Raw genomic sequence first — 72,089 nt, forward strand, 5'->3', positions numbered from 1 at the left:
GCCTATTCAATATCTACTCTTGCTTCCAAAGCTTGATTTACCTAATTAAAAATGTTTAATCTCTTAGTTTCCCTTGCTGCTAGCATAGGACATAATTCCGGCCAATGAGATGGAAGTGAATTTTACCCCAAAAGTTTTTTGGGAAAAACTCCTTAAAATTGATTAACTTAACTGTCTTGTTTCATCAGCTCTTGATCCACAACCTTTCCCTTCATGCCTAGAATGTAGATGCAATGTCTGAATTGCAGCAGCCCTTTTGTGAGTACAAGCAGAAAAGCTCCATGCAAAAAACAGTGAAGCCAGAAGGGAGAAGTCATGGTTGCTGGTAGTAGCACGATGCTACTATGTCAAGATTTTCTGTGTCCATATTTCTTACTATCTGAAAAAACAAACACACAAACAAAATAAAACACCTCGTTTCATTAAGTCAGTAAGCCACTGTTACTGGGTTTCTATTACATGAAGCCAATGAAGTTGTACCTCTGTCACATTTCTCATATCCTCCATTTTATTTCTAATATTGGCATTTAAAAAAAGAAATCTTCATGGGCCACGATTGCCCTTATGATAGTTCCAAACTCCTCAGCAGCATGTATAACATCCTTCAGGATCTAGTTCTTAACTCTAGGTTAAGCCTCATTTATCCCATCAAGTTCGAACCTCTATGCTCAATCAATTATACTTTCAGTTCCTCAAACACATCATTCTCTCAACTAAGACTTAAATGTGCTATTCTGTCTCAATGGAATATTCTTTTATTCCTCTCCCACTTTACTTGGATAACTGACAAGTTTTCTTTTCTTTTTTTTTTTTTTTGAGACGGAGTCTTGCTCTGCCGCCCAGGCTGGAATGCAGTGGCCGGCTCTCAGCTTAGTGCAAGCTCCGCCTCCCGGGTTCACGCCATTCTCCTGTCAGCCTCCTGAGTAGCTGGGACTACAGGCGACCGCCTCGTCGCCCGGCTAGTTTTTTGTATTTTTTAGTAGAGACGGGGTTTCACTGTGTTAGCCAGGATGGTCTCGATCTCCTGACCTCGTGATCCGCCCGTCTCGGCCTCCCAAAGTGCTGGGATTACAGGCTTGAGCCACCGCGCCCGGCCAACTGACAAATTTTCTTAAATCCTGCTGTTATGGTTTGGCTCTGTGTTCCCACCCAAATCTCATCTCAAATTGTAATCCCCACGTGTCAAGGGAGGGAGGTGACTGGATCATGAGGGCGGTTTCCTCCATGCTGTTCTCATGATAGTGAGTGAGTTCTCATAAGATCTGATGGTTTTGTAAGTGTTTGACAGTTCTTCCTTCACTTGCTCTTCTTTCTCATGCCTCCTTGTGAAGAAGGTACTTGTTTCTCTGTCACCTTTCGCCATGATTGTAAGTTTCCTGAGGCCTCCCATGCCATGTGGAACTGTAAGTCAATTACAACTCTTTCCTTTATAAATTACCCAGTCTTGGGTATTTATTTATAGCAGTGTGAAAACAGACTAATATACCTTACTAGGAAACACATCCTGAAAGAAACCTTTCCTGATCCAACAAGCCTAGATCAGGTGCCTCTACTCTGGGTCCCTATAACAATTACATGCCAGTATTTATCTCCATCAGAATATTTTCCACACTAATGACAACTACTATTGTACTTCTCTGTCCCCTCAACTAGATGAAGATAAATTTCTTAAGGAAAAATTGTGTCTTATTCACTGTTGTAATTCCCTGGTTTATCACAATAGCTGATAAATAGTACTATATAGTTGTTGAATGAATAGATGAATAAATGCATTTTCATTACACATATCTATCATTCAAGATCAAACTCCCATCATTATGTGCTCGTACAATTCATTCTAATTCATCCAATATTATTCAAGACATTGTGGTATATAATTAATCACAGAACAACAATAATGAAAATTGTTGCCTCCAGCTCCATTAGGACCAGAAAAGGGTATTGATTTCTTAACAAGTAAAAAAGGTGTAGGGTACTTGAGTTCTTTAATGCAATTAATTTTTGTAATTAACTTTATAATTAGATATATTTAAATGAAAAATTTAGTTGTATCTATATTAATGTTTTTCTTTTATCTGGTTGTTTTCTATCAATTACTTTGATTGCAAAAGCCTCAACTGAAGACATTAAATCAGGGCATATAGAACCAGAAACAATCTTAAGATTACTGACTTCCTGAATCTACACAGACTTTTCTTCAAAATAGAGTCAAAATACAATTTGTCTACTTGACTATTTCCAGTCTTAAAAAAACACTGCTCGAGAATTATAACTATTCCAAGACTTTTGGAATACAGTTTTCATGATAGGTTTGAGGTTTTTTTTTTTACACTTTTATGGAGGTATAAATCATATGTCATAAAATTAACTAATTGTAAGTGAAGAGTTGGATTTTTTAGTATACTTATATAGTTGTGCAATCATCACTTTACTGTAGATTTATAACACAGCCATCACTTCCAAGAGTCCCATTGTGTCCATTTTCAAACAATCCCTGCTCCCACTCTCAGCCCCAGGCAACCACACATCTGCTTTCTATGTGTAGAGGGTTGCCTTTTCTAGAAATTTCATATAAAAGGAGTCATATATGATGTATCCATTTGTGTCTGATTTTTCTTTTTTGTTTAGCGTAATTTGGAGATGCAGTGCCATCTGTGTTGCATGTATCAGTAGTTTGTTACTTTTATCGTTGAATAGCATTTCATTGTATAGATACACAATGTTCTGTTTACTGACTACTTGTGGATGTTTGTATTTTTTCCAGTTTCTCGCTATGATGAATGACACTGTTATGAACATTTATGAAGAAGTGTTTGTGTGGACACATGTCTTGATTTCTCCCAAGTAGATATCTAGGAGTTTAATTGCTGGATTATGCTTTAAGTTTATATTTAACTTTTTAAGAAGCTGTAAACTGTTTTCAAAAGTGACTGTACATTTTACATCCATACCAAAAATGAATGAGGGCTTCAATTTACCACATTTCAGCAAACACTCAGTATTGTCACATTTATTATTATTATTATGGCTAGTCTTACCTGTATATAGTGATATCTCATTGAAATTTAATGAATAAAAATTGTAAGCACCTTTTTATGTGTGCATTAGCTATTTACCTTCTTTGTTGAATGTCCATTTAAATATTTTGCCCATTTTTAATTTGATTGTATTATTTAGCCAAGCACAAATTCTTTATTGGATATATGATTTGTAAATGTTTTTTCCAGTCTGTGACTTTTCTGTTTACTTTCATAATGGTGTTTTTTGAAGCACAAATGCTTTAAATTTTGATGTAGTATAATTCATCAATCTTTTATGAATTGTTCTTTTGGTGTACTATCTAAGAAACTTCTACATAACCCAAGGTTGCAGAGGTCTTCTCCTATGTTTTTTAAAGAAGTTTTATAGTTTTGTCTTTTATATGTAAACCTTTGATACATTTCAGTAGATTTTTGTGTATACTGTAAGATAGGTTCCAATTTCATTTCTTTGCTTGTTGTAGCTACCTAATTTTTACAGCGTCATTTGTTGGAAAGACTATTATTTCCCCCACTTAGTTGCCTTGGTACCTTTGTTAGCAATCAATGAACCATGAATGTGAGAATGTATTTCTGGGCTTACTAATTGGTTACATTAATCAGTACTTTGCATATCTCCCTCCATACTGAGCCTATCTCTGTGGAAGAAAAGTTGCTGGATTTTCTGGCTGTCCCTGTGCTGATAAAACTGCAATTCTCACCAACTGCAATGAGGAGAGAGGTGGAGTTTTCTCCATACATGAAGGCCTCATACTTTTATTGTTCTTGCACAAAGCTGGGGTATCTTTTCAAGAACAAATGCTTAGTTAGTGGGTACAAGGTAAGTTATTTGGGTGATGGATACCCTAAAAGTCCTGACTTGACCACTACCCAATCCATTCATATAACAAAATTGCAAATGTATCCCATAATTTTGAACAAATCAAAAGAAAAAAGGGCGCTGAAATGATTATTTTGATAACTTCATCTAATTTCATAGATGTTTGTGGAAAGGGTGTTCTGACTTATTCACTTAGCCGTGGCTGAAACTTCCTTTTCATGACTAATTTTTAAGGGGAAGAATATGCTGTTGAGCCTCATCTCAGCACACCTACCCACAGAAGTTGCTTGAAATTATATTTAAAGTAATTTTTGGAACACCTGGGTCCATATGGCAGATTAAATCTACATGTTTATTCTCTGCTCCCTCCACAATGTCACCAAAATAGCAGTAATAAAACTTTAAACAACCCAAAATGACCATAAGGAAACAAGAGAAGCAACCAAAAAGTGTTTTGGAAGCTAACAAAAGTATTAGACAATGGTCACTGTCTTAACAGAACAGAGAAATGTGAAAACTATCACTGGAAACAACAGAAAGATGTAAGTTGATAACATACCAGAAATTCAGAGGTCTCAGGAACTGAAGATACTGTATACTATGTGTTTTGAATGGTGGCAAAATGAGGCTGAAAAGGAATATTGGGAAAGTCTTCAAAATGAACAATTATGGCTATTGATTTCCAAACCTATTATGTGCTGCTAGAGAACTACACCTGGTATATCTGAGTACAAGACTGAGATTTTAACCCATGGACACCTAGGGAGATCAGCCATAGCTGAGGTGATAGTGAGCTACAGAAGATTAAGACAAAGTAAGAACACTGAGATACTTAAATCCCTTTCTTAATCAGAATGCTACTAGTAATATACACATCCCCTTAAACAAGGGATTGGAGTATGCTAAATAAATCTTACAGTTCAAAAATCAGAGATGCAGGTAATGAGAATGAAAGGCTCCCACAAATTAGGCAAGTCATTACCTCTTTGCCCTATAATACAGTACATATTGTCATTAGTCAACTAACTCCACTTGCATATACAGAGCTTCCAAGTATCAGTTTAGTGGCTCCTAACTATGAATGGATTAGTGTAGGATATCCAGACATTTTATTAAAGTGAGTAACAAGAAATATATAAATTAAACAAGTACAAGGAATTTAGACTAAATAGTGACAATCCAAGAAACAAAAGAGATTCTTAAAAAAACTGTGATGGGTAGATCTAGAGAGCTAATAAAATAAAAATAAGACAAAAGCTATAAAGGAAGAAAAATTAGACTGAGATATAATAGGTGCTCAATAAATATTCGTTGAATGAATTGAATTTTTATAACTATAAAGGATGTGCGTATTTATAAATAATTTATAATGGTTCAGTGTAAAACACAGTCAACAAAAGAATCGAAAGACATGAGTGGATAAATACACCAGAAATTAGAATATTAATCCAAAAGATCCAACATAACATTGAGAAATGGTCTTGAGAGACAGGGATGGGGACAGAGAGGTGGAGGTAACGAAATTATAAGGAGCCAACACAAGAAAATTTATAATACTGATGGACAATTATTTCCAGACTTAAAGGATCTACAGTTAGCCAATACAGTAAATGCAAAAAGGTCCACATTAAGGCCATATCATTGAAATTTCAGAATAGCTGGTATTTTAAAAACTCAGAAAACTTCTAAAGAGAGAAAAAACATATTCTGTAGAAACTGTAGAAAATATGAACAACATCAAATTTCTCAGCAGCAACACTAAAAGCTAAAATAAAATAGAATAATATCTTTACACCTCAGGGTAAAAATTATTTTCATACTGGGATCCTATATCCGGCCAAAATATCATATAATTTGAAGGTACAATTACTATATTTTTAGACTTTCAATGTCTCAAAAATTTATCTGAAGTCCACTCCCTTTCAGGAAACTACTAGAAGACATACTATATTCAAATGAAGGATGAAACCAAGAAAAAAAAAGATGCAGATGTCAGAAAAGGAGTTGTATAATAATAATATCAATTCCTAGACAATAGTAAAGGTGAGTCTCAGGATAACAGTTTGCCAACAAGCCTTCCAATCTTAATGGAGCAATTAAGTTTGAGGGTTCCCAAAGAAATTTCTACGAAAAGTAATGGAAACTAATAGAAGACTTGACGTTTCTACGAAACTGACAAATCTCAAATAATTGGTAGTTACGATGGGTTTGGTACATAGAAAGCTATGCAAAAAAAAAAAAAAAAAAAAAGCAATTATTAAACCTAGGGAGAAACAAAATTAGTACATGAAACACAATGTAATCAATGTGCTAGGTGCCTCTGCTGTGAATAATTGTTACAGGCCCATTATAGTATAAACATTATTGGATTAAAATTGTAATATTAGATTACTAGGATTAAAAGAAGGAAAATGTGTGTGGAAGATGTAGACCTAGGAATGAGGAAAACATCTCCATCTTCCATATTGAGAAGTCAATGAGAAAAAAATAAAAAGCAGAGTATCAGTTTAAGTCTGTTACTTAAAAATACAAAGGAGACAAATTAAGAAGCACTAAAATAATTATTTTACTAATAATTTAATACTCCTATAGGTATTCTTATAGGAGTAAGACTCAAGAGTGGAGAGCAAGCAGTGGGAGGCTTCTGATTTTGTCTCATAAGCCTGTTAAAACCATTTGATTTTTTTTTTTTAAATCAGCTTTCCCAGGTTGAATATTTGCTTTTTTTTAAATTTTTATTATTTTTTTTAAGATGGAGTCTCACTCTGTTGCTCAGGCTGGAGTGCAGTGGCGTGATCTCGGCTCACTGCAACCTCCATCTCCCGGGTTCAAGTGATTCTCCTACCTCAACCTCCCAAGTAGCTGGTACTACAGGCATGCGTCACCACGCCTGGTTAATTTTTATATTTTTAGTAGAGATGGGGTTTCACTATGTTGGCCAGGCTGGTCTTGAACTCTTAACCTCAAGCACTCTACCCACTTCAGCCTCCCAAAGTACTGGGATTACAGACATGAGCTACCATGCCTAGCCTTGATTTTTTTTAATGTGGTTTTATAATATGAAATTTGAAATGCAAGAAAGAAATTATTATGTGTTTGCATGTTACTTTCTAAATGCTTTATTTTAAAAGTCACTCTACTAAGTTTCATCTTTTACAAACTGTATAAAGTTAAATTAACTCGCAAGAGAGAACTTTAATCCACTAAGTACTTACGTGAATGGACAAAGCTGAAACCAAGTCCAAAGTTGAATTATATCAGTTTGTCAAGAAACCCCTTCTGGAGATGAGGTTGTCCTTGTGTTGCTATCCTGTTTTAACTAGTAAAATACTTCTGCCTTAGGATATGCTTTTTTCATATCCTGGAATTTATTTTCCTTCCAGGAAAATATCATGAAGCTGGATGCATGATCATTCAAATGCACAAGAACAGATGTTGCTGGGTCTCTGTCAAGCACTGAGCAAACGTTTTGATGTGCCATTTCTTCCAGTTACTGTGGATGAATAGCACAAGAATGGTGTGTTAGTTTGGGGCTTGCCGTAACAAGTTACCCCAAACTTGGTGCCCTAATACAGCAGACCTTTATTATCTCATACTTCTCAAGGCCACAAGTACAAAATCAAGGTGTAGGGAGTAGAGAACTCTACTCTGCAGGCTGGAGGGGAGAAGCACTCCTTGCCTCTGACAGTTTATGGTGGCTGCAAGCCCATTCTTTAGTTTGTTGTTGTGTAACTCTCATTTCTGCCTTGGTCTGCACATGGCCTTCTCCTTTTGTCTCTGTCTCCCTCCTTTGGGTGTCTCTTCTAAGGACCCTAGTCACTGGATTTAGGATCCACCCAGATAATCTGGGATGATCTCATCTTGAGACTCTTAGCTTAATTATGTTTGCAAAGACCCTTTTGTCACATAAGGTCACATTCACAGGTTCCTGGGTTAGATGTGGATATATATATATTTTTAAGGCCACAATTCAATTCTCTCTCTCTCTCTCCTCTCTCTCTCTCTCACACACACACACACACACACACACACACACACACACACGCACGCAAAGAGTAGAGGAATAACGGGCAAATATCACTTGTTGTTTACTTGAATGACAGGTCATATTTGGACAAACACAAAGCTAAGCCTGGAATTCCAATATCTTGGGAACTGAAAGATGAAAGCAGTCAGAAAAAGTAGAACTATGAAGACAGTTTTATAAACCAGCCACTCATTCTTTTCTTTTTAGATTTACCATTAACCTCTTCCACTTTTATGCCATCTGTAAACTTGACTGGCTTGTTGTCTATTTTAAAACCACATTTTAAGGCAAAAACAGTGTTGGCTTGTTCTCAGCGACTTCATTTTCTGAATAAACAAGACTGAACCCTTTTAAATGTCAGTAGAAATCTTTCTGAGAAGCACTATTTTTTTGCACACTAAAGACGATATACTTAACATCATTCAACCACTTTCTTTTGTGTGTTCAATCATCTTTCCCATTTTAAAATTAAGTAATGTTTTATATAAAATATGTGAATTCTCTGTAGCAATTTAAATTTTGATGTAGTATTTTCTACATTATATAGGAATATATTTTTATGCTTTACTGAGTAAAAAAAAAGGGGGGGAGGGGGACAGAATATGCCAAGAAAATTTTTTAAGGACTATTATTTGTTTGAAATGGTGACCAGTTAATTTCTATATATAAATGCAATGATTCTGTTCTCATTGTATGCCAGGAAATGTTTGAAAATAAACAAATAGTGAAATAGACTTAGGGTAGTCTAAACAATTTAAAGAGTACCAATTTTCTTAGAATCATAGAATTTAGAAAGAATGTTAAATATGAAGTCCAAACTCACTTTATATGCCTCGTGGCAATTGACATTACATGATTTGCTCTATGTCACATATTTGGCTATGACAGATGTAAAATTTTAGGTTCCTAACATCATTCTATTCTCACGATTTTTCTCACTGTTAACCTGACAAATGCATCCACTTTGGACGTTTTAAGTATTTGTGGAAAATTAATGCATCCTCAATGCTTGAGAATGTTCATCTTTGTGAAACCAAATAGTATTTTAAAAGCAGGATTTTGGGAAATAAATTTGTATTTGATTTTTTTTTTTTTTTTGGTCACGTTTTCAACAGATGACCTCACTCAAACTGCTTAATTTTTTTGAGCCTCAGCTGCTTGTTTGCAAAATGAAAGGACTATTTTGAGACTAAATCTAATCCACAGGACTATTTTGAGACTAAATAAACTCAAGTTGAGACTAGCTCTCAGCCTGCATAAAATGACTATTCAATCAGTGCCAGTTTCCTTCCCTGTACTGCTTATGAAAAAGTCAGTCAGTTACACTGTAAACCTGTTGTGATGTATTCAGTTGTCTCCCTCCCACCTCAAAATTCATGTGTTGAAGTTCTGATCCCCAATACCTCAGAGCAAATTTCTGCTGTTTAAGTCAGGGGTCCCCAGTCCCCAGGCCACAGACTGGTATCAGTTTGGGGCCTGTTAGGAACAGGGCTATACAGCAAGAGGTGAGTGGCGGATGAGCCTGCCAAGTTTCATCTCTATTTCCAGCTGCCCCTCATCAGTCACATTACTGCCTGAGTTCCACCTCCTCTCAGATCAGCAGTGGCATTAGATGCTCATAGGAGCACAAACCCTATTGTGAATTGTGCAAGTGGGGATTTAGGTTGCCTGATATTTAGGAGAATCTAATGCCTGATGATCTGCCATGGGCTCCTATCATCCCCAGATGGGAGCATCTAGTTGCAGTAAAACACGTTCAGGGCTCCCACTGATTCTACAATATAGTGAGTTGTGTAATTATTTCATTATATAATACAATGTAAATAATAAAAATAAAGTATACAATAAATGTAATGTGCTTGAGGCCACGCACAGTGGCTCACACCTGTAATCCCAGCACTTACGGAGGCCAAGGCGGGCAGATCACTTGAGGTCAAGAGTTGGAGACCAGCCTGGCCAACATGGTGAAACCCCGACTGTGCTAAAAATACAAAAAATTAGCCAGGTACAGTGGTGCATACCTGTAATCTCAGCTACTCGGGAGGCTGAAGCATGAGAATCACTTGAACCCCGGAGGCAGAGGTTACAGTGAGCCGAGCTCATGCAACTGTACTCCAGCCTAGGCAACAGCGGGACTCCGTCTCAAAAAAAAAAAAAAGCTCAGTGAAATCAAAGAGGACACAAACAAATGGAAGAACATACCATGCTCATGGATAGGAAGAATCAATATCGTGAAAATGGCCATACTGCCCAAGGTGATTTATAGATTCAATGCCATCCCCATCAAGCTACAATGACTTTCTTCACAGAATTGGAAAAAACAGCTTTAAAGTTCATATGGAACCAAAAAAGAGCCCGCATTGCCAAGACAATCCTAAGTCAAAAGGACAAAGCTGGAGGCGTCACGCTACCTGACTTCAAACTATACTACAAGGCTACAGTAACCAAAACAGCATGGTACTGGTACCACAACAGAGATATAGACCAATGGAACAGAACAGAGTCCTCAGAAATAATACCACACATCTACAGCCATCTGATCTTTGACAAACCTGAGAGAAACAAGAAATGGGGAAAGGATTCCCTATTAATAAATGGTGCTGGGAAATTGGCTAGCCATAAGTAGAAAGCTGAAACTGGATCCTTTCCTTACCCCTTATACGAAATTAATTCAAGATGGATTAGAGACTTAAATGTTAGACCTAATACCATAAAACCCTAGAAGAAAATCTAGGTAGTACCATTCAGGACATAGGCATGGGCAAGGACTTCATGTCTAAAACACCAAAAGCAACGGCAGCAAAAGCAAAAATTGACACATGGGATCTAATTAAACTAAAGAGCTTTTGCACAGCCAAAGAAACTACCATCAGAGTGAACAGGCAACCTACAGAATGGGAAAAATTTTTGCAACCTACTCATCTGACAAAGGGCTAATATCCAGAATCTACCAGAACTCAAACAAATATACAAGAAAAAAGCAAACAACTCCATCAAAAAGTGGGGAAAGATATGAACAGACATTTCTCAAAAGAAGACATCCATACAGCCAACAGACACATGAAAAAATGCTCATCATCACTGGCCATCAGAGAAATGCAAATCAAAACCACAATGAGATACCATCTCACACACAGTTAGAATGGCAATCATTAAGAAGTCAGGAAACAACAGGTGTTGGAGAGGATGTGGAGAATAGGAACACTTTTACACTGTTGGTGGGATTGTAAACTAGTTCAACCATTATGGAAAACAGTATGGCGATTCCTCAAGGATCTAGAACTAGATGTACCATATGACCCAGCCATCCCACTACTGGTATATACCCAAAGGATTATAAATTACTCTACTACAAAGACACATGCACACGTTTGTTTATTGCGGCACTATTCACAATAGCAAAGACTTGGAATCACCCAAATGTCCATCTGTGACAGACTGGATTAAGAAAATGTGGCACATATACACCATGGAATACTATGCAGCCATCAAAAAGGATGAGTTTGCGTCCTTTGTAGGGACATGGATGCAGCTGGAAACCATCATTCTTAGCAAACTATCACAAGAAGAGAAAACCAAACACCGCATGTTCTCACTCATAGGTGGGAACTGAACAATGAGATCACTCGGACTCGGGAAGGGGAACATCACACACTGGGGCCTATCATGGGGAGGGGGAGGAGGGAGGGATTGCATTGGGGAGTTATACATGATATAAACGTCATGCACATGTACCCGAGAACTTAAAGTATAATAAAAAAAAAAAAAAGAAAGAAAAAAAAAAAAAAGATAGATAAAAGAATTATAATCCATGCTAAAAAAAAAAAAAAAAAAAAAAAAAAAAGTACCTGAATCATCCTGAAACTATTTCCCCATCTTCCCCATAGAAAAATTGTCTTCCCATTCATACAGCCAACAGACACATGAAAAAATGCTCATCATCACTCGCCATCAGAGAAATGCAAATCAAAACCACAATGAGATACCATCTCACACCAGTTAGAATGGCAATCATTAAAAAATCAGGAAACAACAGGTGCTGGAGAGGATGTGGAGAAATAGGAACACTTTTACACTGTTGGTGGGATTGTAAACTAGTTCAACCATTATGGAAAACAGTATGGCGATTCCTCAAGGATCTAGAACTAGAAGTACCATATGACCCAGCCATCCCACTACTGGGTATATACCCAAAGGATTATAAATTATTCTACTACAAAGACACATGCACACGTATGTTTATTGCGGCACTATTCACAATAGCAAAGACTTGGAATCAACCCAAATGTCCATCTGTGACAGACTGGATGAAGAAAATGTGGCACATATACACCATGGAATACTATGCAGCCATCAAAAAGGATGAGTTTGCGTCCTTTGTAGGGACATGGATGCAGCTGGAAACCATCATTCTTAGCAAACTATCACAAGAAGAGAAAACCAAACACCGCATGTTCTCACTCATAGGTGGGAACTGAACAATGAGATCACTTGGACTCGGGAAGGGGAACATCACACACTGGGGCCTATCATGGGGGGGGGAGGGGGGAGGGATTGCATTGGGGAGTTATACATGATATAAATGATGACTTGATGGGTGCTGACGAGTTGATGGGTGCAGCACACCAACATGGCATAAGTATACATATGTAACAAACCTGCACATTATGCACATGTACCCTAGAACTTGAAGTATAATAAAAATAAAGAAAGAAAGAAAGAAAAGAAAAGAAAAGAAAGAAAAAAAGAAAAATTGTCTTCCACCAAACTGGTCCCTGGTGTCAAAAGGGTTGGCACTGGTTTTAGCCAACTGACCACTGGTGTAAGTCACTCAGTTTGTGGTGCTTTGTTATGGCAGCCCTAGCAAACTAATGCACCTGTGTTTCTTGGATTGATGGTTACTTATAATGACATTTCTTAGGGATAGTTTTGCAGCAGTCAGTCTGTATCAGGATCTGTAAGGTCCTTCTTTTCCAATTTCAAGGAAAGCAGGTCCAAAATCTCTTTCACCTAACTCTTAGTTGAGATGCCTGTTCAAGAATGGAGAAGGTAAGGGCCCTCTCCAATATATGTGATTCTGGTTCCAATCTTCCAATATCTTGCTATGCCTATACTATTTGTACAGGTTATAGGTTTGTGGAATAGAGATCCCGATCTCTGTATCTCTATCTATATCTGATCTACATACTCTACATCTAAATCTATTGAGCTTTCTGTGAAACATACCACAAGTTTTTCCCCCTTATTTTATAAAAAACTTGCTGAAAACACCGCTTTAATCAAATCATCATGTCATACCCTCTCATACATTTTTATTTACCATAATTTGCCCTCTGTTAACACGTTGTTAGACAATTGAAGGCCTTTCCCCTTTCTGCCACGTCCCTTCAAATGAAGCTTTGCCCACATTTCAGAGTATTTCCTTGAGATAGCGCACAGAAAGGCTAAAAGCTATAAACCAGGCCAAAGGTTATAAACATTTTAACATTCCTAATACTTATCACCAAGTTGCTTCACAGAAAAGCTGGTTGTTCTTTCCTTTTGAACTTAATCACAAGAGAATAATCTTGGTAGCAAGAGAAAGAAGGCCATGGAGGGCATTGGAAGCATTAGCGTTCAACAGGCACAAGCAGGTAATAAATATCACTTTATGAAAAGCTCAAAGCCATGCATGGTGTTTGCATAACATGTTGCTAACTGAAGACCTCTCTGGTTCACAACCTTTCTGAAACTCAGCATTTAAATGCAATATAGCCTATTAAATTGTCAGCTCAAGTACTCAGCAGAAGGCATCTCTATCTTCTTTGCTCTTAGGGATGTTTCTACTGACATGCACACTGGAGTTCAGAGATAATTTTCAATAAACTGTTGTCACTTGAAAATAAACAGTCTGGACAATGTATGGTCCATCTGGAACACTGAGAAAATAAACAATCTAGGGTATGCTTCCTTCCTGCCTCTAGCCCTTTTTGGAATGTGTGTTCCAAATACTTCCCGTTCTTCCCCACAGCAGGAGGTTTTATTTAAAATAAAGCTGTTTATTTGGCATTTCTGGGAGACCCTTTTCTGAGGAACCACAGCAATGAATGGCCTTGCATCCTTGCTTCGAAGAAACCAATTTATCCTCCTGGTACTATTTCTTTTGCAAATTCAGAGTCTGGGTCTGGATATCGATAGCCGTCCTACCGCTGAAGTCTGTGCCACACACACAATTTCACCAGGACCCAAAGGTGAGGAAAGAAAACCACGATTTTCATGTATAATAAATATGATATCTTCCCTCATCTCTGAACCCTTTCCTAGATTTCAATGACTTTCTCTTCTCTCCTCCCTAGTTTCCTCCCACTTCCCTTCTATTTTGGAAAATCAGGATTTTCCAAATCTGGTCTGTTACTTATTTAAAGCTCTCCCTTGATGTTAGGTAAGAGGATGTTGGGAAGGGGAAACCCAGGACAGAGATCTGAGGGAACTTACCCGGGGCAGGGGGAAATTCCCTGTTCCGTTCTGCTCCGGGACAGATGCACAATCCAAGCATGAGTCTTCAGAAGTCCTTTCCTTCCTTAAAAGGATCTCTATTCTTGAGCTGTTTGTATTCTCCTCCTTTCTAATACTGATGCTGGTGAAGCTGTTTAAGCAAAGGGTCAGTAAAATAAAACTTAAATTTTAAATATATATTTCATGAGTTAATGGGATCCTGAGTTCCAACGTAGAGGATGGAAACATTTTGTCAAGCATGGTAGGTAGTATATAAATGACCATTTCTTTATTGGGAAGTGTAGTCTTTGGGGCCAAGTGCCTTCTGCTCAAGAATGGTAGAATATTGCAAAATGTTCTCCAGTAGAGCCAAGGTCCAAATATGCTTTAAGCAACCAGTAGATAACAAAATCTATTTTTCTGGTTTTAGCTTTTACCCTTTTGTTCTGAAAGTGGTCACGGCACTGCAGATTGGTGCTCCCTTATTAGTAATTCATGCTGTTTCTCCAGGCTATAGGGTGGAAGAATTGCAGCTGCTTAAAATTTTAAGTAGAAAAAAGTGTTTTTCAAAAAAAAAAAAATCAGAAATACGTTGCCCCATGCTTGCCAGTTATTTAAATGTGTATTGCTTAAAGTGCATTTTTCTTAATCACTGAATTAATTTTCCTCTAAGATTGCAATCCAAGTTTTAACCTTTGATACGATAAAATAAATGCTGTAAGGAACAATGAGACCTTAGAACTTCCAAATAATTTCTTGGGTGAATAAATGAATAATGTGAGGGCAAATGTTCAGAAAGAAAGTTTTGATTAGAAATAAAGTATTTACTTAAAACCTTTACTGAACTTTCCTTAGAGTATAGGAAACTTTAGATTATTCCTGGGGTGTCATGGGAGGCATCGAAAATTAAAGTTTTCCTTGTCCCTGCAAATGGGAGAATCCATTTGAGAATAGTACTGTTTTTTACTTAGTAGAAAATTTCTCCCTTCCCATTTTCCCATTAGAAACCCTGTTAAGATTTCAAACAGTGGAAATCTCACTAACTTTCCTCCTGAGCACGTGCAGACATTATGAGATAATTATAAGCCAGACTGTGACAAAATGAAGTGAGTGCTCCTGGGGAGAAGCATTTGGGAAGCGGTGCTCTAGGACCCTGGGTTCTAGAACCAAGTTTGTTTGTTATGTTCTTGGGTTTGATTTCCTCTTCTTCATCTAGAGCTTGGAAACTGCATCAAATGGACTCTAAATAAATGCTTAATAAAAGTTAATAAATTTTATTCTTAATAAAGAAATTCATGAACCTCAAATGTACTGAATACCTACTAAATTCCAGGCATCATGTTAGCTGCTAGGGGCTGGAAACTAAGATAAGGAACCTGACTTAGCTCTTGTATCTACATACCAAGCTTTGTATTCTATTACAGACTCTTGAGGTTGGCACCAGTTAATTTATGCTTTTTCTTTGAAAATTTCCTACACACCTAAATGCACCTAAAGCAACATGAGTATATTCATATTCATCACTGCCTTTCCTCTGCTCTAGGAACTGTGCTAGATATAAGTACACCAGAAACAAAGACATGATACCTTCTCTTAAGATATGAACAGTGGGCCAGGTGTGTTGCCTGTAATCCCAACACTTTGGGAGGTCAAGGCAGGTGGCTCACTTGAGCCCAACAGTTTGAGACCAGCCTGGGTGACATAAAGAGACCCCATCTCTACAAAAAATTAAAATAATTTTTTTTAATTAGCCAGGTGTGGTGGTGCACACCTGTAGTCCCAGTTACTTGGGCGTCTGAGGCAGGAGGATTGCTTGAGTCCAGACAGTTGAGCCTGCATGGGCCATGATCATGCCACTTCACTCCAGCCTGGACAACAGAGTGAGACCCCCATCTCAATATATATATACATATATACACACACACATATATACACATATACATATATGTGTATATATATGTATCACACACACACACACACACTGCCATCAACTCTACCTTGTTCCTTCATGAATACACAACCCCTCCCTACTCCAAAATAAGGCAGATATGTATATTTACCTCTACAAAATTAAAAAAGAATAATATGATGGCTAAGCAAATGTTTTAAAGGACTGGGTTATTACTGTTTTTTCAATATTTTTTCCCTAAGATCAAGCTAGTCTTAGTACTTTTCTCCATGGCTAATCATCTCATTACTGTATTTACTAGCACTGCAGCACAGTGCTCAGAAATTTCTAGATACTCTGGGAAACAGATGGTGAAAGGGATTTTCCCTAAATTCATTTGGGAGAGTGAAAACTAATTTATTTAGAATTGCAGAATGCCATTTGTGAAAACCCAGTAATGCTAACCAATCATAGTATATATTGACCAATATGCAGATATTATTTTTAAAGTCTTATTTCCCAGACATGGCTTAGTGGAAAGAAAGACACTGGAGTCAATCTGACTATCTTCAGCATGTTGTTAATCTGTTACACTTCAGTGTCTTCATTTGCAAAGTGAGCCTTCGTCACAGACCTGTTTTCAGAATTATCATAACCAATGTGAACTTTAAGCTGTGTAGACATCATCAATAGAAATTTTAACAAATTGTATTCTATCTTTTCCTTCTCTTGCTATCTAAGTCTGTCAAATAACAATTTTGAGAATAAGTTATCAAAACATCTCTGTTGCAAGCCATCATTATTTTTCTTTCTATGCCTTAAACTTATTGTTTATGTTACCTAATAGGAAAATGAAATTCATTCTCTCTCTCTCTCTCTCTCTCTCTCTCTCTCTCTCTCTCTCTCCTCTCTCCTCTCTCTCTCTCTCTCTCCCCACCTCCCTCCCTCTCCGCCCCCGCTCCTTTCCTCCTCCCTCCCTCCCCCCTGCGCCCCCTTCCCTCCTCCCTCCCTCCCTCTCTCCTTCTCTCCCTCTCTCCCTTTCTCTCCTTTTCTCCCTCCTCCCCCATCTTGGTGGTTTCTTTAAACAATTTATGTGAAATTCTGACCTCTAGTGGTTTCCCTTGAAAATAACAATGACAAAATATGTACAACTATTAAGTATCCATAAAAAATTAAAAAGAAAAATAAATGAACACAACGCAAAAGAGAGACAAGTTTTAAACAAAAAAAGTTAAAAAATGATTTTAACCAATTAATGTGGATGATGCTTTACAGTTTTCAAGGACCTTTAAAATCATTGTCTTGTTTAATTCCCATAATTTCCCTATGTGGTAGCAATTTCTTTAAACTTAGACCTAAAGAAACAATACCAGTGGGGCCAAGGGGAGTGCCCAAGGTCTTTCAGCAGGTGGAATCTTGCATCTTGAACTTGACCCTAGGCCTTCTGGCTCCAAGACCAGTGTCATTTCATTATATCCACTAGTTTGTACTAGTTGTATATCAGGTTTGAAAATACAGTCCACCAGTCACATTTTGGTGATTAAAAAAATGTACAGGGCAAAGTCAAAGAACATGGCATCACGAAACTTCACAGCCCGGCACTGTCTTGGGTACTAAAATATGCTGAAAATGATGACATATCTTCTCTTTGATAATCAACTTCATTACTTCATTAATTTGTTTGGAAATAATGTTATTTTACCCTATTGCTTATTTTGATGTTTGCTAGCTTTTTAGTAGGGCCTTTTCCATGACATTTTTTGTGTGTGACCTACAAGGTCTTTTTTCCAACTGACTTCTCTCAGCTTCTCCCCCATCATTTCAAACTGCTGTTTTCACTTCTTCTTTTCAATGGGCCTGCTGGTCTTCGCTCTCCTTCCTGACTCGGGACCTTGGCTCTTGATGGCTCCTCTGCCTGGTCCACCTTTATCCAGATCTTCCCAAGGATAGTTCCTTCTCCTCATGGAGGTCTTAGCTCAAGTGTCATCCATGCAGCAAGACCCTGCCTACCTACCCCTGTGCTCTTTGTCATAGTTCCAAGATATTTTATTTTTACAGGCTTAGTACTAAGTGAAAATCTCTTGTGTATTGATGTATGTATAGTCAGTCCTGGCGTGCAGGCTTCCGAAATGGACAAGGATGCCAGTCCTTCTTGCTGAGCGTGGTTTTCTAAACCTGGAAGAGCTCCCAACACAGGGTGGGTGCTCAATACAAATTTGTGATTAAATGAATCTACCCCTATTTTCCGTGAAAGACTCCCAACATTTTAATTTGAGGTCTTGATCTATTAACACAACTCTTTCAAAATATCCTCTAAGTATGTCCTGAAGTTCCTAAAATTTGTTGCACATGCTCCCAAAAACAGACTGGTCCTGGGGGCCATGGCCATTGTGCCACTTCCCCAACAACTTAAGAACCTCCCTGCCAGGGGCCACTGCCTTTCTCCTAATTACAATAGTGCCTCTGCTTCCCAGGTGCCCCTGTCTCTGCCTAGCCAGTAACACACTGCTGCCTCCTTCACTAAGGAAGCCTTTCTGACACTTCTGAGGACACTGTGATTCTCACGGGTAACCGTCATGACTCCTCCACAAGTGTGGCCTGTGATGAAACCACAAGGCAGAGCAAAGCTCTTTCCCTTTCAGCATGACTCTAATCACCACATCCAATGGGGTGGCAGGAGCAAGATTGCTAGCACACATTGAGTAGCTGAGCACGCATTGAGTAGCTGCCATTCACCCAGCACTGTGCGAGTGCTTTACAACCATGTTTAAATTTAATTACTTCAATGGACTTTGAGCAAAAAGATTTTATTATCTCAGTGAACTTTGAGAAAAAATACCTTATTATCTCAATGGACTTTTGAGAAAAAAAGACTTTATCATTCCCATTGGACAGATGAAGAAATTGAGGTAAGAATTATTAAGTCCCTAACATAGGTCCACAGAACCAGAAGAGGCAAATTAAAACCCAGTTAAGTTCTAGTTGGGCCCTATGTTCCAATCAACCTGCTAACCCACTAGCAAGCCAGAGAGGCCCCTACACAGTGTTGATGGCACCTTAGTGTCTTATGGGGCCAGAGGAAATGGCTACTTCAGTCTCTTTACTTAAACCCCCCTTGGTCCCCATGGAACTCCAGAGCACACACCTGAGTGTCAGACAATACAAGCTCTGCACGGTTGCCGCTCCTCTCTGATGAGAGAGGCTATGCCATGAGTAAAGCCTGACAGTCGTCACCCCTACCCTCGGGGACAATTCCTTTCTCAGAAGACCTCTTAGCCACTGAAAACTAGATTTCTATTTGGCCATCCACTGTTTTACTGGACATGGCTCTGGATCCCAGCAACTAACACAACTTGAATAATTTCCCAAAACACTTCTCAGCCCCCAACACAAATAAGACATTCTGTGACTTACCCAAAAGGATAGAGAGAAATGCCCAAGAAAGTCCAGATCTTTTTCATACTCAAACCGGAAGTCTCACTACCTGTAAGCTCACCCTCAGAGATAATTTGGTTTAACTCCAGTTATTTTTACTTTTGTGAAAACTGAGGCCCAGAGAGGTAAAATAACTTGTTCTAGGTCACAGAGCGGCTAATAGGTAGCAGGGCTAGAACTAGAACCCAGATTCCAGATTTTTGGAGCAGGCATTGTTCCATTCCACCATGTTACATCATTTTCCTCACCTTATATCATTCTCATTAAACATAAAATGATTAGTTGATTTTATAAATTAACATTAGAAAAGGAGTTCCATGAGATCAATGTATAAACATGACACAGAACTGTTCTAGCTCAGTCACCCTGATGCAAGTTGAGTTGCTGATTCTTTTCCAGTAACTGTCAGAGAGGGTAAACAACTAGGTGTTTTCCCAAAACTTTTTATTAATTGTATTAATTCACTAGATTCTTTCATTATGTGTTTTAATATGTATTTTATGCATAAGGACAAAACAATATTTTCAGTGTTTTTTTTTAACTTTTATATTTCAGTGTATTGATACTTAGAACACTTTTTCACCTCTTTTTTTCTTTAGGTAGATACTAAGAAGGCATTTCAAGTTTAGGTCAGGAAGGGAAGAATAAAATTCCAGTCAATAAAAGTGTGGGTAAAGATGAGTCAGGAAGTAGCAGTAAATGGTAATGATAAAAAATAATTTGTATTGGCCCGGCGCGGTGGCTCACGCCTGTAGTCCCAGCACTTTGGGAGGCCGAGGCGGGCGGATCACGAGGTCAGGAGATTGAGACCATCCTGGCTAACATGGTGAAACCCCGTCTCTACTAAAAATACAAAAACTTAGCCAGGCGTGGTGGCGGGCGCTTGTAGTACCAGCTACTCGGAGGCTGAGGCAGGAGAATGGCGTGAATCCGGGAGGCGGAGCTTGCAGTGAGCAGAGATCGCGCCACTGCACTCCAGCCTGGGCGACAGAGAGAGACTCCGTCTCAAAAAGAAAATAAAAATAAAAAATTTGTTTCATTTTAATATGAATTTAATAAGCCATGTCTCTCTCCAACACTCTTACATAATAATTTGGATATATATTAATCACTAGTAGAGATCATAGTGATAGGCATTTTCATGTATGTGAAGATCATGGGCTTTTATGTGTATATATCATGGACATATATATGTGTGTATATATATATAATATATGTAAGTTTTGAATCTGAGCGCTGCCACTTACCTAGCTATATGATCTTAAACTTAAATGTCTTCATCTGTAAAATGGCCAAAACATTGAACTCCTGGAGGTAGAGAATAGAAAGATGATTACCAGAGGCTAGGAAGGGGAGTTGGGAGACATAGGGGCAATTAATGGGTACAAAAATAATAGAAAGAATGAATAAGACCTAATATTTGATAGGACAACAGGGGAACTATAGCCAGTAATAATTTAATTGTACATTTGTAATAACTAAAAGAGTATAATTACATTGTAACACAAAGGAGAAATGCTGAGTATACCCAGTTTCCCATGATGTGATTGTTATACATTGCATGCTTGTACCAAAATATCTCATGGACCCCATAAATGTATACACCTACCATGCACCCACAAAAATTAAAAATTAAAAAAAATAAAAAATACAATGGAGATCATATTGCCCACCTCAAATGCTTATTTTGAAATTGAAACATGTTTAGTATATAGCTTACCTATCATTTCTTTCACTAGTCTCCACTCCTGTTTGTTACCATAGGCTCTCTTCCCCCATTCCTAAAGAAAAGCTCATAGACTGAAAAGTCAGCTCCCCAAATAGAAATGGACCAGGGAAAGACGGCTCCTTTCTCCTACTTATTGCAATTTTCTGCCTGATTTCAGTCTTACTCCAAAGTCAACTTTTATTTGTCAAGAGCTCACAAACTTGAGACCACCTCTTCTCTTCGCTGATATTGCTTCCTTCCTGTAGTTCTCCAACCGATCCTGGCATTCCTTATTAGCAAAATGGAAATAACTGGTAAATGCCCCTAGGGTTGTCATGGGGATTACATGAGTGAAAACAGAAAACCGTACCTCAGATTTCTCATCAGTAACATAAGGATGATAATAGTGTGATTTCTTCATAGGGTTGTGGTGAGGAAAAAAATGAGTTAAGCTACATAAAGCTCTTAGCACCTGTAGTCTCAGGGACTCTGTAAAATAAGAGCAAACCACTGGGAGAACAAAACCCAAGGGACAATGAGATTGTGTTTCCTGTTTATTGTTCTTCCTTCTTCCTTTAAGAAATATTTCCTTTAGCTACTGTCTATGTCATATAGGCAGGCTATTCTACTGGCCTTGGGTCATTGATGACATATAGGCCAGGCACAAATTCTCTCTCTCTTACTCCTCTTGTTTATATTTATAAAATTCTACTTGTAGAAACTTGGTAACTCTGTTAGTTTCTTCATGATATTTCAACCCATAACCAATTTGTCTGTTTTTTTGCATTATATATTGGACTTGCAATATCCTGTAATGTTATACAATTCTTTATATTTTATAGCTTTCTCTGCTCTTTTAGAAAAGAATTGTACATACACACAGTAAGAATCGGACGCTCAGAGATTCAAGTAAAGCAGCATCTAAATAATGTGGGGTTTCTTTTCACATTATTTACTGCGATTGTTCTTGATTCGACAGCTCTGGAAGCATCAGTTTAGGTCTCTTGTGGTTATGGGAAGATGCTTGTATCTGTTAAACAAATTATATGAACAGAAGTCATTCTTTAGAATTTGCAAAGGTTCATTTATTATTCTATTTTCGCTCAACTGACACCTATAAGGATCATCACCTTTATTTTAAGGAGAAGGAAACTAAAGCGTACTGCTCTTGCATGTGATTTGACCACACAGCTGTGAGAAAGTTTTCTGAGGAGAAACCCTGTACCCATTACCTCCCTAACTATGAAGAGAGGAGCCCTAATCAACCCAGCTGGTGAGAGAAGCTGAGCTCTGTTAAATGAGATAATGTCATCTCAGGAATAATCACCCATATCTTAAGAAGACAGGCTAGATGTGCTGAGGACACAAAATTCTTTAAGCAGATAACTTATTGTTATCTGCATTCAGAGCTTATAGATTTTGAAGGTCATTTATTTGATGCTGCTCAGGGATAAGTGTATGTGCAAGACATTATAGCATCAAGTGCAGTCAAAAATAGTTTTGATAGTGTTGTTCTGCCTGGCCTGAGATGAACCAGGATTTAGAAAAAGATTTCCCTAGTCAGAGCCAAAAGCTGTGAAAAAGTCATCTTTCTCTCATCAGACCACATACTGGGTGACCAAATGACAGGACAACCAAAAGAAGGAGGCCCATATGTCCAATGGGAAGTTGAGGGATGCAGTGTGGCAGCAAGTGTGACAATATACTCTAGAAAAAGGTGAAAGCCCCCAAAGAAATGTGCGTGGGTCGGGGGACTTTGCTACGCCACAAGGGAAAGTCTCTGGAACCAATTTATCATTGTAACCCTAGTACCATGCTTCACTTGAAGGGCAAAGCTGGACAATGTCACCAATGATTTTGGGGGCATGCCAGTGCTAGACCACAGACACAGACCAAGAATAAAGCTCACATAGAATGTACAAAGGCAAGGGATATGACCTGTTTTCCTCAATTGGAGCACACTTAAGATGATATTTTACTTTTCAAATTAAAATGAGCTCGAAATTTTGATTAGCCTGGGTAGAGAATTTTATATATATATATATATATATATTTTTTTTTTTTTTTTTTTTTTAACCTCTCCATGTTTTGGGAGACAATATCATGTTGGTATTATTCTAATGTGGCCTATCCACACCAATGTGAAATTTTTTTCTTCTCCCTCTTTCTGATATCCAAAACTAAAATGTCCAGCATTCTCAACTGCCAAGGTGTCCCACCATCTGCCCACAGGGCTTTATTAAGGGGAAGATAATCTCCTAAAATGCATCATATCACTGACTTTTCTATATCTTTTCTTGTCTTAATTTTGGGAATGTAGAAAAATGGGCAAGTGAGAGGTTAGAGCATGGTATTCTAGAGCATCAGAAAACACCACCAGTGCAACAAAGTTATTGACTCAGTTTTCTAGTTAGCAAAGACTCTGAGTCTTAAAGCAAAGGATATTCAATGGAGGAGGAGCTAACTAAGTGTTATCCTGCCCCCCTCCGCCCGTCGCCCAGGTTGGAGTGCAGTGGGCGGACGACAGTGCAAGCTCCGCCTCCCGGGTTAACGCCATTCTCCTGCCTCAGCCTCCCGAGTAGCTGGGACTTCAGGCGCCCGCCACCACGCCTGGCTAATTTTGTTTTGTATTTTTTAGTAGAGACGGGGTTTCACAGTGTCAGCCAGGATGGCCTGGATCTCCTGACCTCGTGATCCGCCCGCCTCGGCCTCCCAAAGTGCTGGATTACAGACGTGAGCCACCGTGCCCGGCCTATCCTGCCCCCTTTTAAGTGGATAGGATTGACATTTTAATAAGGTAGAATACAGAATTAGTTTTTTCTTTTGTTTTGTTTTAACTCCAGTGGCTTCAACATAAATAACAACTTATTATACTTGTCTGCTGCATTAATCCATTTTATGTTGCCATAATATAAAGGAATACCTTAAATTGGGTAGTTTATAAAGAAGAGGTTTATTTTGTTCATGCTTCTGCAGACTGTACAAAAAGTGTGATGCCACTATCTGCTTCTGGTGAGGGCCTCAGGAAAAGTACAATCATGGCAGAAGAGCAAAAGAAAGGAAGGTAGTGTCACAGTCTTTCAAATAACCAGATCCGATGTAAACTGAGAGCGAGAACTCACTCATTACCACAAGGAAAGCACCAAGTCAGGCATGAGAGATCCTCCTACATGACCCAAACACATCCTGCCAGGCCCCACCTCCAAGGAGGGGGATTTACATTTCAGCACGAGATTTGGAGAAGACAAACATCAAACCATGTCATCTGCTAACCTAATTTTCATTGAACAGTGGGTTTTCTTTTCCACATAATTTTCATAGTTATTTTGCAGAAGTTGTGAGATTGTTTGTTATCTGATCCAGTCAACCAAATGATAGTTTAAACCAGAGGAACCAATGGAAGTCTTTGAGTAGAACAACATTAGATTTGTTTTTTAGGCAGAGAAATCTCTTAGCAGGGTTGAAGATAGACTGAAGGATATGAGAAGGTCTTAGTGGGACGTAAATGAAAGAGGAGAGTTGCATTAGGGTTGTTGGAATAGAGAGAATGGGGTGCAATAGAGAGGTACTTCAGAAGTAAAATTGGGAGATTACGAGTTCTTAATTGTGTTTCAGTTACATGTAAACACCAGGGGAAAATTCCAGTCGGCAGTTGGGAATAGATATCATAAATATTTCTTAGGCATTATTTTTCTAGAAAAACTAATCATATAGCCCATCATCTTGACTTACAGTTTTCATATTTTGTCTCATTCAGTGTTTGATGATTATCAAAGAGGATACTGCCATTCTCACAGATATTTGAGATGTTCGTAGATTGAGATATTGGTATACATAATAATACAGTTATCAAAAGTAATGGCGGCTGGGCGCGGTGGCTCAAGCCTGTAATCCCAGCACTTTGGGAGGCCGAGACGGGTGGATCACGAGGTCAGGAGATCGAGACCATCCTGGCTAACACGGTGAAACCCCGTCTCTACTAAAAAAATACAAAAAACTAGCCGGGCGAGGTGGCGGGCGCCTGTAGTCCCAGCTACTCGGGAGGCTGAGGCAGGAGAATGGCGTAAACCCGGGAGGCGGAGCTTGCAGTGAGCTGAGATCTGGCCACTGCACTCCAGCATGGGCGACAGAGCGAGACTCCGTCTCAAAAAAAAAAAGTAATGGCAAAAACTGCAATTACTTTAACACCAACCTAATAACTACATTTAATAACAAGACTACACTTTATCCTTAAATTTGTTTCTAACTCACTTTGTGCTGAAATTAATTTTAGAGAGAATATTGTATGTTACATATACAGAGTGTTGTAAATGTTTAGATGCCAAAAGCATAAATATGCTCTGGGAAGACACACACACACACACACACACACACACACACACACCAACCCCAACCAGGATGTTGCGAATCTGCACAACAGGATAAGTTCTCACAGTGGCTTTCTTCCCCTTGTCCTCTTCTTTGTACCTCTCTCATTTCTAGTGACTAGATATTCCTCATGGCCCCTTGGATGCTACTGGCATAATGTAATAATGTAATATTCCGGAGTTCTAATTACCTTCTAAACACCCTTCTAAGCTCTTCATGTGCATGACTACATTTACTCCTCACAACAACCCTGTGAGGGAGGCACTTCATTATTCTGACTTACTGATGAGCAAATTGAGGCTTACAGAATTTAGATGGGTTGCTAAAGTCCCATACCCTGTCAGTGATGGAGCCCGGACTTGAACTAAGCGCTTTGATCCCAGATCCTATGCTCTTAACAACTGCATTGCATTGCAGAAGCGTGCCACTTAGTCCCGAATCGATGGGATTTCTCTTTGTTTTTGTTTCCATAGGCCTGGCTGAGAATGCATTTTAATAATGAATGATATGTGAAGACAGAAGGAAACCTGCCTAACAAACCTTAATGTTGCATTTTTCATTAAGTACAGTGTTAGTTCCCACCCTCCCACCCCCACCCACTTACTCAAACATGTGATGACTGCAAAGTAAATGCAGACTCCAAGTGATCATTCTTTTTAAGCCAAATAAGCTTGAAAACAAAAAGAAGATACTTTGTAATTCAAATAGGAGAGACTGTAGGATACTTGAAATCCTCAGTTGTCTCCTTTGCTAGGTTGCAAATAGAATAGCCAAGAACAATGAATGATAACATTCCATGATGAAATATGACATAGACTTATACATATACATACATATATTTCTCTAATAGTCTGGACATTTGCATCTATTATTTATTGCTTATATTTTTAGATTTTTAAATTTTATTGTCCTTTTTGCAAAGCAATTTTCAAAAGTTCTTTGCATATTACAATATTACTAATTTCTCATATGCTATATATGTCTATCTTTCCTTTTATGACCTTTAGATTCTTCTCTAAACAGATTAATTGCAAATGAAAGAAAAATGTTTTTCAATGGAGGTGGGAACTGAAAGACATTTTGATGAACAATGCATAAACAGATTGGACAGGAATAGAAGGTTATGCAGCAGAGAAACTCCTGGATTGTAATGAGTGTATATAAATTAGCCATTTATCAGAATGTCAGAAAATAATGTGGGAATGTTCCATTGATGCCAGCCTGTGAAGATTCACATACTAGACTAATTAGTTTGAAGTGGCCTATAAACACAGAAGAACTGTTGAAACATTTTGAATTAGGCAGTAGTATGATGAAAATATGATTTAATAAAGATTAATTTGCAAGATAGTTGGGAAAAGTAAAGTTCAGATTCAAGGAAACCAATATTTGAAGAAGTATTTATTGAACAGACACTAATCTAGGCACTTGAGATACATCAATGAAAATCTTTAGGAATCACCTGTAAGGAAAAGGGTTACAGCATAAAGACAGGAAGGCATAAAATAACAACAGCAGGGATGGGAGGAAAAAGAAAGACAGGGTGAACATATGAAAATTAAGAATCAAGATGAGAGTGAGGAAGCTGATTTGGGTACCGAGCCTTGGAAATTAGACCATGACTGTAATATTGAGAGACAAAGGTAAATTGGAAGAAGAAACAAGAATATGGAGTGGACAGAAGCAGTAGAGGCAGTGGTGTGTGTATTTGCCGCCTAGGCTGCCTTATGAGATTATTGGCCATCAGCACAGACCTCCCAGCAGGCTGGAGTCGATCCATTAATCAGCCATTATTGAGAAAGACATTTCAATCAATTACAAACTCATTTGACTGTATTGTCATTAAGCTCACATTTATCTACCTTGTCTTTAAGGGTGTTACTCCTTTTATTTTGAAAACAATTATTGAGCAATCACCTATTTACAGATTCTCAGATTCTGTGCCAAATGCTAGGAATAAAGTCTATCATCCCTGACCTGTCTTATCACCTATAACACGATGCAATAGGACGCTGTAAAGTGAGAGGGGATTACCCTCCAGGGAGTTAGTTTAGTTCTGACCATTGAAGAGGGAGATGGAGCTAGGAAAATCTGTACTGAGAAGACTCCTTGGGAAAGGAGGTAACACGTGAGCTGAACTGATGAGGTCCAAAGAGTTCAACAGAAGACAAAAATCCATATAAAATTTTATTGGCAAAGATATTTTAGCACCAGCTTGCCCTCATATAAGGACAAATTTGTATTTTAGCTTATTTTCTTTGTATTTACCTTATAATGTAAGTTTATTCTGGTGGAGCTCAGTCTAAAGGATCCTATTTACTTCTTTTTGACAAAGGATAGTGGAGAATTTGACGTGTGGGCAGGTAGGGTTAGGTGTTTCCTCCTTTGTGGTCCCACAGCAGTGACTGTCAGCATTTATCACAGTAATTATCTGCTTTTTTGTCCATCTTCTCCTGAAGCTTTGACCTCTTCCTGGGAAGGAACCTCTCCTAATCATTATCAAGTGGTTGTATTAGTACAGAAGTTTGTGTTGCCAAGTGACAGAGGTCAACACAAACCAAACTTACACTGGTCAACCAAACACACAGAGAAAAGCAGGGGAATTCATAGACTCACGTAACAGGAGGGGATTCAAACTGAGTTAGGTCCAGCTGCTCGAGTCACGTCTTCTGGGCGGAGTCTTCACACCATTCTGCTTTCCTCTATAATGACTGTAATGTGGGTTCTCTCTTAATGGTGTCAAAATAGATTTGGATTCTTCAATGATAGTCTATCCTCTCTGAGACTCCTGCAGAAAAAGCAAGTCTCCATTTTTGAAAGTTCTAAATAAAATCCTCAAAATGAGACTCGTGGGCTCTTATTGGGTCACACGTGAATTGCTGAATGAATTATTATGGATACGGTCTAAACCATATGGATTGAGAATGAGTAAGTGTGATTTCCTACAGAAAACTGTGGAGCTGTTACCTGAAGCCCAGGGAGTGGATACCAAGAAAATGAAAGCAAAAAACGCTCACTATGGTTGCAATATTTATGCATCAGTGAGAGCACATTCCATGCAAGGGGCTCTTTGATGAATTTTACCATCCATAATCTTACTTAATCTTTAGGTAACTCCATGAGAAAAGGGTCATCATCCCCATTTTCCCGGATAGGAAACTAAAGCAGGAAGGTTAATTATTTAGTGTAAGATTTAATGTAAGTTTAAATAATTTATCAAATAATTTGACAAATTACTTAATAAAATTATTAAAATTAAATAATTTATTAAATTCAGTTATCTATTACATTAAAATGTAAGTATAAATTATTTAGTATAAGATTAAATAGCTGTTAGACAGTAAATTCAGGAGTTGAGCCTAAGTACGTGTGACTATAAAATTCCTATTTTGTCCATTGTTCTGAGCTTTCAGAGGCAACTTGAATGAGTGCCCTGTCTGCCAATACACACATGGTTCCTAAAGGTGGAGTTCCTTGGCAAATCGCTTCTTTGTAAGGAGTTGCTATCTTTCTTATCAGACTCTTCCTGAGACAGCTTTTCCCCTTAAAGACACGTAATTTTCTACAGACTAAGATGCAGTTGGTTCTTTTTAAACCATATCCTTACTTTAAGCCAATAATAAACAACATTTTTGAATGCTTTAAATGTGTTAGGAAAAGTGCTAACGTTTTGTAAGAAAAATCTCATTTCCTGCACATTCAACATAAGATTATGTTAGGATACCATATTAGCCTGTTCTAACCTTGCTAATAAAGACATGCTCAAGACTGGGTAATTTATGAAGGAAAGACATTTAATTGACTCACAGTTCCACATGGCTGGGAAGGCCTCGCTATCATGGTGGAAGAGCAAGGGACGTCTTACATGGCAGCAGGCAAGAAAGCATGTGCAGAGGAGCTCTTTATAAAACCATCAGATCCCATGAGACTTATTCACTACCACAAAAAGAGCATGGAAAAGACCTGCCCCCATGATTCAATTATCTTTCCCCAGGTCCCTCCCATGACACATGGGAATTGTGGAAGCTACAATTCAAGATGAGATTTGAGTGGGAACACAGCCAAACCATATTAGATAGAATCTCAGAAAAATCTCTTAGAAGACCCTTGCCCCACTATCATGTACTATATTTTTTCTATTCCTGAGAAGCACACTGTTGTTTATTTGTTCTTGAGCAACGTTGCCAGGGTCTGGGCCTCCGTTTTCCACAGATAACCTGCCTCACAACAATGATGGTTGCAAACCTATAATGTCTACAAATCAGTCTTCATTCAAAATCCATGCTTGCTTGCTTTTTATGTTTTTATTAAAAGAAATACAAAGAAAGCTTCCCCTAAATTTCTATCACAAAGTTATTAAAGTAAATCGAAGTAGCATGGGTCTCAGAGTGAGGGAGCAACCCCCAGGATGGGAGACTCTAGAACAGGTAAGCATTCTAGTTATTTCCAATTATAGATAAGAAAATGGGAGCACTGAGAGTTTAAATATCATAGCTAAGTTCACAGGGCTGAGAAGCAATGTGATTAAGATTTGACTCCTGAATATGCAAGGTCAGGACCCTCTCCGGGGCTTCATCAATATGTCATCCTAACTTTCCAGGAATGACTCCCTTCTGTGAATCACCAGTGGAAATTTTTATTCTTCCAACAACTCTGTCCAAGGCAGTTTCTTGATCTATTAGTTCTTTCAGAAGAGAAAATGGAATTATTTGTCATGATTTTTCAGAGGATTTAGGCTTACTCCTCTGAACGTGTACTTCTCTTCTAAGTACTCATTTCTTCCTTGTATGAGATTATATATAGCACAGCAATGTGGGCTTGAGATGAACAAGATCACAGAAGTCTATCAAGGTGACTTTCTCAAATGCCTACAGCCCTTTAAAAAGCAAGATTGATATAACGATAATATGTTTATATGGGAGTTTGTTCTTACTCTTTAGAATCACTCACTGAAGTACTTAAGAGAGATATGTTCATGTCTATAATTTACTTTTTAAAAATATATAGCAAAAATAAATACATGAAGCAATGACAATGTGCAGATTGGTAAATCTCAGTAATGGGTTTTTATCTTTAATTATGTGAAAAAGTTTTACAATAAAGGGTAGAAAAACATACAGCCAAGTAAAAGAGTAAGTAATGATTATATAATAGAGATTGAGGTAGTGAATATGAAGAAATAATCACTTATCTACTTCTATTCTCATTAAAGCAGACACTCATGAGTTTACCAACTGAGCCAGGCATGGTGCTGAACACTTTTCATCCACTGTCTCCATTAATCTACAGCAATCCTATGAGGTTGGGACTATTCTCTCCATTTATGGACGAGAAAACTGAGATTTGAAGAAACAAAATGGCTTGTTCCAGAGTGCTCTTAACCAAGGCATTGCACTTTCTTTACCTTAGGGAAAGCTGTGCAGAAGTGGCTGACTTGAAAGAATTCAGGATAGCCAGGAATAGGCAGGTTGGGTAGGTGAAGGCACCAAGGGAATGTTAAATGGGTGAATGGGGAGAAGGCAAACAATAGCAGGTCCCAATGAGGCCTGAAGATTTCAGTGAAGTGATGAGGTTGAGATTGGGGAAGTAAAAGTACTAGGGAGCGGTCTGTTTTATGACTCTACTGGTACATGTTATGTATGTAAGAGGTATGGGGCATAATTGATGACTACTGAAATTTCCAACAGTGAGGATGCAATTGGCATAGATGGGAAGAAACTGTAAGTAGGAGTGGGAAGGATATATTTTAGGCAGGAGTTCTTGCCTTGTTAAGAAAGCACAACATACCACCTATTCCATTCAATTCTTTTATTTTAATTATTTTTTTTTTAAGACGGAGTCTCACTCTGTCACCCAGGCTGGGGTGCAGTGGCACAATCTGCGACCTCCACCTCCTGGGTTCAAGTGATCTCCTGCTCAGCCTACCGAGTAGCTGGGATTACAGAAACCTGCCACCATGCCCAGCTAATTTTTATATTCTTAGATGGGGTTTCACCATGTTGGTCAGGCTGTTCTTGAACTCCTGACGTCAAGCAATTCACCCGCCTCAGCCTCCCAAAGTGCTGAGATTACAGGCGTGAGCCACTGTGCCCAGCCTATCCCATTCAATTCTAAGACTGATCAGGAGAAAGGTTGCTAACAACTCCCCAGTCTATAAGATTGTTTTGACAATGGGAAAAGGACTTTAATTAATTATTTTTAGCATCTCCAAAACAATTCACAACTTTTCAATAAGTATTTCCTTTGAGTAAAGGGTGCTGGTCTGGGTTCCAACTAGAATTCAATTTTAAAAGATTTTTTGCTAATTGCGGGGGGAAAGTCCTATCTAAGAAAATGTAGTCAAATGTGTACTCTGTTGGAATTATGCTGGTGGCTTGGAGAGGGGGTGTGAGCAAAGCAAATCATTTTTGTAAAATTGAAATTAATTCATTTCAGTTTATAGCTTTTCACTTAATTTTCAAATACAAGTGGCTATTTCTAAATGAAGTAAAATAGTCCAAATTGTCCTACTCATCTAATAAATATAAAAACAAACAACTGTGAGCCAGATGGGGGGGCCCTAGCCAAAGCTTGTTTTTACATCTCCCTTCTGTTCTCATTAAAGCAAGTACCAAAGATCAAACAAACCCAGGACCCACGCTGAAGGCTAGAACTCAAGTTGTTTGCTTCATCTCTGCCCGCAGCCTGCTTGGCCACCAGCCTGTAATGCAGTCACATGGGTCAAAGAATAATAAATAATCCTATTTCACCCTCCCAGATCTCCATCAATAGCCACCAGGGAGCAGTAGATGACTAAGTCACTCAACTGGCTGCCTCCAGTTAAGACACTTGCTTGAAAATGAATGGGAAAGCTTATAGAAGGGGAAGAAGGAAGGAGAAAGAATAATGGCACCAGTAAGTCACATCTGTGTGGCATTTTGATTCTCAAAGGGCTTCACATACATGCTTGTTTTTGATCTTGCCTTTTCATGAGCAGGACGCGCATCACTAGTCCCATTGTACAGAAGAGCAATCCAAGACCCAGAAATGCTAAGGCAGGAATTTGCTCTAAATCATCCAGCTTGTTCAGAACATGGGCTAGGAGGACAGATGACCCTGGTTTAAATCCTGGCTTTACCACTTATGAGCTATGTGACCTGGATGTTACTTAACCTCTCTGTGACCCCATTTCCTCTTCTGTAAAATGGAGCAAAGGATAGTACACATCTCAAAGCTTTGCTGTGGGAATCAAATGATAGATTGTAAGTCAAGTGCTGAGAACATTTTTGGCACAAAGTATTTGATAAACAGTATTATTATATTTGTAGAATGTCTTAGGGTTCACACAAAGTGTACTCAGTTCAACTACATTTATTAAACACCAGAGCCAGGCACTGTGCTAAATTCTGGAGATGCTAGAATAAATCACTTATGATACCACCATGCTTTGGGTCACAGGGAGATGTAAGAGATAAGTGGAGATACACCAACACGTTTGGTATAAAGTGTTATTTTATATTAGCCACAAAGGTAATTAGAGGGAGAATTTAACCCAGTCTGGGAGTGTTAGAAAGGACTTCCTGAAGGAAAATATTTTCTAGCTTTACCTTTGCTAAACACCCTCTGGGGAAAAAAAATGTAATTTTTGTCTATTCTATGAATGCATGAAAAAAAGCTCAGAAAAGTTAAAGGACTTCCCAAAGTCCCTCAGTGAATGGCGAAGTGTTGTCTCAGTTATGCTACCCTATCCCTATCCCAACGAAACACTTCCTGTGAATAAAGTCATTAAGGAATAAGTTGGGTTTTTTCTTTTCTCCCATTATCTTTCTTGTATAAAAGGAAACAAAAACTATCACTCTTTCTGCAACTCCCCTCTTCTCCCTGAAAAATTTGACAGAATGCCAAATTCTGTAAAATCCACTATCTGCTAAGAGTCACAGAACCTAGGCCAAAAGATACAACTGTGTACCATGAGGATTCTAGAGGGATAGAAATGTACATGTTGTTGAATCCTATTTGACTACTAAAAAGCTCTATGACAATAGGCAAGCAACTTAACCACATAGTCTCATCTTTTTTCATTCATAAAATAGAGCAATAAGAGTTTCCATCTCCTAGAATTGCTATGATGACTATATGTCAAGTCCTTAGCTTGTGCTTGACTGACTTTATAATTGCTCAATAGATATTCACTGTTAACTTTAGCTAGAAAAATGTCATCTACAGGAGGATCACTTGAGTTCAGAAGGTTGAGGCTGCAATGAGCTGTGTTCACACCACTGCACTCCAGCCTGGGTGACAAAGAAAGACACTGTCAGAAAGAAAGAGAGAAAGAAGGAAGGAATAGTGTGAAGGAAGGATAGTGGGAAGGAAAAAAGGAAGGAAGGAAGGGAGGGAGGTAGGGAGGGAGGGAGGGAGGAAAAGAAAAGGAAAAGAAAAGAAAAAGAAGAAAAATGTCATCTAGTTCACCTAATTCTCCCCTCTGGTCTGACCACAGATATCACCTGTGCATTCTTTTTTGAAAACCATCCTAGGAGGCATTTATAGCTTCCTTTGTGAAGTATTTCAATGTCTGATCAATCTCACAACCTGGAAATCCAACTCTTCCATACATTGTGCTTGCTTTCATTTAAAATCTCAACATTCTGCACTCAGAAAAAATAAAAATAAAAAGAGGGAAAATCTCTGGTGGTGTTTTTTTCCTGGATAAATCAATGAACAACACAAGTTTCTCACACTCAAATTGTCTAATCCCAAGAACTTCATTTTTGTCTTTAGATGGTTTTGTTTCTCCTCCTTTCCTCTGCTGATGGACAGGGCTTTTTCATGCCCTGAGATTGCTGTGGTGATAATGCAGGTGTCTGGTCATAATATCGTGTATGTTGTGCTCTTTGTTTTCAAAGCACATTCACATGCTCACCTTGTTGATCCTAAAGCAACTGAGTGAGGTGTGGAGAGCAGATACTATCCCCACATTTAGGAAAGGAAGCATAAAGGAAACAAAAACAGCAGCCATCATTGCTAAGCACTAATTGTATCCCAGGTGTTCTATGTCTATTGTCTCATTTGACCTACCTAAAAGCCCACTCCAGTAGGTGTTATTAGATCTATTTGCTGGAGAGAAAAGTGAATTCTGTGCTCAAATTTCTCCAGATAGTTTGTGGTGGAGCTGAGACTTGAGTCAAATCTGTCCTAGTCCAAAGTCAATAAACTCAATCACTGGCCTGTTGAAGATTTGTTCAACCCATCAGTGACTAACATGACATTAAAATCCAAGACCCCTGAGTCTCAGTCTGGGCATCGTTCATTAAACCATTCATTCAATCTTTAATTCTTCGAAGTGCTGGAGCTACAGTTGCCTATGATTAAGACTGTTGCCACTCACAGAAAACTGCTTTGTGGCTTCCCCATCCTAGTCTCCTGTTCTTAGCTTCCTAGGTCATGCCTACAATTTTGGAGTTCCCAAGCATGCAGTCAGAGAGTAATAAGTTATGTGTACCTCTGTGTGTGTGTGTGTGTGTGTGTGTGTGTGTGTAAGTTTTATGTTTATTGTCCATCAAGAATTTGCTAGAGTCTACAGCAAGAATAAAGATTTGTCAGGCCAAACATCTCAATTCGGCAACAAGGATATTTCTTCAAACATAGAGTTGGATGTGGAGAAAAGTAAAAAATAAAATATACTGGAAGTTTCTTCCTTTCACCTGAGTGTCAAGTCCATGTGAACATATGTCCATACCCACAGCTGGTTGTGAGGCAAGCACTGAGCTGAGGGAAGGAGTGTAACCATCTCCACCTTCCCCTGGGAGAATGTGGTCATGTAACTATTCGAGATGCTTCATTATGTCTCATTTTCTGTTTCAAAAGGAGATAATGGTGAAAAAGGAGATCCAGGAGAAGAGGGAAAGCATGGCAAAGTGGGACGCGTGGGGCCGAAAGGTAACTAAAATGATGTGAAACTGACATTTTAATATCATAATTGCTCTTCTTTCTCTCCTGGCCCTTGCCCTGGAAATTAGCAGCTCTCATAATGCCCTCTGCCCCAACAATGCCTGAAATATATTTCGCACATGAATTAACTCACCATCTGAATGCCCCTCTGAGATTACCTGTCAACAAGACTCTGAGTTTCTCAAGTTGCATTCTTAGGGCTGGCTGGTGTGGGACACTGGGAGCCCCAGGGAAAAGCAGTCTCTGAGAATATTAAGAAATGATGTGTTATAGAGCTGTGTTCATACCTGTGTCTGCCTTCTAAAGCTACTGCTAAGCAGCATTTTTTTTTAAGCTGGCGTAGAGTTTAAGGAGGAAGATAAAAAGAAACAAAAAGAGCTACCTGATTCATTGATCTATTCATCTTTCCCCAAGATCTCTTTATTTCTTTAATTTCCCCCCTGCCCCCCGCCCTTTTCATAATACAAAAGAATAACACAGTGGGGAAATGGTGGGGTATGGGAGAAGTGGGATTAAACATGAAGAGAGTAACACAGAGGTGATTCGGAAGTGTCTTCACTCACAAAGCTGGGCATTGGCCTTACCAAAATATAGCTTCTGGGTTGTGATGTGTTTGTGTGCACCTTCTGAACACTTAAAATATTTCTCGTCAACTGTGAAAAGAGGGCTGCCCTAGACCACTTATTTTTAAATCTTGAATAATTTAAAAGGAAGAGAGATTCACAGACCTGTAAGATCTCAATTTGGGAAATGCTGACTTAAACCTGTCTATAAATATGAATGTCAATTACAAAATTATTTTTAGAAAATAAAGATTTTTAATAGGCAATTTTTTTTTAGATCTTTATAAAAAGAAATAATATTGGAAGAGCTCAGTGATTCCTGACCGTAGTTTTTTGAAAGAAAATTCAGCAGGACCATGTCTGATGTTTCTTTGATCATTAGGTTTTATGACTGCACGTTCCCCGCCCTGTTTTTAAGTGGCACGATTGTCAAATCTTGTTTTAAAAGAGAGAAGAAATAGAATTCCAAAAGGAAGACAGAATGTAACTAAAGAAGAAAAAAACCAGAATTGAGTCAAGAATACTTTCACCCGGCCCTTCTCTAACCTTTCTTCTAAACATCCTCTGCCATAGTCCTTCCAGAAATACTACATCAGCAAGTATTTTAATATCATCATGTCCATAGTATATATTCATAGCACTCACATGTTAATTTTAATACATATACTATAAGTCTGTTAAACTAGACAATAGAGCACGGGATATATACTAGCTATCACTGGCAGAAGGATACACTTTTTGGTATTTCTTTCAAGTGAATATCACATTAGCCACGTTTCAAGGGAAGATAAAACCTTATGATAAAAAGATAACATGTTTGCTTTTCAGGAATTAAAGGAGAACTGGGTGATATAGGAGATCAGGGCAATATTGGCAAGACTGGGCCCATTGGCAAGAAGGGTAAGTTGCATCTTACTATTCTCCAGTTGCAATTCAAAGCAAATTGAGGCTGGGTGCAATGGCTCACACCTGTAATCCCAACACTGGGAGACCAAGATAGGAGGATACCTTGAAGCTAGGAATTCAAAATCAGTCTGGACAACAGAACAAGACCCAGTCTCTACAAAAGAAAAAAAAAATTAATTAGCTGGGCATGGTGGCACACAACCATAGTCCCAACTACATAGGAGGATCGTTTGAGCCCAGAAGTTTGAGTCTGCAGTGAACCATGATCACACCACTGCACTCCAGCCTGGGTGACAGAGTAAGACCCTGTCTCTAAAATAAATAAATAAATAAAGCAAATTAAGGATACCCTTAATTGTTTTAAGGTGTTTTGTATCATGAAAATGTCTCCTTTTTCTTCTTTTAAATTAATAATTCTGTCTTCATAGTTTTTCTCTTCCTTCCGTATATAAGCAATATATCTCACAGCTCAAAAAAAAAAATGAAACAAGATTTTGGAAACAGAATCAAGCATCAAGGTCTGATAGTCTTTATACTGAATAATCTCCTAGGATCTACTTGTTGGCTAAAAATCCTTGCTATGATCAAAATGATACACAATTATTAATAAAATACAAAGTACTCAGAGGACAGTAAAATTTTCTTTTTTAATCTGAGTGGATTAACCAAAAATTCTGTGCCTATGATCTATTAACAGGATAGAAACTTGGAGCATATATGTGGATACCCATTTGTTTTCAGTCATGTCCTGATTTTTTTTTTTTTTTTTTTTTTTTGAGATGGAGTCTCACTCTGTCACCCAGGCTGGAGTGCAGTGGTGGGATCTCGACTCATTGCAACCTCTGCCTCCCAGGTTCAAGCAATTCTCCTGCCTCAGCCTCCCAAGTAGCTGGGACTACAGGTGCCCACCACCATGCCCAGCTGTTTCTTTATATTTTTAGTAGAGACAGGGGTTTCACTGTGCTAGCCAAGATGGTCTCTATCTCCTGATCTCAAGTGATCTGCCCACCTCGGCCTCCCAAAATGCTGGGATTACAGGCATGAACCATCGCACCTGTCCCTGATCTTATACATCATTAAAGCCTGAATATTAGAAAACAGAGATAGTCACCTCTGTATTGTTTAAGCATTCCTTCCCTATCCTCATCTCACAAAGCCCCACAATGGTAGCAGGTTCTAATTGCTCCTGATATTCAATAATTTAAGCAAGCATTGTTTTACTTAGTTTAGAGATATAAAACTGAATGAACATATAATTTTATTCCAAGAGATTTCATAGACTATTCAGGAAGATAGAACTTTCTTAAAAAGAATTAGAGGCCCGGCACAGTGGCTCATGCCTGTAATCCCAACACTTTAGGAGGCTGAGACGGGTGGATCACCTGAGGTCAGGAGTTCAAGACCAGCATGGCCAAGATGGCAAAACCCCATCTCTACTAAAAATACAAAAATTAACTCAGTGTGGTGGTACATGGCTGTAATCCCAGCTACTCAGGAGGCTAAGGTACAAGAATCGCTTGAACCTGGGAGGCAGAGTTTGCATTCAGCCAAGATCATGTCACTGAACTCCAGCTTGGGAGATAGAGTGAGACTCCATCTCAAAGAAAAAAAAATAATTATAATACTGAATAATATGACTACTCCAGGACTCATATTGGAGAGTAAGGCAAGATTGATATGCAAAAGAACAGACATAGGTCTTGAAGAATAGTAACATTATGGAAATAGGCAAAAGGCACTAGAGAGAGATGCAAGAGATGCTTCTACAAAAAAAGATTAGGGGAAGTTCAGTCCCATGGGTAATATAATTTCTGTAGCCTTGATGTACCCTCCATCTTTTTGTAAATGCTTGAGCAGCTGCATAACTAAGCATGTGGCTTACTTGTCCAGCAGTATGTCCTTGCAGGCAGGTTGACAGACTGTAGTCTGAGCTTAGGCTGTGGCCTCTCTCTTCTCATCCTGTGGCTCAGTACTCCCTCTTTCTCCACTCTCCAACTCACTCATTTGAGATATTCCCTTCAGCCTGCATTCAGAGACAGGGATGAAAGGCAGTGCCACTGAAGAGAAATTGCTATGGGTGTTTCTGATCTGGTGGGTTATATTGTGTATTTCCCTGTGGTTGAAATCCTTATAGCTGGGGAAGAGCCATGTGAGCTTCCCATGGTTCAGAAGTCCTGCCGCAGTGTGTGTCTGTGATGGTTTTACCATGAAGAGTCCTCACGTGTTTCAGTCCTTCCCAAGACGCAGATAAAAGCCACAGCAATGGGTTCACATGGTCATATACCTCGATAAAATTTGTGAAGTAAGACAGATTCACCTCAAATGATTAAAATAGTGCTCCTTAACATTTTTTAAAGTTACTACTCCCCTAGCAAGGCTTTTAAGACATATTTCTTTTCTAATTGCCCTTCCCCATGAATTTTTAATACTACCCATGGATGATATATTTATTTAGGTATTCTGTGTAAGTTTGTGCTTCGTATATTTTTAAAAGTGTACAATTCCATCTCCTAAAAACTAACTTGTGCATCCTTAAGTGATATTGCCCATTGAAAAAGCACAGGTTAAGACTGCTCTCTCCTTCTGCTCCAGCTTCCCTCATCATCCTTCTTATACTGGGCAGTTTTGGAGTGGGTACAAGAATCTTGGGAGCTAGCTAAGAGGAGCTTGAGGGAGAAACGTTTAGTTTGGAGTTAATGAGATATCTTTACATAGTTTGATGTGACTTCCATTTATACTTATTGCTAGCAATTCCAGTGTAGAAATAGATTCCAAGAATACTCCTACCACTTACTATGCAGCTCTATCCAAAGCCAGGATGCAAAGTGCTGAGCCAGAGTTCAGATCATCATATCAATGTGTCCTGGGGCATGCAGCCCACGAAATGTGCAGGTTGTGGAAAAGAAGCAATGTTTGAAATATACAGGGCCAGAGCTAGTCTGTGGGAAAAAAAGTTTCCAAATCTAACAGCTTATATATGAAAACTACTTTATAGAGTATATTCTCAAGATTGACAATATTATTAATTGACATATATTACCAATAACAAGTTATAATGCTGAAAGAAAAATCTGACACTACTACTAATAAAGACAAAATTCAGACTTCTGCTATAGGCCATAAGGGATTTGCCTGCCTTACATTAATCCTTCTGCTAAGTGTGACTAGCTGGGTCCAAAAAAAAATTTAACTACATATTTGAAGGTATGACAATGCAACCAAAATGAATAGAACTTTAAAGGCCATGATCTGGAGGAGAAGGGAATCATACTAAGGCAAGTGATGCATTCTGTACTTCCTTCCTTCCAAGTCATTCACCAGTTCATAAGTGGGGCAGCCCTAAGTGGCTAAGAGGCTTGAGCAGAAAGTTACTGAAACAGGATTCATATTCAAGGCCTGTCAAAGAGGAGTGACCCAGGAAATGCCCCCATATTCCCAGTTAGAACTCCAGAAATACTACTTCAGAAAACACTTAATTAAACCTATACCTATTCATGTTTTTAAAAACTATTAGCAAATTAGAAATAAAAAGAAACATAATTTGTAAAGGAATACCAACAACAACAAAAATCTACTTAAAAATGATACTCCATAATAAAATACTGAACACTTATCTCCTGAGACTGGGAATTAAATTAGCATAGCCCTCTATCAGCAATTCTAATCAACATTATGCATGAGGTTCTAACCATAGCAAAAAATGAAAGAAAAAATCATAATAATTGAAAATAAAGGAATGTGAGCATTATTATTTGTGGAGAACATAATTGTATACTTAGAAAGTACAAAAGAATCTATAGATAATCTATTTGTATTGATACCTTTTTTAGATGGCTTGATATACAAAAATCAATTTTGTTTCTACATAGAAACAATTTAAAAAGAGACCATTTATAATAGTGTCAAAATAAGTAAATATGTAAAAATGAATCCAACAAAAGTTACAAGCCCTCCACAATAAACTCCACATAATGACAATGAAAGAAATTGAAGAATATCTAAGGTAATGAAGGTAAAACTATGTTAATGGGTTCAGAGACTCAATATTGTTGATCTGCCAGTTCTCTCCCAAATTGATCCATTGACTCAATGCTATCTCAATCAAAATCCCAGAAGTGGGCCAGGCGTGGTGGCTCATGCTTTTAATCCTATCACTTTTGGGGGCCAAGGCAGATGGATCACCTGAGGTCAGGAGTTTGAGACCAGCCTGGCCAACATGGTGAAACCCCATCTCTACTAAAAATACAAAAATTAGCCTGGTGTGATGGTGCATGCCTGTAATCTCAGCTACTTGGAAGGCTGAGGTGGGAGAATCACTTGAACCTGGCAGGCAGAGGTTGCAGTGAGCCGAGATCCCAGTACTGCACTCTAGCCTGGGCAACAGAGTGAGACTCTATCTCAAAAAAAAAAAAAAAATTCCTAGAAGTGTTCTTTTAGAAATTGATAAGCCAAATCAAAATGTATGTGTAAATGAAAATGACCAAGAATACCCAAGACAATCTTGAAAAAATGAAAAATAAAACAAAGGTAGAAGACTTAAATTACTGAGTTTGAGTTTATACATTGATTAGGAAACTGAATCATTAGAATAGTGTAATTTCATGAAGAGACAGACAAATGAATTAATAGGAAGAATCCAGAAACAGACTACCAAACTTGATTTATGCAAAGTTGATACTATTTTGTAATGGAAGTCACAAGCTAATCAATATATAGTACTGCGTTATTGGTTATTCATGTATAAAAATAATAATCTCGATCCCATACTTAACACTGTACCTAAAATCAATGGTTTATAGATCTAAATTTGGTGGTAAACCCAAATCTGAGAGACCTAAATTTGAAAGGTAAAGCAATAATGCCTCTGGAAGTTAATATAGAGGTCTATATTTTTGATCATATGGTAACCAATACATTTTTAAACAGGATATGACAAAGACTAACCAAGTAAGAAAAACTAACAAATTGAAGTCTGTCAAAATAAAGAACTTCTGGTCAGATGCAGTGGCTCACGCCTGTACTCCCAGCACTTTGGGAGGCCGAGGCAGGCAGGTCACCTGAGATCGGGAATTCGAGACCAGCCTAGCCAGCATGGCGAAACCCCATCTCTACTAAAAATGCAAAAATTAGCTGGGTATGGTGGCGTATGCCTGTAATTCCAGCTACTTGGGAGCCTGAGGTGGGAGAATCACTTGAACCAGGGAGGCAGAGATTGCAGTGAGCAAAGATCACGCTGCTGCACTCCAGCCTGGGCAACAGAGTGAGACTCCATCTCAAAAATAAAATAAAATAAAGAGCTTATATTCATTAAAAGATACTTCTCAGAGAACAAAAAGGGAAACCACAGAGTTGGCTATGTGCTACCTTTGTATTCAATAAAGGGCTTATATGTAAAACATACAAAGAGATTATACAAATCAGTGAGAAAAATAACTGACAACCCAAAAGAATAAAAAAGGTCAAAAGAATAGTCACTTAACAAAAGAACATATTCAGATGATCAATAAATATATTAAAAAGTGTCAACCTCATCAGGGTGATGGAAATTTGACTGAACTATGATAGTACTGCATATTAACCAAAATGGCTAAAATAAAAACAACTGACAATATCTAGTGTTGACAAGGATGTGGAACAACTGAAACTCTCATACTTTGCTTCACCATACGATGGAAATAAATATACTATTTCAATAGGCAAAAAAAGAATGAAGATGTGGACACAGTATTGGGGAAAATATTCTATACAGAAAAAACCTATATGCCAAATGGTTCTATTTATAGAAATTTCAACAACATGAAAAATTTATAGCTTGAAAACTTGTAACACAGTTCTAAGTCAGTATGGTGATCTTTAGAAAGGAGGACTATAATAATCTGCAGATGACACAAAAGCGGCTGCTTGAGGATCTTGGTATTGGTTATATGGGTATTTTATTCTGTACAAAGTCATCAAGCTGAATCTTTGTGTTGGCAAACTTATCTTTGTGGTTTTTTTCAGTAAGCAAAGTTTAATAAAATAATTTTTGGTTAACTGTGCTAAGGGAAAGATTATCATCTGACTACATTATCCCTCTATCATCTCTTAAAAATGATATTAGAAATTTGTGGACAGATAAAGTAGCAATATGAATGCAGCCAAACATACATAGCTAATAATTATGAATAGAAGCATTTTCAAGGCACAATAATTCATTTATTGATTAAAATATTATGATGTTTAGTGAATTTTGTAATGTGTCATTGGTCTACTTTTAAATTTAGTGATGTGTTTTTATTTCTTATGATAGATATTCATTTTTACAACCACTTTTCCATTTTTAATTTTATATCTTTTTTCAAAGAAGTCCCTTCAAATTGTATAAGCTTCAGATAAAATGCATCATGGATCTGTCCCTATCTGTATCAACTTCCTTAAACCAGTGATTAAAGAGATAGAAAGGTATAGCCAGAAAGTGGGATGTTGGACTTCAGAATTTTTGAGATGCAGCTGTGCTAAATGTGATTAAGATCTCATCTATGTCTTGTATTGCTCTGTGGAGATAGCAGAAGTGGAGGGAGAAGGTAAGTCGCTGCCATGAATAAGTCCAGAATTGAAGAATTTCTTTTTTAATGATCATTCTAGATTTTGCACTTCCCTGGATTTAGATGTGTAAGTCTTGATGGGATTCCATCTAGAAGAGTTAAAGCTAATGATCTTAAACACAGTCTTAATCCTTGAATACAATAAGACTACGTAACTTGGGAACATAGTAGATGATGAAGACAAGTAAGGCTCAAGAGTTTTTAGTATGACTAGCTGAGCCCCAAAGTGGATGAACATCCAGAAATGTTGAAAAAGTAATAGTGTGGAAATGATAGGGTTAACTAACCTTATTTACTTCATGCTAATTCCTCTGGTAAGGCTCAGGTATATAGCACCTAATACATACCTTTATCACTGTACTCACTGTCATATCTGATTAGCTTCTCTGTTTCCCCTCATAGACTCTGAACTTCTTAGGAGAACAAATGAGTGAAAAGTTCACTGGGTTTGTCTGTTTAAATAAAATAAGCTCTGTCGGGACCCTAGTATTTAACCCTAGCATTATTTATCTTAATGACTATTATATATTATAGACACTTTCTCGATGTTTGTTGCATTAAGCATGAAAAACTGCCTAATAAAACTTACTACTTTTTACAGTTTGTCTCTCTTTACTACTCCGTATTCCTATAAGTACCACTTTTCCTTAATATCGATTTCCACCATTAGCTACTGAGATTTTCTCCTCCTCTAGAGATATGCCATCAAATTTGTGAGCATGTCCTGGAATTTTTTAAAATGGAGATACAATGATCCAGCTTGCTTGGATTAATTTCATTTTTAATCTGTACTTCGAAATGTATTGTCCTCATTTTTATGATTGCCTTTCTAAATTTTTTACTGACTCAGATTAATCTCAACTTTCTAGGCTGACCTTAACGTTGTCACTTGCATGGATAGGGTAGCTTTCTAGATGTCAATATTTCATTTTAGGAATAAGAAATAATAGTGATTTAGTATAGGTAAATTCCATCTCATAGCAAAATAAATGCTTTTATTTAAGGTCAATAATCCATTTACGCTGAAAGCATTATGATTTTTTTGTTTGTTTGTTTGAATGTGTCCTCTAATTCTTCAACTTTCGGGCAGTTATTACAGACATGGTCCCACTCATGGACCAAAATCAGTTTTTTGGATGACTTTAAATCACAATTTATTTTGGTGAAGTAGATATTCTAAGCTCAAATGTTCCATAAGCTGGCTAAGTACTTGGCATGCATTCCTTTACCGTAACTCAAATTCAGGAAACAGAAGTTAACATTGGTTGAGCATTCTCTGTAAGTCAAGCCCAGTGCTGATCCCATTATAAGAAAACATTACTATACCTAATTTATTCTCCTTAATGATCTCATAATTTTAGGTGCTAATTATTTCTGCTTTTAAAATAAAGAAAAGGAGGCTTAGAGAAATTAAGTAACCTGTCCATGTGTAGCCGGTAAGTGGTAAAGCCAGGATTCAAACCCTGATTTTGGGGAGCCTTCGTGATCTTTCATTGCACCACACTGCTTTGGTGTTCCCATTTGTCATGAAATGAAAAGAATTCATGTCAAAATACTGAAAAGCAGTCACAGAGTTTACATCTTCTCAAAAAAAGAGGTCACATACCAATTCAAGAAACTGTTTTCTATATTATTAAGTTCTAGCTAAAGGCTACTGCTTCAGTGAAGTCTTCTCCACTCTGATCCACACCATCTTTTCTTTTTCTGAATTCCTGCCAGCCTTTTCATTTACTTCACTCTGTTAGTACATGATAGTGTCTCATCTCTTTGTTCTCTTATGTGTGTTTTGCTTTCCTTGAAACCCATCATTTGCCCAAGGCACCCGATTTATGCTTCTTTTATGTCCATTATAAAGCTTAGCCCAGAACTAGGATCATAGCATAACTGGAATCAACGTTCCATCTATGTTGAATTAAAAGGTATTCACATGCGCAGAAAAGATAATGTTTTAAAAAATCAAAACATTAAACCCATAGTCATACAATCTTTTAAGTGCATAATGTTTTTGATGGTGATGAGGACTGCTATTCTTTGCAAATTTTGATAACATTTTTCAAACACCTTGCTTTTTTTCATTAAACCACTAGTTAACTCATTTGGAAGCACCATGAAAGGGGAGTCAGAAATGGTTGGGCAGGAATACGAGCACTGCCATTTAATGGCTAGATGTCCTTGAGCAAGTTATTTTGCCTCTCTGATCCTCAATTTCTTCAAGTTGTAGAATAAAGACAATGATAACACTTAGTTCATAGGATTTAATGTGATAATATGTATAAGGTATCCAGAATAGTACTTGATGATTGATGGGTACTTAGTAAAATGTATATTCCCTTTCTTCCATTAATATCTCAAAATCTATTCTTATTTTTTCCAACTTATATATAAGAGAAGTAAGGAATTTGCAGGATATAACTAAGGTGTGAGCAGATTGATATTACTGAGTAGGGCATTTGACATATGTTCATGCCCAACTATATCCTCTGCTGTACCTTGAACCTGACCTTGTTCCCACTTTCATTCAGTTGCTGAAGCTTTTCATAGCAAAGCTCAAATGCTAAGCTTTCCTTTACCCTTCCACTAGAAGCACTGTCTCTTCTGCCTTCCTCTCAGAGTATGTTATCTCTCTGTTCAATGTCTTTCTCACAATATGTATCATGTTCCACTGGTATAGATTTCACCATTGTCTCGTTTCTTCCAAGTACAAGTTCCAAGCCTTCCTCTTGCATGTGTAAATTGTATTCTGGCCTTCAAGGACCCCCACCTTCTGTTTGGGGAGCACACAAATGACTGGCATCAACTCTGAAGAAAAGTGTCCACATGGCTCAGTTTAGAAGGCTCAGCAAATCCTTGGGGCCCCAGCAGGCATGCCTTCTTCTGAATGATAAGAGTAACTATGTAAGGAAAAGTACATATCAGACAATGATGAGAAAAGCCAATGAGTGTCCTCAGTGCATACAACATGGGACACCCTATGGATTTTAGAGTGGCTTTCACTTTTTCTCTGTTTCTGGTGAAAGATGAGGCTTGGCAGAACCTTAATACCAACTCCATTCCCTTTTGCATTGTCCCCCTGGGCCATATAACCAATTCTCTGACCACACCACATTCCTGTGAGGGTAAGCCCCATACACCTAGCCTAGGTGACCTTCATCCTGTATTTATCTCTCATGAGTTCTTTCTTATTCTTTTTTTCCAGATCACTATTGAAGTATAAACTCTATTTTACTTCTGTCAGGGTCTTCCCTTTTGATTCTCAAGAACCTCAGCCAAACATTTCTTCCTGAAAATCAAAAGCTTTTGCTTTCAATTATTGCGTCTGATGTGGGCCTCAAGAGCTTATTTTGAAGTTGAAAAAAAATTAACGTGTTTTATTCTTTCTCTCTGCTTTAAAAATCCTGCTTCTCTGAGAATTATTTTGTGGATACCTGCGAGTGAGAAAATAGTTACGTATAAAGAAGTACAGAGAGGGAAAGTACCAAGGTTGCTATTTCAGTATAATATATTTGACATGACTTTGCATTATTAGTATTTGCATACATCACTTCACTTCTAAAAATTGTAAACTCCTTCAAGTCATAGGTTGAAGTCATGTCTCTGTATATCCTTTCAAAGTACCCAGTCTTTTGTTTTTCATAGAGTAAGTAAATAGTAAATATTTGTCTAATTAAATTGAAAAAGTACAATACATATGTTTTTTGTTCTGTTTTGTTTTGTTTTGGAAATCCAAGGGCAAAGCCACTTGGAATAACTTGGGGCATAATAAGTCCAAAGACACTGCAGTGTGCTAACAAATTGATCGAGATTCACAAAACAATGATATTTTTAAAATTGAAAACATGCTGAGAATTGTATTAGCCTTGTTCAGAGGGCCACGTTATTAAAAAAGTATTAGTAGCATAGGTTACACAAATTCGAATGCTTCTCACAAACCCTGCTGGAATTCTATATTCAATCTAAATAAATTATGACTCATTTAATTAGTTGTGCCTGTGTAGCCAATTGAAAATCACATTATTTATAAAAACCAAGAGATATTAGAGATATTAGTTGTAGATATTGCAAATAAAATTTAAAACTGCTTTGACTCTAGATGTGAATTCACTCCTTTCTCCCTCCTTAACTTCCTCCCTCCCTCCTTCCTTCCTTCTGTCCTCCTTCCATTTCTTTCTTCCTTCCTTCTTTGTTTCCTCCTTCCTTCCCTGTTTCCTTCCTTCCTTCCTTATTTCCTTTCTTCTTTTATTTTAATTTAATTTTATTTTGGTTGCTATCGTTTTTATTCAGGTGACAAAGGGGAAAAAGGTTTGCTTGGAATACCTGGAGAAAAAGGCAAAGCAGGTATGATATGTTCAATGTTCTCTTTGATTTCTAGCATCATTCCAAATTTATTCATCTCAAAAATAAATATATTTTAAATGAAAATCAAGAGTTCTTTTAGTATGCTTAACCTTATTTTCCTCAGGCTAGAAGAAAGGGAAGAAGGGGACTTTCCTGTCTCCCTGCTGGGGACTTTCCAAGCCCTGGGGATGGGGATGATGGCACGTTTCATCCCTGCCATGCTTACTATAAGAAGAAAGCCCAGCCCATCAGGAAGCAGCCTAATTCTTCTGGGCCAAGAGGAAAAGCTGGCACTAGGCCCTGCCTCAGCATGCCACGCCTTGCCTTTCACTAGCATCTCAACCAAATACTGGCCATCAGAGTGCAGCAGCAGCCTGACCTGATGCAGACAGGCCCCTGGTTACGGTACATGCTTTCCATGGCCAGGGAGATTATCTAGGGTAATTCTCCTGGAGCTTTATTCCCAGTGCTTTACACAGGGAAAGAAAGATTGGTAATTTCAGTTGTTTTCTATTCACAGGGGTATTGAAGACAATTCTAAAAACTGTTTGACGTTCTTCATATTTCATATGAATATGGATAAATAAGGCCGTATGTTTTCCTTTGGCTAATAAAATTATTTTTAATTTTCAAGCTACCAAAGGAGAAAAAAATTGAAATGTTTATGTACAACAGCCATTAAATAGAAAAAGGGATTCATTTGAATTTTACATCAGTTTCCTTGTAATTCCCTCTCTGTCACAGCAATATTTGCTGGTTGTTGAAAAGGTAGGTGAGCAAAGAAGAATGAAAGACACATTAAAATCATAGTTAATCCACAAACTGGGCAGCTGGCTTTTACAAACTTAAGTCAAATCTATTTATACAATTTAAACTTTGTCCTTGAAACATGCAAGCTGTATTTTAAATGGATAATTAGAATTAACATTTAATTTAATCGTGAAAAGTTTCTTCTGTCTTGGAAAAACTGTCATCTAGTGAATAATGCAGTAACACAAGAGAACACTGGCAGGAAATATGTTTCAAGAAAGCTATAAAAAATTTATTCTGAGATTGGGCAGACACATTCTGTGTTCAACAAAGAAAATGCCAAATGGTCCAAAATGTGTATGCAGTGGTTTGTTGTATGTATTCTTCTTTTTAATAATCTAGTTTAGAATTGTCTTATAGTTCATTCAAAACATTTACAAAGATATTTTCGGAAATTCTAACAATAATGTAAATTGGAAACCCTATTTTAAATAAAAGGTTTAAAGTATAGCCATTCACAGATATGTAGAACCAGACTAGAAAACAATAGTGAATATTGGAAAGAGAGCAAATGTTCCTTTCCACTGGTCTGCATGTACTTCAACACGAATTCACAGTTTTTGTCATTTAAAAGGTACCGTCTGTGATTGTGGAAGATACCGGAAATTTGTTGGACAACTGGATATTAGTATTGCTCGGCTCAAGACATCTATGAAATTTGTCAAGAATGGTGAACATATTCTCTTTTGTGTTATGTATCTATTGATAAATCTCTATCAACACTACAATTCCAATACTCTTAGGTGGAAATATCTTGGGTTGGACAAAGGGCTATTGAGATAGTGTCACCAGCTTAAGGGTCTTCCAAATTGCTAATTATCCACTAAGACTCCCCCAGGATACCTCAAGTCCACTACATATATTTATATGTATGTGCATTGCTTATGGGAAGAGAAAGACTTTCTTAGGTGAGGGGAATGGAGAAAAGAGCAGAGTGTGGCAAGATATGCTGTAAGAATAAAAAGAGACAGTAAGAGTCAGACAGAACTAGCATCTCAGAAAACAGAGGTAATGATAACAATAGCTGCTTTCTTGAGTGCATGTAATAGTGCACAACTACTAGCATTATCTCACTGAGTTCTCATAGTTGTTTATGTAGTATGTAGATACTATGATCAAACTAAAGCTTAGAGGAAGTACCTTGCCCATGATACAGACCTAATGAGCAATAGAGTAGGAATGTATTACAAGCTTCTCTGACTCCTCTATCCACAATACAAACATTATGTGTTTATCTGTTTTGCAACTTCCAATACTGGTCATTTTTGTTATCTCTTGTCCATTTTTTTTAATAGTAGTTATCAGAAAAGCCCTTGAAGTGGAAAGGGCTTATGTATTTTCTTCTGAAATGGTATTAATAAGGTAACTATTATAATTACAGTTAAAATTGGTTTCTTTTTCATATACTTTCATTTATTGTAACTCAGCTATATTTGTTGTACATTGTTGGAATCACATAGATGCTGTCTCATGTTCATCCTCATCTTGTAACACTAGAGGCAAAGGAAATACTTGATATTAACTAACCACACTAATTATAACTCTAGTTATAATCTGTACTGAAGATTCTGTCTCTGATATGACTTAAACTGTCATGAATAAGACAGACCATACAGGGAGAACATAGAGTAATAGTTCTGAACATTTTAGTGGTCATAGATTTCTTTGTGAATTAAAGTTATGGATTCTAAAATGCATATGTAGAGGCCCCTGACACCCAAAACATACATGCCATATTATGAGTGAAGGGTGACTCTCAGTCTCCAGTTCTGTCCTGAAGCTAACTCAGTAGCTCAGTCTTCCTCTTGTACCTGGACAAATGAATATGGACAAACTCAATTCATGTACATGTTCACAGCGCAGGAATTTGGTCCAATGTGGACAAACATCTGTGTTATTCCTACATCATTTCAATAAGCATTTACCATTCCCATAAGTATTCCAGGCACTGAAGCTAAAGAGTGTCAAAGACATGGTCATTGTCCTTAAGACATTCACAGGTAAGTAGGAGAGAAATGCAGACAAACGATGAGACTAAAATGTGTTGAGTGCTAGAAGGAGGAAGTGAAAGGGGCAATGGAAACACGGGGAAGAGTGACTGCAATGTCTACACAAGCACATTGGAAAGACTTCTTATATGGGGATACATTTCCACTGAGATCTAAAGGATAAGTAGAAGTTTGCCAGGTAGGAAAGACTTTCTAGGCATAAAAGGCATGGAAGTACAAGAGAGAAGGATCTGCTTGTGTGGTCACAAGTAGAGCTAAAGCATCAACAATGTTGGGAAATACAGTATGAGATGGGCTGGCTGAAAGTTCACGTAACACGTCTTTGTCAACTTTGTGCTGGCCAGGTGTGTGAGAAGTTGAGGAGAAAAGGAAGGGAGAACAAACGGTAGATATTTGTTCTCTATTTGATAACTAGAGGTGGGGGTGATTAAATCTGTGACTACCTCAAAACAGGGCTTTGAAAAATAATTCTTGAATATTGAATAAATAAATGTAAATCTGGCAATATCATATAATTCTATTGCCTTTTATCTTTTTGAGATACATAATGATACTCCTTTTTTCTCTCCCTGCAGTGATAGCAGGGATTAGGGAAACTGAAGAGAAATTCTACTACATCGTGCAGGAAGAGAAGAACTACAGGGAATCCCTAACCCACTGCAGGATTCGGGGTGGAATGCTAGCCATGCCCAAGGATGAAGCTGCCAACACACTCATAGCTGACTATGTTGCCAAGAGTGGCTTCTTTCGGGTGTTCATTGGCGTGAATGACCTTGAAAGGGAGGGACAGTACATGTTCACAGACAACACTCCACTGCAGAACTATAGCAACTGGAATGAGGGGGAACCCAGCGACCCCTATGGTCATGAGGACTGTGTGGAGATGCTGAGCTCTGGCAGATGGAATGATACAGAGTGCCATCTTACCATGTACTTTGTCTGTGAGTTCATCAAGAAGAAAAAGTAACTTCCCTCATCCTACGTATTTGCTATTTTCCTGTGACCATCATTATAGTTATTATTATCCATCCTTTTTTTTCCTAATTATACTACATTTGATCTGAGTCAACACAGCTAGGAAATGCTAAACTAAGGTATGGAGCCTCCATCATCATGCTCTTTTGTGATGATTTTCATCTTTTCATACATGGTATGTTATTGACCTAGTAGCTCACCAGGTTACATGGGTCTTGAGAGAGAATTTTAATTACTAATTGTGCACAAGATGGATGGTTGTCTATATGTCAAATGAGTTGTTCTCTTGGTATTTGCTCTACCATTTCTCCCTAGAGCACTCTGTGTCTATCCCAGTGGATAACTGCCCAGTTTATTGGTGATGATTAGGAAGGTTATTGATGATTAGGCTAACCTGCCCTGGCCCAAAGCCAGACATGTAGAAGTGCTTTCTGCGAGAAATAATAAGATCTTTGAATCCAAGATGCCCAGATCTTTTACCAGTCACACCCTATGGCCATGGCTATACTTGGAAGTTCTCCTTGTTGGCACAGACATAGAAATACTTTAACCCCAAACCTTTATATGGGGGACTTCTAGCTTTGTGTCTTGTTTCAGACCATGTGGAATGATGAATACTGTTTTCGTGCTTCTGATCTACCAATTTCACTAACATATAACAAGTAGGTGCTTTGGACCCCTTTCTGTAGGCCCACACCTTAATCTCAGGCCCCTATATAGTCACACTCTGATGTAAGAAAAATGGAACTCTTGAAATCAAAAGGAAAAAAATGGGAAATTGTTCACAAACAATATTAGTTATAGTTCTCTTGCTAAATTACCACTGCTATTAACTTCATTTTTATTTATCTTAGGTTTACCTGCCTCAATTTTATTCACCTTAGGCATGGGGAATGAGGGAAGGAGTTTGTGAAGCCTTAAGAAAATTCTGGAAGCTTCAAAGTGCTACCAACATCATTTCCAGGCCCCCTCGTCCTTGCCTCTGACATATCACTCATGGTGACATTTCATGGGAGGCCTTTTACTCTTCATAAATATATGTGCTAAAAATCCTACTGGAGATGTCCCTTCTAATACTCTGACATCACAGAAACGTGTGAGGTACAGAATTTGGAACATGCCTAGAACTCACATTTACTGAGCTGGTAAAATTCTACCTTGAACTGTAGATGAAACCTCAAAGCAGCTTTCACTAGGAATTTAAAAATAAACAGTTCAAAGATGCTCTAGATCATCACCCTATAAACTGCTACTCCATTTCTGGTTTGTGACATATGATTAGACTGTTTCAAATGCTGGCAAAATGGTTAATGAAATAAGAGAAACAGATCAATAACATATGTTCACCTTAAACCATCTGTTCATGATTTCACCCACGACTAACTGGTTATGAGACAGGATTTAATTAGGTTATTTCTGTGGGTTGAACAAGGACCATAAACTCAGATCCTACAGGGGCCAGACAGATGACATATATAAATGAAGTGGAACAGGTGGGGACCCTAGTGCACTGAGCACAGCTTGCCCTTCCAAAGGAGCCAGCTGCTCCTCAGTGGCTGCTACTAGTGCTAGGAAGGACCCAATCTTGCTACATTTCAAGAGAAGTCAGAAAGCTGGGAGTTTGTAACATATGTTCATATTTTAAAATGTTGGCAACTAATTAATTTTTAACCCAAATTTTAAGTCATATGGGTTACAAATTAATATGAAAGATTAGAGGTCAAAAGTCTTCTAGCTAAAATTGTGATCATTTCATTTCTTCTGGAGGAAGGTTCAGAAGGTTCTAACCAAACAGAATGTCATTAGAATATGATGGCATCAAAGTCAAGATATCCCATTAATACCTTATTCAATTCAGCTTAATAGGAATTTGTTATATGTTTGACATTTATCAGGTTACTAGTTAAACTCTTTTGAGATGATAGCACGTGATATTTAAAGGCAGAAAGTTTAATACAAATTACAAAGCAGGACATCATATCAAAGCCAGTTTCCTTGGATAGAAAGCCATCCCAGATTATGAGGAATGAAAATCTAGAAACACCTGTAGGAAAAAAACTCATATGTAAGAAGAGAGGAAGGAGAGACATGCAGCAAATGTTGCCTATGGGCAGCTTCATGTTAAGGATCCATGTTCTGATTTGTTCTAAGCTCCCAAAGTATGAGTATTTATTGTGTGTACTGTAAGTGCTATTATTATTTACTGTGAATGTTATAATAATAGTTCTTTCAATGACTCATCTTTTCTGTGATGCTTCTAAGAGAAGATACCAGAACTTCAACCAATAAGGTATATCCTGCAATCTTGCCTGAAAGAAATTTTGAAGACACCACAAACTTAATTAAAATTATTATGAAAACTCAAATTTGTGAAGCACTTTGTGCTTTAAAAAATGCCTTCACATATCATTTTTCATTTGATTCTGATAAACTCTGTGAAGGACGAAAAACAGTCATTTTTACTGCCACTTCCCAATGATAATACTGAGGTCCAAGGAAGCTAAGCAATTTACCAAAATCAGCTCACATATAAAAGAAATTAATGCCATTAGCCTGCTGATTGAAACTGCCAATGCAGTGTCTTCTCCAATTTCTGTGCATTGCTTATGTACTGAATGGAAATTCATCCACAATGGTCTTGTTATAGCAGGGCTCAAACAACTTATCTGTACTACATTCCAAAGTTAATGATGAGGATTAATTAACAGAGATGCTGGATACAGCAACTTGCCTTACACATTTAGTGTTCACTGTTTTGTTTTTCAATTCACAAATGTCCACATAGGCATTACTGTTGAGGAGGTGACTTACAGCAGCCACAGTATAATTCTGTAGATAACTACAGATATATGGCAACCAAAACAGATATATAAAAATCAATTTTGTTAATCTTTTCAAAATACCAACTCCTGGATTCCTGGACTTTTTGATGGGTTTTTCATGTCTCTATCTCCTTCAATTCTGCTCTGATGTTAGTTATTTCTTGTCTTCTGCTAGCTTTTGAATTTGCTTGCTCTTGCTTCTCTAGTTCTTTTAATTGTGATGTTAGGGTGTCGATTTTAGATCTTTCCTGGTTTCTCCTGTTGGCATTTAGTTCTATAAATTTCCCTCTAAACACTGCTTTAGCTGTGTCCCAGAGATTTTGGTACATTGTGTCTTTGTTCTCATTGGTTTCAAAGAACTTATGTATTTCTGCCTTAATTTTGTTATTCACCCAGTAGTCAGTCATTCAGGAGCAGGTTGTTCAGTTTCCATGTAGTTGTGTGGTTTTGAGTGACTTTCTTAATCCTGAGTTCTAACTTGATTGCACTGTGGCCTGAGAGACTGTTTGTTATGATTTCCATTATTTTGCATTTGCTGAGGAGTGTTTTACTTCCAATTATGTGATCAATTTTAGAGTAAGTGCAATGTGGTGCTGAGAAGAATGTATATTCTGTTGATTTGGGGTGGAGAGTTCTGTAAATGTCTATTATATCCAATAACAAGTTCTGAAATTGAGGCAGTAATTAATAGCCTACCAACCAAAAAAATCCCAAGACTAGACAGATTCATAGCCAAATTCTACCAGAGGTACAAAGAGGAGCTAGTGCCATTCCTTCAGAAACTATTCCAAACAATAGAAAAAGAGGGCCCCCTTCCTAACTCATTTTATGAAGCCAGCATCATCCTGATACCAAAACCTGGCAGAGAAACAACAATAACAAAAATTTCAGGCCAATATAATTAATGAACATTGATGTGAAAATCCTCAATACAATATTGGCAAACCAAATTCAGCAGCACATTAGAAAGCTTATCCACCATGATCAAGTCAGGGTCATCCCTGGGATGCAAGGCTAGTTTAACATACACAAATCAATAAACATAGTCCATCACATAAACAGAACCAATAACAAAAACCACATGATTATCTCAACAGATGCAGAAAAGGCCTTTGATAAAATTCAACACCCCTTTATGCTAAAAACTCTCAATTAACTATTTATTGACGGAATATTTCTCAAAATAATAAAGCTGTTTATGACAAACTCACAGCCAATATCATACTGAATAGGCAAAAGCTGGAACCATTCCCTTTGAAAATGGGCACAAGACAAGGATGCCCTTTCTCACCACTCCTATTCAAAATAGTATTGGAAGTTTGGGCCAGAGCAATCAAGCAAAAGAAAGAAATAAAGGGCATTCGAATAGGTAGAGAGGACATCAAATTGTCTCTGTTTGTGATGACGTAATTGTATATTTAGAAAACTCAATGGTCTCAGCCCAAAATCTCCTTAAGCTGATAAGCAACTTCAGCAAAGTCTCGGGATACAAAATCAATGTGCAAAAATCACAAGCATTGCAATACACCAATAATAGACAGAGAGCCAAATCATGAGTGAACTTCCATTCACAATTGCTACAAAGAGAATAAAATACCTAGGAATCCAACTTACAAGGGATGTGAAGGACTTCTTCAAGCACAACTACAAACCACTGCTCAAGGAAATCAGAGAGGACACAAACAAATGGAAAAACGTTCCATGCTCGTGGATAGGAAGAATCAATATCGTGAAAGTGGCCATACTGCCCAAAGTAATTTATAGATTCAATACTATTCCCATCAAGCTACCACTGACTTTCTTCACAGAATTGGAAAAAACTACTTTAAAGTTCATATGGAACCAAAAAATAGCCCGTATAACCAAGAAAATCCTAAGCAAAAAGGAAAAAACTGGAGACATCACGCTACCTGAATTCACACTATTCTACAAACCTCCAGTAACCAAAATGGCACGGTGTTTGTACCAAAACAAGTATACAGACTAATGGAACAGAACAAAGGCCTCAGAAATAATGCTACACATCTACAACCATCTGATCTTTGACAAACCTGACAGAAGCAAGCAATGGGGAAAGGATTCCCTATTTTAAACATGGTGTTGGGAAAACTGGTTAGCCATATGCAGAAAAATAAAATTGGACCCCTTCCTTACACCTTATACAAAAATTAACTCAAAATGGATTAAAGACTTTAAACCTAACACCATAAAAACCCTAGAAGAAAACCTAGGCAATACCATTCAAGACATAGGCATGGGCAAAGACTTCATGACTAAAACACCAAAAGTAATGGCAACAAAAGCCGGAATTAACCAATGGGTTCTAATTAAACTAAAGAGCTTCTGCACAGCAAAAGAAACTATCATTAGAGTGAATAGGCAACCTACAGAATGGGAGAAAATTTTTGCAATCTACCCATCTGACAAAGGGTTAATATCTATATCTACAAGGAACTTAAATTTACAAGAACAAAAGCCCCATCAATAAGTGGGTGAAGGATATGAACAGACACTTCTTAAAAGAAGACATTTATGTGGTCAACAGATGTATGAAAAAAAGCTCATCATTACTGGTCATTAGAGAAACACAAGTCAAAACCACAATGAGATACCATCTCATGCCAGTTAGAATGGCAATCATTAAAAAGTCCGGAAACAACACATGCTGGAGAGGATGTGGAAAAATAGGAACGCTTTTACACTGTTGATGGGACTGTAAACCAGTTCAACCATTGTAGACGACAGTGTGGCGATTCCTCAAGGATCGAGAACCAGAAATACTATTTGATCCAGCAATCCCATTACTGGGTATATACCCAAAAGATTATAAATCATTCTACTATAAAGACACATGCAAATGTATGTTTATTGCAGCACTTTTCACAAGAGCAAAGACTTCGAACCAACTCAAATGCCCATCAATGATAGACTGGATAAAGAAAATGTGGCACATATACACCTTGGAATACTATGCAGCCAAAAAAAGGATGAGTTATTGTCCTTTGCAGAAACATGGATGAAACTGGAAACCATCATTCTCAGCAAACACAGGAACAGAAAACCAAACACTTCATGATCTCACTCATAAGTGGGAGCTGAGCAATGAGAACACATATGGACACGGGGAGGGGAACATCACACACCAGGCCTCTCACTGGGGTGGGGGGCTAGGGCAGGGATAACATTAGGAGAAATACCTAATGTAGATGATAGATTGATGGGTGCAGCAATCCACCATGGCACATGTATAAGTATGTAACAAACCTGCTCATTCTCCACACATGTCTCAGAACTTAAAGTATAATAAAAAAAAGAAAATCGAGATTTGCCCCAAGTAAAAATAAGCACATAATTATTTTCCTGATAAAAGAATTCACTAGAGAAGTGAGTCACTGCTCAAACACAGTAGAAAGGTGTACACCCTTGTTCTAGAAAGATATAGCAAACACTGATTGCACTTTGGACAACTCACCCACAAACACTGCTGGCATTTTAAACAATGCATTTCATCCTGCTTAGATCTGTGTTACCCAATTATGAGCAGCTCTAATTGTCCTTTATCAAACAATTTCCAGCTCTTGGGGTTGCATACTTTGAGGCAATAAGGTACTTGTGGAATGGTAAGTAAAGTAAACTAAACAGCGTCACTCACAGTATCAACATATTGAGACTAAATTTTCTCAGGTATTATCAATGATAGGAAAATGATGGTGTGATTCCTTCCAGGGTAGCACTGGTTTGACAGCATCAGTTAGAAACTAAAAATCTAGATCTGATATCACAACTGCCCGAAGGTCACACCAACTGTTCTTCTTACTAGTCATATTAGGAGAATATCTTAAGTGCTCTAAACCTTGTTTTTCTAATCTACATAGTTCTTCCCCACATAATATGATGAATAAAAGATGCAATGTAAGGAGGTATTTAACGGGGTACCAGCAAAATAAGTTATATGAATGCAGAAAAACTAAGCCATTATGACCAACTACATCTACTACCAGATTCATGTTGAAAAGAAAACATATTTTAACATATATTAAAAATTAACTGTGAATATGTCTATCATATATATAGTATACATACAACATATATATGTATATACTAAGTGTGTGTGTGTACAGCACAATAAATTTTTATACTTATAGATAAAATTTTTATCTGCGGGAAGGTGAATAAATTTGCCAACAGTTGTACTGCTTGTTGGAATTAGACCTGAAGTCCATCACTGGATATGATTGATTCTAAAACTATCTATACCTTTTTATAGGATGCAGTTTATCTGAACCTATGGTGATCACATACAATTAACTATTTTCTACTTAAAAATGAAATCATTAGCTTATATCTCCTTGAGGTTGTAAGCCCTTCATAATGTAGCCAAATCCTTTAAAATTCATAGGTGGGGGACATCTGACATTTCCTTTCACATGGGATTGAAGGAAAGGAGCCACTGGCCACAGATATTATACATATGGACCTTTTTATGAACATAAAAGTTTATTTTACTCTTCCCCTAACACATGGTCATGCAGTTCATATTTGAACATTTTTGGTAATCTGGTAAGCCTATTAAAAAGTTTTTTCTTATAGTGACCTAAAATATACTTTTCTCTGATTTCCATCCATGGTCCCTTCCTTTTCTTCTGCTGTTTACAACTCTGGGAAGTCTGGTGCTGGCACAAGCTGGAGCACCAAGAGCAGAGTTTTAAAGAAAAGACAAATAGGAAAGGGAATAACTATCCTCACTATAAACACAAAGGTGAATAAATAGGACTACACAAACCTCAAGACCTAGATCATATGCTCCATACTCAATACATTTAAATTTTGCTGGTGAAGCACAAGAGAGACAAATGTGGAGAACGAATTGTATTCAAAGCCAACTGCAACATCTCAAACATAACTAGTCTATTAGGAGGTGGTACATGGTAGAAAGGGTTCAACCCCCAGAGGAGGAAGTCTTTAAAAGGGAGATGGTTGGTAAGGCCCCCTTGAGAGGGTTCAGAGCAGGAGCCCAGTGCCAGTGGGGGAATGAAGTCAGAATCAGAGCTCAAATGCATGACGCCTACACCATGAACAATTAGAAAGGCTACAGCTTAGATGAATAGTAGAGTTTGTTAACTCATTAATTCATCAGAAATGTTTATGGAATATCTAATATGTTTTAGGCAGCACCCTGATAAGTGGTAGAGACACAACAGAGAAGAAGACAGATCAGATCTTTAGCCTTCAGATTCACTGAATATCAAGCCTATGGCATCGAGGCTCAAGATTCAATTATTTGTCAGGATTATATAAATCTATCCTTTTTTATACCTGTGTTATGTTGCAGCATCATAGCTCTCAAAAATATGCTGAAATAAATTAGGCAAAAAAAACTGTAGAACTGCATCACCCTTTCTTGAAGAATAATGTTGACACATCTGTTCAAATACATTAACATGCCCATTTTGGCTTACTCATGATGTGAACAAGGTGTTCTCATGTTAATGTAAATACCGACACCACTTCCTCATAAGATAGAATGCATCCTTGTGGTTGTGCATGAATGAGCGTTGGCAAGTGGCAAATGGTCTTTTGCCTTAGTTTTCCCTACTGATCTATACTTGACATTCAGTGAAACTCAGATTTGGCATAGATTATCACTTTCATAATGAAATAAGAAGGGGTAGGGAGAAAGGGAGAAGTGAGTCAGTCATTTTATAATGCATGAAAATGTGAGCACAGCAATTCCAAATTAATCACCTTGTTGATGACTACAGTTGGGAGATAATACAGACTAATGGGTGTTTATATAATTTTAAAACTATATAGCACTTTGACATGCATTTTTTTACTTTAGAACCACTATTAATTTATCAATGTTAATCCTTCCTCTTTGTGTAAATCTAGTTGACAGCCGTTTGGGAGAGGTGTTGGAGATGCTAATGTCTACAATTAAATCCACCTATTGATGTGTTGATGGAATGCTAGGCTTAGGAAGAGTACTCATAATCCCTGTTATGATGTGTAAAAAGTCCAGGAAGGTACAGAAGCACTTTTGAAGTCTTGATTAAATGAAGTAAGGGGAGATATAACTTCAAAACACATTCCATTTAAATCTAACAAGGTCTAGGTGAATACTTTTAGTAAGAAGTGTTGTCTATATACTATAAAATTGTGGTTGACCCTTCCCTAGTAGGTCAACTTCTAGAGAACTAGCCAACTTCACGTGGCCATTTCCTGAATAAACTCAGAGAAGGTGGTTGTAGAGAAAGCTTACCAGGAGAAACAGATGTGTTTTAGAAATGGATACTTTCTGGAAGTGTTTATGTTTAAAAATACTTTTCCCCAAATTCTCTGTTTTGTATGATCTTTGATTTTGCTGACTTTGGTCAGTCTCTTTTCAGGGACTTAAACTGTACAATTGATGAAGGATTATTGTATGGAACTTACAGACACTATACTTCTCCCATTCACAGAGGAAGTACATTGTTTTTCTCTAAACTTTACAGAAAAATACCTAAAGGATCTTAAAACTAAAAGAACAGAATTAAAAAACACAAGTAGCTATTGCCAATTTTGATATCTATATTTGACTTAAAAAAGGAAATAAGTTGATATACTTTTAAAATGCATTTGAGACACTAGAAGGAAATATCAAAAAGGGACAGTTTCTGAATAAGGCTGAAAAATATTCCTTCTGGGTTTCCTAACCCTAAATCCTTCAGCATAGAGACATTTTATAAAAAAGAGTAAGTAAAGGAAGTCAGGGAGTAAATAAATATGATTGTGCCTTCATATTTGAAAGTTCTGAAGAGAAAATACTTTACAACTTCTTTCCTTAGATCATCTATCTCATCAGGGGTGGGATGGGGAATTATACAACTGTTTCTCTTTTAAAAATTTTTGTTACAAGTTTCCCCTATCCTTGTATTTCAGAAAATTCAATAGCTCAATATGCACTAATGTTCTGGCCTCACCTTTTCATGCCCCTATGAATTACCTAGATATTTGCAAGGTGAAATTATATATGAGGCAAAGGATGTGTCTTTTTTATTACCACAAATTTTCAGTTACAAATGGACAGAAATATACTTAATATCTGGGCCCTGGTATGCAAAATTTATTTAACTGGAAATCTTTATGTTTAAATTGCTTGCAATCACTCCTAAATTTGCATGCTGAGATTCTGAAACATACCTGCAATAACAATCTTTCTGGTACCTTAATTCCTAAGAATTACCAGCCATAGTTGTTAAAGAATATCCTCACATTTTGCAGAAGTGTAATTACCACATACCCATTGGGATTATAGATTCATAGCTTCTTTATTCTTAACATAGCTTCTTCCTTTGACATCCAATAATCAAGGGTAAAAGACAAATTCATCTGTTTTGTGCTTACATCACTAAAAGTTAACTGACTCTCATTTAGGTTTATGTGCTCTTATTCTAGCGGATCTTGGAGGGAACCTTTGATCCAGTGAATTGCCTTCCCATGAAGCTCGATAAATCCTACCTCAATTCACCAAAACTGGACAAAGTGCTGTTTTAACTGGTGTCCCAGTGTATCAGCTCATTCTTACACTGCTATAAAGAACTACCTGAGACTGGGTAATTTATGAAGCAAAGAGGTTAAATTGATTCACAGTTTTATAGGTTTTACAGGAAGCATGGTTGGGGAAGCCTCAGAAAGCTTGACAATCATAGCAGGAAAGCAAAGGGGAAGCAAGCACCGTCTTCACATGGTGCAGCAGGAGAGAGAAAGAAAAAGGGGAAGTGACACATACTTTTAAACAATCAGATCTCCTGAGAACTCGCTCACTATCATGGGAATAGCAACAAGGAAATCTGTCCCCATGATCCAATCACCTCCCACTAGGTCCCTTCCCCAACATTAGGGATGACAGTTCAAAATGAGATTTGGGTGGGTACACAAGCCATATCATTCTGCCCCTGGCCCCTCCCAAATCTCACGATCTTCTCACATTTCAAAACCAATCATGCCTTCCCAACTGTCTGCCAGAATCTTAACTAATTCCAACACTAACTCAAAAGTCCAAGTTCAAAGTCTTAGCTGAGATAAGGCAACTCCCTTCTGCCTATGAGCCTGTAAAATCAAAATCAAGTTAGTTACTGCCAAGATACAATGGGGGTATAGGCATTGGGTAAATGCTACCATTCCAGAAAGGAGAAATTGACCAAAACAAAGGGGTTACAGGCCCATGTGAGTCCAAAACTCAGCAGGGCAGTTATTAAATCTTAAAGCTCCAAAATAATCTCCTTCAACTCCATATCTCACATTCAGGTCATGCTGATGCAAGGGGTGACCTCCCAAGACTCCATCTCTGTGTCTCTGCAGGATACAGGCCTTGCAGCTACTTTCACAGTCTGGTGTTAAGTGCCTTTTAAGTACAAGCTATCAGTGAATCTACCATTCTGGGGTCTGGAGGATGGTAGCCCTCTTCTCAGAGCTCCACTAGGCAGTGCTCTAGTGAGGACTGTGTGTTGGGGCTCCAACCCTACATTTCCCCTCTGCACTGCCTTAGTAGAAGTTCTCCATGAGGGCTCCACCCCTACACAGACTTCTGCCTGGACATCCAGGCATTTCTGTAAATCCTCTGAAATCTAGGCATAGGCCCCCAAAACTCAACTATTGCCTTCTGCACACCTACAGGCCCAACACCATGTGGAAGCTGCCAAGGCTTGGGGCTTGCACCTCTGAAGCAGTGGCCTGAGCTATACCTTGGCCCATTTTAGCCAAGATACATTCCTTAACCAGATACGCTAAATCATCTCCCTAAAGTTCAAAGTTTCACAGATCTCTAGATCAGAGGCAGAATGCCACCAGTCTCTTTGCTAAAGTATAGCAAAAGTGACCTTTGCTCCAGTTCCCAATATGTTCCTCATCTCCATCTAAGACCTCCTCAGCTGGGACTTCACTGTCCATATCACTATCAGCATTTTGATCACGACCATTCAACAAGTCTCTAGGAAGTTCCAAACTTTCCCTCATTTTCCTGTCTTCTTCTGATCCCTCCAAACTGCTCCAACCTCTGCCCATTACCCAGTTCCAAACTCGCTTCTACATTTTCAGAGATCTTTATAGCAATGCCCCACTTATCTGGTACCAATTCTCTGTATTAGTCCATTCTGACACTGCAATAAAAAACTACACGAGACTGAGTAATTTGTGAAGAAAGGATGTTTAATCTTCCTGTACAGCAGTTCCATAGGTGTACAGAAAAGATGGTTGGGGAGGCCTCAGAAAACTTACAATCATGGCAGAAAGGTGAAGGGGAAACAAGCGCCTTCTTCACATGGAGGAGTGGGAGAGAGAGAGTGAAAGGGGAAGTGGTATGCAATTTTGAACAACCAGATCTCATGAGACTCACACATTGTTATGAGAACAGCAAGGGGGAAATCCACCTACATGACCAATCCTCACCAGGTCACCTCACACTGCAACATTAAGGATTACAGCTCAACATGAGATTTGGATGGAGACAAAAAGCCAAACCAAATCACCCAGCTGCTGGAGATATTTTCCATGGAAGAAAGCAGGTATACTATCTATTTCAATCTCAGACGCTTCACATTATTCTCCTACTAGAAGACCTAAGCTGAAACTGCTGGTTGTGGTGAAGGATAATGTGAAACATACTCTATTCATTGACAGAAGAAGAAGGGGGCATCCACTAACTTTAGAAGTCTCAGGGGATCAAATCTTTCAGCTGTTGACATATTTGATCATATTCTGTATCCAAGATCTTCCAGGGCTTTCCTCAGAAATATTATGTTTATTCAGTTACATCTTTCTTAAAGATTGTGGAGGACATTGTATTTTCTGCATGAGTCCCCATTGCCCTGGTGATCAGCAGTTCCATGTATTACTGCCCCTTTGATTTATTGATGTACTCCAGGAATACGTGGGCTACTGCTGTCTGCTTCTGCTTTTTCTTTCTCACTGTCCTGCCTTGCTGCCCTCCAACCATTCTAGGGCAATAAGAAAGGGTTAGTTTTTAATTTGCCTCCTTTAGGGTCCATCAGGATAAATTCCCCTTTTTCCCTCAATAACTGAATGTGCCTAATAAGTCTTTGATTCTTTTACCATCATGTACCAGGCTTAACATTAGCGCACTCTGACATGAGAGGAGTGCTGTGTTAACCTTGTTTCCTCTCCTCCCACATAAGCTCTTCAATCATTTTTACTAGCTAACTCACATGCAAAAAATGTCTCAGACTTAAATCAAAGAAATCAGAGACAAATTCAAAGACACAAGACTCATAGATATTTTATTAATTACTCAACAGTGATATCTACCAAATTATACATCTGAGCAAGTTTCCCTGCTATTCTTCACTAGAGTTCACTCAAGACAGTGGTAATACTCAGCAACCTCATATGGGGTGAGAAGTACACTGTATCTGAGAAGCTCGAAACAATCAAATCTTCTCCTTTTTGAAAGGCCTTGTCAGAAACAACTTATGCTGCTATATAAGGCAATAATTCTGCAACTCAAAGGCATATCATATGTGCCCAAAGACCAGGTTCCAGGACTTGAAATTCTTCTGTGCCAGCAATTTTGCAATCTCAATTTATCTGAGACTCTTGCCATAAAACCCGAACATTTCCCATTTATGTTCTTTTAAGCTCTTCCTTGAGGCAGTCCCGGCCACAGAATACCATAGCAATGATGGACATATAGATGGAATTTAACACTACAGAAATGGGTGAAGTTGCTTGGAGTAAAGATGTTGAGTGAGGACAGCAGATATCCCAGGACTGAGATACAAATTATCCTAATATTTGAAGGTTGGGGAGAAGGAACAAGGAGAGTCTCTTAAGGAAGACTGATAAAGAGTGGTCAGAGAAGTAGTAATAGAATCAGAAATGTTTGAAAACAAAGAAACAGACAACTGTATTGAATGTCTCTGAAAATTCAAGTAAAAACAGCAATTAAAAAGTATCTATTGGGGGCCAGTGTGGTGGCTCACGCCTGTAATCCTAGCACTTTGGGAGGCTGAGGTGGGAGGATCACCTGAGATCAGAAGTTCAAGACCAGCCTGGCAAACATGGAAAACCCGTCTCTACTAAAAATACAAAAAGTAGCCAGGTGCGGTGGCTCATGTCTGTAATCCCACCTACTCAGGAGGCTGAGGCAGGAGAATCGCTTGAACCCAGGGGGCAGAGGTTGCAGTGAGCCGAGATTGTGCCACTGTACTCCAGCCTGGGTGACAGAGTAAGACTCCATTTCAAAAAAAAAAAAAAGTATCTATTGTGTTTGTCAGTATCAGAATGGAAAACAAAAACAAAGTAGAATAGGCTTGGAGAGGAAATGGGCTGAAAGAAGTAGGGATAATGTATATAGAAAAGATTTTCAAGAAGCTTGCTCATAAAGGAGAGTTAAAGCAGCAAGACCAAGAATGGTGGCTGGGCATATGAGTCAGAAGATAGTCATAACTATTATTGTTATAAATATAATGCTGTAATTTGAGCATTATGCTAAGCATTTTACATGTTTTAGTCTGTGACACATACTATAATTATCTTCAATTTACCCATAAGGAAATTGAGGCACAGAGACTGAATAACATCCCTCAGGCCACCCTGCTGAGATTTCAATGCAGCAGTCCAGTCCAGTGCTTGCATTCCTAATCACTGCATTTCTCTGTTTCACCCTATGATGATGGGCATATTTGGAAGGTCCAGAGTTTCTGCTATGGCTTTGCTACATGTGTTCTATGTGACTTCTCAAAACTCAACTTTTATAAGCTTGTCATCTGTATGTACAACACATCTATTCCTGGATGTGTGGGGAAGAAAAAGACTATAAAAACATTACTGTTACACAACACCTCCATTGGCTATGAATATGTTTGCAACTTAGAAACATTTCATCCATTCTTCAAAAGAAACAAATAGACATTTCAAGAATTTTGAAGACTATTCTCATTTCTGTCCCTCAGAAGGCAAGGAAAAATATACACTCACATAAAGAAAATGATTCTGATAGAGATAGAGTGTTCCATGGGGATCTGATTGAAAACACTTAAAAAGTCAAACATGATAAACACTTAAAGTCAAACATGATAAAGCTCCTAAAAAGAAAAAAAAATAAAAGTATCTATTGAGATACTTTTGCTCTGAGAAACAACTATTCTGACAGAGAGGGGGAAGACGACACATTCGGGTCCCCTGGGCTGGAGTGATGTTATCCTGAGAGGGAGTGTGTTGGGAAGATGGAGAGCACGGAGTCTTCTTAAAGGACATTGAGAATGTTGCTGGAGGGAAGCATCATCTCAGGGGTCCACAGTGGTGAGGACCTCAAGTCCTTTGTCTGGGATTCTAAAAGCATTCATGTCCCTCTGCTGTAGAAATATTATTCTAGACTAGAGAAGTTACTCTACATCAGTTTTAAATGAGTGCTATTTTCCTCTCTTTCTACTACTTTAGCACATCCTAGTTACTTGTAAATAATAGGATGTACTGCTTTTATCTAATTTTTAGAATACAATAGGACTTAATTCATGATGCCAATCATTTTTCTAACTTTTGCAGTTATACAGTCACAGAAGTATTGCCTCCAATCCTAGCTTGTAGTCTTGTAGACCTGCAGATTAAAGCCACAAATTCACAACATGACTTGCTATGAAACTTAGATATTTGATGAATGAATATGCATTCTTTGTAATATGGCCTTTGCTTGCATTTTCACCTCTTGCCGTTGCTACTTCCTTCCACGGACATACCTGCAAATAGACACATTTACTAGCAGTTTCTATGGCAGGTTTGTCTCTCTGATTTGTGTGTGTTGCCTCCTTTATGTATTGTTCCCTGTTGCTTGCTGTCTTAGTCCATTCAGGCTTCTATAACAGGGTTGCAGAGACTATACGACTTACAAACAACAGAAATTTAGCTCTCACAGTTCTGGAGGGTAAGAATTCCAAGACGCAGGAGCCAGAAGATTCGGTGTCTGGTGAGGGCCCAGTTGCTGTTTTAAAGAGATCTGTCTTCTAATGGTGTCTACACATGGCAGGAGGTGTGAAAAAAAAAAAAAAGGAGCTCTTTGAGGTGTTTTTTTTGTTTTGTTTTTTGTTTTGCTTTGTTTTGTTTTGTTTTGTTTTTGAGACGGAATATTGCTCTGTCCCCCAGGCTGGAGTGCAGTGGCACAATCTTGGCTCACTGCAAGCTCCGCCTCCCGAGTTCACACCATTCTCCTGCCTCAGCCTCCATTCATGCTGGTTCTTCCTGGTAATCTAGTCACCATCCAAGGACCTCACCTTCTAATGCCTTCACATTGGGGCTTAGGATTTCGAAATATGGATTTTGAGCAGACACAGACATTCAGATCATAGCATCTACTGACTAACCTTTCATCCATTTGATAAAATACAGTTCACATATCTCAGCTTCCCAAAGTCTCTCAGGGATCTCTCTCAGTGAAGCTCTGTATGTTTCTTTCATAGTATTTCCTGTTGAAGACAGGGATTATGCCACATTCATCATTGTAGCATGAAGTCCAAGGCAAAGTGTCCAGGATGTAATAAGTAATGAATACATATTTGCCCTATAACTAGCTTATAAATGATGAACCCATGAATAGAACTCAAGGTCTCTAGGTGTCTACTGGTCCTATAATGTGCAATGTACCAATCAGGGAACAGGGATACTTTAGTCAGCATGTGGATGGGAAAGATGGCACAGTAAATGGAGTAATTGAGAAGAGTAGCAAAGGGAATTTTTTACAAAGGTATAGCCAAGGTTAAGGGAAACCATCAAGGGGTGCTAAACACGCAGAGCAGTTACAGCAGAGACCGTAGGGCCGATGTAAGGACCGTTAACCAAACCTGCAGAGAGCCACATACAAGAGCTCCCTAAAGAGGCCGGGCGCGGTGGCTCAAGCCTATAATCCCAGCACTTTGGGAGGCCGAGATGGGCAGATCACGAGGTCAGGAGATCGAGACCATCCTGGCTAACATGGTGAAACCCCGTTTCTACTAAAAAATACAAAAAACTAGCCGGGCGAGGTGGCGGGCGCCTTTAGTCCCAGCTACTCGGGAGGCTGAGGCAGGAGAATGGCATAAACCCGGGAGGCGGAGCTTGCAGTGAGCCGAGATCGTGCCACTGCACTTCAGCCTGGGCGACAGAGCGAGACTCCGTCTCAAAAAAAAAAAAAAAAAAAGAGCTCCCTGAGAGGAACTGTGGCCTAGGAGGCGGGAAAACACCTGCTGCCAGTCATGGAGGGAAGCCAAGAGGTCATCAGCTCACTTGCATCTCCTGCTGTTCCTTTGTTCTCCTACAGGTGCTTCCCATTGGTCAATCCCAGCAAGAAACCAGGGATAAAGCATCCAGTTGTTGTTGTCTATAAAATTCAGACTCCTGAGGCTCTGAACATGGTGAAGCCAGATAGACATGGAATTAGAGGAGCAAATCAATATATATATAGCAAAGAAGGGGACTGAACTCACTTCCTCAGCAAATGAAGGCTGATGGAGGTATTCTGGATACCAGGGCAAGATAAACTTGTTCAAAAACAGTAAGCAGGCCAGACACGGTGGCTCACACCTGTAATCCCATTACTTTGGGAGGCTGAGGCAGGTAGATCACTTGAGGTCAGGAGTTTGAGACCAGCCTGGTCAACATGGCAAAACCCTGTCTCTACTAAAATAAACAACAAACAAAAAGCCAGGTATGGTGGCAAGTGCCTATAATCCCAGCTACTCAGGAGGCTGATGCACAAGAATTGCTTGAACTCTGGAGGCAGAGATTGCAGTGAGCCCATATGGCACCATTGCACTCTAGCTTGGGTGATGGAGTGAGACTGTCTCAAAAAAAACAGCAAGCAGAATTAATACAGACAGTCCTAATAAAGTGTCAGAGTAAAAAGCTGAGAAGAATAGTAGAAACCAGATGTTATGCAATGGAACATGAACCCAGCATTGAACAGGCGATTTTTAATGAGAAATAGAGGGTAGAGCCAAGAGAAGTTCTCTAAGACAGTAGAGCTTGTTGTAGGGACTTTTTATAAAATACCTGCAAGTAAATAGGTTCATTTACAGGTGAAAAGAGAGCTGTTGAGTCTACAGAGCTGGTTTTGACAGCTACAAAAAGGTCTAAGATATGATTTCTAACTTTAGGAACTCTCTAAATTGCTAAGGCAAACAGTGCCAGATGTAATTCAAGAGGGCAGTCCACCCCTTGGCACATCTTAGCATCTCAGGTCTCTGAGGACACTCCTGTAATTTCCAATCCTTATCTTTGAAAACCATTTTTGAAACATTTCCAGCAACAATACCCTGACATTCTTTGGCACCACAGGCATCATGCTTGCAAAGTGGATATTTATGCAATTATATTTTATGCTATCCAAAAAGAACTACCAGTAAGTTGGTTGTTGTGGATTTATTTAAGTTTTAATCAAATCCCTATACATAGGGCATGACTCGACATTTTATTTTCAGTCACTGTTAGTTCAATCAAGAAAAAGGTGGAAACCATCATTCTTAGCAAACTATCACAAGAACAGAAAACCAAACACCGCATGTTCTCACTCATAGGTGGGAACTGAACAATGAGATCACTTGGACTCGGGAAGGGGAACATCACACACTGGGGCCTATCATGGGGAGGGGGGAGGGGAGAGGGATTGCATTGGGAGTTATACATGATATAAATGATGAATTGATGGGTGCTGACAAGTTGATGGGTGCAGCACACCAACATGGCACAAGTATACATATGTAACAAACCTGCATGTTATGCACATGTACCCTAGAACTTAAAGTATAATAAAAAATAAATAAATACATAAATACATAAAAGGTCATTTGCACAGGTAATGGTTACCCCAGAAACAAGTTTCCCCTTTCCCTCTGCACCATCATTTCTAGGCTTGTTGCTCTCCTATAGTACTGCTGCTCCAGAATTTTTTAACGACAAGAAATCAGAAACCCAACTCAGACTAATGGAAACAGGGAAGGGAACTGGGAAACACAAGACTGCAGCTGGATTGGAGTCTATCTTGATGCAGGGCCTGAAGGGCTCTGCCTTCTCTAGGTTGTTGTCGTCTTTGTTTGGCTCTTTTCTGTAGTCCCTCATCCCATAATGGGAATGATGATCACCTGCAATTCCAAACTCTCATCCTCCCACTTTACCAGCTCCAGGGATAAATATAGTGTCCCTTGCTGACTGTGATAAAATTTCCTGTGATTGTCCCCAAGTTGCTCTGTCTTGGTCTTCTGCTTACATTTGGTCTTGTGCTCAGTCTTGCTCTTGTGTGGCAGGAGTAGGGGTAAGATGAGGGGTGAGTAAAGATTCCATTAACTCATGGAATTGCTCTCTTTCTCTATGTCTCCTTTTCTCTCTTTTCCATCTATCTGTCTACCTACCTATTCATCTCTCTAAACATTGATATGTCTTTGAATGGAATACTAGTATTCTGAATTATGTTGACTTTGAATTGAACTGAATGGCTGAATTGAAGAAAGGAAATAAATGAAAAGACACAAAGGGCAACAAAGGTGTGCCGTTACTCTGCCTTCATCCTGCCCAGGTAACATGATACATCACTATTTCTCTCTACCTTCATCCTGCCCAGGTAACATGATACATCACTATTTCTCGGAGCATTCAATCTTATAAGTCCTAGGCCTCAATCTTGTTCTTCTATCCAGTGGCCTAAGATCAGTGGGATCTTGGATATAAATATCATAAGGCACCAATATCCATCTTGTTTAATTGTAAAATTCCTCCTACACTTCTTTTTTCCTTCTGTTCTCTCTCACCTCCCAGTTTCACAGTTAACTTAGGCATGCAAACTTGTTCTTGCCAAGTGATTCAGCCCAGGGAAGCTGAAGTATATCAATGCTGCAAAAATAAATTTATTTGCAGTTTCATATCTCATCTTAAAAATTTATCTAAATGTTTCAATCTATTCCACATTATAGTGTGTTTATTTTGATATAAAATAATGTGTCCATCTGGACTTTAAGTAAAACTGGTAGTAGAGAAAGACAGGCCATGCTTTCCTTTGCTTTGAACCTCCCAGGCACACTGGTCTGAATATCTCAATCCAATAAACAAGGCTGTGTTTGGTGGCTCACACAGAAACCAAACACAGATAAGACCATGAAGATACAATCGCCGGCTAAAAATCAATCCTATTGACTCGATCATTTTCATATTCACTGAAATTTTAGTTTCCCTGAGTGTCTTGACAATTACTGGAATTTCCCAAATGAGAGACTAGCAATTACAATTTGCCAAGAAGATACTTCCATGAGGTATTTCGAATTGTTATAATGTCCATGATGATCTTATGGTCTATTTTTTATCAAGTTGACATTTTTGAGTTGAAAAAGGCTTGTGTTTATTATTTAAAGCAAGATATTTCTGTTAAAGTGAGACACTAAACCT

At 38.2% G+C, this 72,089-nt stretch overlaps 1 protein-coding gene and 1 long non-coding RNA gene across 2 annotated transcripts; one reads left to right on the plus strand and one right to left on the minus strand.

Annotated features, from left to right (window-relative positions):
* Positions 1-7,052: 7,052 nt before the first annotated feature.
* Positions 7,053-15,467, minus strand: LOC117079252. The gene is made up of 2 exons (XR_004435336.1): positions 14,360-15,467; positions 7,053-7,351 (listed from the first exon to the last, which is right to left on the minus strand). It is a non-coding gene; the product is annotated as an uncharacterized LOC117079252 (long non-coding RNA).
* On the plus strand, positions 13,866-52,006 carry COLEC10 (collectin subfamily member 10). The gene is made up of 6 exons (XM_033202964.1): positions 13,866-14,115; positions 35,602-35,673; positions 37,077-37,148; positions 48,020-48,073; positions 49,458-49,553; positions 51,468-52,006. The coding sequence occupies exons 1-6, from the start codon at positions 13,968-13,970 to the stop codon at positions 51,857-51,859; spliced, it is 834 nt and encodes a 277-aa protein (XP_033058855.1). The 5' UTR covers positions 13,866-13,967; the 3' UTR covers positions 51,860-52,006.
* The last annotated feature ends 20,083 nt before the right edge of the window (positions 52,007-72,089 follow it).

Source organism: Trachypithecus francoisi, unplaced genomic scaffold (assembly GCF_009764315.1).
Source record: "Trachypithecus francoisi isolate TF-2019V2 unplaced genomic scaffold, Tfra_2.0 Lachesis_group7, whole genome shotgun sequence".
Classification (NCBI taxonomy): domain Eukaryota; kingdom Metazoa; phylum Chordata; class Mammalia; order Primates; family Cercopithecidae; genus Trachypithecus; species Trachypithecus francoisi.

Excerpts from the sequence above, each read along its gene's own strand:
- COLEC10 (XM_033202964.1), top strand. The coding sequence starts at position 13,968 with ATGAATGGCCTTGCATCCTTGCTTCGAAGAAACCAATTTATCCTCCTG. Across the intron at positions 14,116-35,601 it reads AATTTCACCAGGACCCAAAG|GAGATAATGGTGAAAAAGGA; the intron begins GTGAGGAAAGAA and ends CTGTTTCAAAAG. Across the intron at positions 35,674-37,076 it reads GGGACGCGTGGGGCCGAAAG|GAATTAAAGGAGAACTGGGT; the intron begins GTAACTAAAATG and ends TTTGCTTTTCAG.